Raw genomic sequence first — 60,948 nt, 5'->3', positions numbered from 1 at the left:
ATTAGATAAAATTTTAATTTAAAATCTTTGAATCATGTGACCTCCATATTTTAGGACATTAATGTTTGCATCCCAAATAATCTTAAGAAAGCTAGTATGACCTTCACATTATGAAGGGATTCGGCTCCCCTCCATTACTCCTTTCTCTCCATTTCTTCTCCCTTCTCTTCATCTCGTCAAATACATATTTAAATGACAATCATGTGTCCTATTTAATTTTTAGAGGTTAAAATTATACCACATAAACAAGTGTCATAAACATAGTTAAGTGAATAGGTTTTGGAAAATACTCTACAAATTAGGTAAGAAAAAGATATTCTCCACAAATTTTGATACTTATTAATATCATCTTATAATTTATATTCATATATTAATTTTTCGAGGCTACGGTATTTGGAGAAAAAAATAAAGAAATCTTATATGTTACTAATATTTAAATGAGTGTAGGCTACTGTGTAAGAGAAAAAGAAGAATTCGTTTTTTTTTTCAAAAATAATTCTTTTTTGTTCTTTTTTGTTTTGTGAAATAAAAGAAAAAACTGTTCTAAAGCAGAAAATATTTTCAAAGATTACTGTTTATCTGACTAAACAACTACGTTATTATTCATATTTGACAATTTTAATATTTGAATATAGAAATATAAGATAAAATTAATAATATTAATATGTATCAAAATTTGTGAAGAATAGCTTTTTCTTATCTAATTTGTAGAGTATTTTCCAAAATTTATTCACCTAATTATGGTTATGATACTTATTTATTTAATGTAATTTTAACCTTTAAAAATTAAATAAAACACATGACTCTTATCGTACTTGACAAAATAAAAAAAAATTAAAAGAGTAATGGAGAGGAGTCGTTCCATTTTGAAGGATGGAAGTTGGTAATTGCGCAAGTTTCTCAGCGTAAGTACGCATGGTTGATATTTTTATGGATGATCACTTAATTTTTATTTTTGAACTTTTCATAGCACACCAAATATATGATAATTAACCTCAATATATAATAAAATAATAACCTGTTATAATCAATTAAATTGCATTGAAAATTGACATGTGTCTGGTGGAGTTAGGTACATCATTGTGTTACTTTTCGTTAAAAAACTACGTGCAACACTTTGATACTGCAAAACCAACCCCCTTAACTTTCGATGAAGAATATATATATATATTCTACCAAAAAAAAAAAAGATGAAGAATATCTATATGCAGAAACACCCCCACCCCCTCCAAAAAAAAAAAAAACACTTACTTGAATGAACAATTTCATTTTTCTTAGAAGTTATAGAGTTTAATACTTTAATTTACCAGTATAACTCTTAAATACTCTTTAAGTGCAACTTCTCACACGGTAAGTTCAGTAAATGAAATTTTCCAGTAAAAAAATATCGGGAAAAAGATAAATGTGATCATTTTAAGTTCTAAATACTTAAAAGAACCAAATAAATTAAATTACGTGCAAGTGGGTCATATATATAATTCAATACAGCTTTGCTCAAAATTGACAAATCTTAAAAAACAACATAAAAGTGGGTCATATAATTCAAGACCGTCCACTTTGCTGAAAATTAACAAATCACTTAGCACTACAAAAATGACGAAATTTGATTGTTGCAGTATTATTAAGCATCAAATCAGAGGATGTTGAAGTGATAACTAATCGTCGATACACCAATAATGCATATGGAATCTGTACCATTCTTTGTTGGAGTACAGAACCCCAACCCCATGAAAACACGGAGAAAAAGAGAAAGAGCAATGAAGAAAACGGCTTGCAAATACTAGGGTAATGAGAGAGAGAAGTGAAGAAGACGGATGTGTGTGTTGGTGTTGCTTTGAAAGTAAGAGACTCAACTCTTACTTTGACTGAAACAAGAAACAAAAATGATCAGCCAGCTGGATTCATCTCAGCCACACAACACACACTTGATAGATTAAAATCTCCACCATTAGATTAAAATTATAACAAATTTAAATCTGGTCATGTGACCAAGAATCAAAGTTTGTTACATATTGGACAAATTAGAATAGGACAAGTGTAATTAGTTTTGTCTATTTCTATTTTGTTTCTATTACATAGCATTGTATATAAATAGATGTCTAGACTGATGAAAAAGGATACATGGAGAAAATTTCCAAATACAATGTCTTCATCTTCAATTTTTACATTCTGAGTAAAAACATATTATCTTCCAACGGTTTTGATTTTTTTTTTAAAGACTACGATAGTGATATATAATCAGCCAAGAAAATGTTTGTCATTTGGTAATTGATGTTTTTGTCCTAATTTTAAAACTGAAGTGTTTTGAAATAAGAAAACCCCTTAGCAAAAAAGACGTAACTTCACTGCGTATACAAGGATTTGGGCAGACACCGATCCTCGAATATATTATTATGTCTTGTCATTTCTTTCCATGAATTTTATCAGCTCACATTTCAGTGTTTAATGCATTGGAGTGAATGAATGAAGTCACTACTCACTATCCACTAGTGCAAGTAGCAAGCAAAATATTAAAGTTGAAACGTCAATCACAATATGTCTAGTCTGCATAATTGCATTTTTTTTTATATATTTATTTATATACACTGATATTTTGTGCACTTCCTAATTTTTTAATGGACCAAGTTAAATTATCTTTTTCACCCTAATAATTTAATGACATTTAAACAAAGGAAAAATAATTACAATATTTTTACATGGAAAACATCCGGCTCACAAGAGTGAAAAACCATGACGGACATACTTATGCAAGATTTGTCCCTATTTCACTAAATCAATGAGTCTCAACAGAATTCAAATTACAAACTCGTGCAACCGCTAGGAACTAAATCTAATTTTGTAACTTCAACAATCAACCAGATTATCAAACCCTCTTCAAAGTTATTCTCTACTTGAAGTAAAATCAAACAAAAGATTGTATTTGAAAGTTCAATTGAGTTGTAAGTTATCTCCGTTTGATTTTATGTTAACTGAGTACAAACTTTAACAAAGAAATTAAAAAAGAAATTGAAACTTTTGTTCTAAACAGTAGCATGAAGATATAAACTAATCTCATTAAATGTAATGGATGTTGATTGAAATTATTTCCAAATATATATTAGCCCAAGCACTAACAAGTCCATAATTATTTTACCCAAAATTTGAATTTTTTACTAGGGATCGAGTAGTACATACATTTACACCCAAAAGCTAAAACTCAAAAACAATTACAAAACAAAAAAGACGAAACCTGTAGTAATGGCCTACGTCTCAAGTGACAGGACAAGAAATTCGTATCAAATCCTACGTCAAAAAAAAAAGGGTAAAGAAAACCCAACAATCACGGCCAGCCAGGCCATCACAACATTGTACCAAAAATCAATCTTTAATTTGTTTTAGTGTTGTCATATCACTTCAATAAATTATCTATCCATCACCGACGGAGAATTTATGTTTTTGTTACGAGCGCATGTTGCATGATACAACCAACAAAATTACACAAACCTTAGTAATTTCTTGGGATTCCTTTAATTTGTTTTGTTGTTGTCATATCACTTCAATATTTTTTTTTTATTATTAAATATTGCTATTTATTTTTTCCAATATTTATATAATTTATAATTAATAAGAGTGATATCATAAAATTACTCTTTTATTATTATTTCTTAAAATGTGTGTTACAAGTCAACAATTCATTTATATTGGACTAGAGACAATCAACTATACTAATAAAAGTACTTTTCATTTTTCACTAGCATTAATATAAGTCAAATAAATACAGCAAAATCCGCATCTGATTCAAACACAGTCACATAGTATATGGAGTACTTAGAAGCCAACTACACAATTGTGTGCCATAAGTTGTTAACTTAGGCATAACATTCTATAATGTAAAAAATAAAAATAAAAATAAAATTAACTGGTCAAAAGAAATTAGGTTTATCAATCACGGTTCATGGAGCCCATTAATGTGTGGCAACTTTGAACAAGGGGAGTTAGAGTACTAATAGGAGCCAACAACTTAATAACTTTTGCTTAATCCATTCAAGATTTGTATTAAGAATTTCATTTAACAAGTATAAAAATTAAATTGCAACCCAATAACTGAAAAACAAACTATGAATTTAACAAGTTCAAAACTCATAAATTTTAAATTTCTTCCACTTCTCAGTGGAGAAACCAAATGTACAATTTTAAAACCAAAAAGGGGTGTTTCCCGGCATGTGAGGCACATGAAAACATTGTAACAGTTGACCCTACATTGTAGAGGCCCCCCACGTAACATGATTTTTCGTCTTATTTTTGGACCTCATGCTTCATTTTCATGGCCATGCCAACATAAGATCAGTTATGGCGGATCCACAAAGATATTAATGCAAAAGATTCTCTTCAAATGAGACAAGATTTTATTGCTCTATACTTCTTTTAAGGGTATTCCAACACTCATTTGACTCTATGATGCCCACTCGAATACGGATCGAATTTAATTCAAGAGCACAATAAAGTCTCTTAATGTAGCAGAGGCTTAAGGTTTTTTAATCACTGTTTCAACTGAACCCATTATTCTTAGTAATTGAAAGACACCTGAGAGTCAATTCTCTCCCTTCTAGGAAAGCCTAATACTACCAATAATTAAATCATACAGTACAAAATAATCTACTCTCATCAACCCAGAGGTGTATAAAATAAGAGATTAAACAGAGCCACTACCCGGTAGCCATAGTATTATTAAACACATTCTCTCTTCTTTTAGTTTGACTTAAGTTGTAGATTTGTTGACCCTGCTTTTCAGGCATTAACTAAACTGTCAGGTTAAGACAAGTTGCACTAAAAAACTTAAACAAGCAAGAATAGCAAATGAAGGGAAATTTTCCATTAATACACTTGAGAAAACTCCACCAATCTTACTGTACAAGAGGAAAACTTCTGAGCATTAAACCTCTGAGCCCAAAAAGACCCTATTTTTTTGAAAAAAGAACAAAAACTAGCACAATTCATAATAGAACTAGAGAATCAAACTAAATAAAACACTCCTATTTCAAGAACATTGCAAATCAGATACTGAGTAGGTCAGGTGGAGGTGAATGAGGTGTTGGCTGATGGTGGTCTTTTGAGTCCCCGGGAATTGAGGTTGGGGACTCTAATGCAGAGGTTGATGGTGGGGGCGACTGAGCAGTGACGGTTGAGTCATCTGATTTTGCACCTGGTGGCTTGGGAAGCTCAGTTAGTATTTGCACTACCTCTCGCATGGTGGGGCGTTCCACAGCCTGCTCTTCAACACACAGCAATGCTACATAGAAGACATGCATCACCTCACTAAGGGGAACTGTTGAGAGTCTTGGGTCAAGGATCTTGAGAACTCCGTCCTTTTTCCCATCAGTCATTTTCCTAACCCATTGGACTATGTCAACACCATCACCAAACTCTCCAACTGGCTTTTTGCCACTTACCAGTTCTAATAGCACCACACCAAAGCTATATACATCACTCTTCTCATCAACCTTTAGCGTGTAAGCATATTCTGCAAAAATGAAAAATAAGATGTTATTGAGAAGTATATAATAAGAGCAGAACAGATAATTGCTAGCAATCAGCAAGTTTGTTAGATAACTAAACAAGAAATCAGAGTTTTACATCCCGTTACCTGTTCCAACAATGTGAATAGTTCAAGTACCAGTACCACTTATTTAATGTTGCTTTGCTTCAGGAGCGTCTCAAACAGATTATTGGCCTAAGGCCAAAATCAAATGGAGGCCTTTAATATAATTAATTTCTTCTAATATATTTTTTTCAAGTTGATAATATAACCATTCTTATTTTAAATTATCTTTCATAAGACATAGTACTCCAAATATGTCAAGTTTCTTCTAATAATTCTTTCATTTTATATGAAAAGTTTGCCTTTCAACAAATAGTATTCAATATTTGTTAAAAATAATAATTTATAACCTATTATTGCTGAAAAATGGGCCCCCTCAAATTTGGGGTCCTAAGGCACGTGCCTTTTTTTTAAGCCACCCCTACTTTGCTTCAGGAACATGCTACATTTGACTTACTTACCAAGTTACATAATAAATTCCAACCGAACCAACACCGAAGTAGTTAGAAATCCTTTTTGAAAGTAAGAAGGCCCTATTCTCTAGTTTACTACTAGTCCAAGGACCTCAACTATCCATGTCCTAATACTGTCCGTCTTCTTAACATAATTAGCTGTGGAAATACAAGATAGCACATTTATGATGTTTAGAACACCAAAGCTTCATTTTAACAGACTGGTACCTAGTCTCAGCTGATAAATTTTAGTTCATCAGTAAGTTTGAAACTTCGGCACCAAACTCGCATGGCATGATGTGACAAAAATAAATTTGAACACATTAGAAACTAAGAATGTCAAGATATAAAGACTTTTATAAAATACCTGGAGCAATATACCCATAAGAACCAGCAATAGCAGACATGCATTCTGACGTCCCTGAATCTTGCAAGAACTTAGCAAGTCCGAAATCAGCAACATGAGCTTCAAAGTTGGAGTCTAGCAGAATGTTGTTTGATTTCACATCACGATGGAGGATCAAAGGAGAGCAATCGTGATGGAGATAGCAAAGACCCTTCGCGGACTCCACGGCTATCTTATACCTGGTATCCCAATGTAAATGACCGCCTTTCTTGCCATGAAGCATTTCCCCAAGACTTCCATTAGGCATGTACTCATAAACCAAAAGATTTGTCTCATGATTCGAGCAGAACCCTAATAATCTAACAATGTGCCTGTGTCGGATCCTCCCAAGAGTCTGTATCTCTGCATTGAACCCATGATCATGAGACGAACCCCTGCTCATAGCCGGCAACCTTTTAACCGCTACATGTTCCCCGCTCGGCATTACCCCCTTGTAGACTATACCAGCACCTCCTTTTCCAATAATGTTATCCTCCTTCAAGCTATCCAAAATATCATCACAAGTAAAATCTAGGCGCTGAAAAGCAGTGAGCTTCCAGGCACGAGCCTCACTTGCCTTCTTTAAAGATCGGGCCTTCATAATTGCAGCAACAGCAAACACAATAGAACAGACAAGCAAACCAACAACAAGTAAAAGCTTCATCGAAGGCGATAAGGCTCCTCGTTGGTGAGGTTGACTAACCCCATCAACAACACCCTCTTTGCAAGGGCCCAAATAGGGTCCGCAAAGATCTGGATTGCCCAGAAATGATGTGTAATTGAAATAACTAAATTGCCCAGTTCCCGGAACTAAACCAGAAAAGTTGTTATATGAAAAATCAACAGAAGTTAAACTCTGCATACTAGAAATAGGGGCAGGAATACTCCCAACTAAGTGGTTTCTCGATAAGTTCAAGTAGTTAAGTATCCTCATACCTGTGATCTCAGTAGGAATCTCACCCGAAAGCTGGTTCCTGCTGAGATCAACATAAGTCAGCAACTTGCACTGGCTGATCTCCGGAGCCACGGGTCCAGAAATGTTGTTGTGACTGAAATCAATTTTGGATAGCTGTTGAAGCTTTCCTATTTCTGCTGGAATTCGCCCCGAAAATTTGTTCCCATCAAGAAGCAATTTTTGGACTCCAGCAAAGTTTCCAATGCTCGGTGGCAAAGGTCCAGTTAGGTGATTATTCGAAAGGCTAATCTGCCCAAGACTGGTAGATTTGGAAGAAATATCAGGAAATGTACCAGTGAGAATGTTATTCTGAAGTTCAACTTGTGTGAGCTGTGGCAGGCTTAACAGACCCTTAGGAATTGACCCATTGAGATAATTCTCTCCCATTCTAATCCGACCAAGTGATTCACACTTACCCAAAGATTCAGGAATTGGGCCAAACAAGAAATTACCTAGAGTGATTATTGTCTCTAGATTGTTGCCTGTGCACATGTTTGGGGGTAAATTTCCCGTCAATTTGTTGGAACTGAGATCAAGATTTTTGAGCTTGCTATTTGTGCCTAACCCCTGTGGAATGCTTCCAGTAAAGTTATTATCCCAAAGCTGCAACACCTCTAGCTCCGGCAAGTCCCCTATGAACTCTGGTATTGACCCATAAAGCTTATTCCGGAAAAGATTAAGAAGAGTGATATTCTTAAGCTCCGCAAATGTCGGCGGTATCTCGCCAGAGAACAAGTTATTCGATAGATCCAATGATTTCAAGCTCTTAAGGTAACCTATCTCCGGAGTTAAGGACCCAGCTAGAGAATTCACTTGCAGGAAGAGGGTATCAAGGTTCTGAAGCTTGCCAATCTCCGGTGGAATCCGCCCGGAAAGTCCACAGTTAGCAGCATCAAAACGGAGGAGCTGCGATAAGTTCCCTATTTCCGGTGGAATCCCACCGGTGAAGGCATTGTAGTATCCTACATATAACTGCTGAAGCGTCGTGATGTTTCCAATCTCCGGTGGTATCTCTCCTACCAGTGCATTGCCTGAAACTGCGAGGTACTCTAGAGACGGGAATCTTCCATACTCCGGAGGAATGCGACCACCGAAAAAGTTCCCGCCGAGGTGGAGATGTCGCAGGTTTGTCATCTGATACACCTCAAGAGGAAGTTCACCTGTCATATTGTTGTTGTAAAGGTCAAGCACTTTGAGGTTACGCAAACGGGTTAACTGCGAAGGGAATTCCATTCCGAAGTTGTTATTAGAAAGATTAAGGTATCCCAGATTTGGAATAAAGGAGATCTCAACAGGGATAGGTCCAGTAAACTGGTTAACAGCAACAGAGAAATTTTGTAAGAAACGAAGATTCCCAACTTCCAGCGGAAGAGTGCCGGTAAGATTAAAACCAGAGATATCAAGAGAGGTCACGTGACGATGCGTGTCGCACGTGACACCATTCCACATACAGTGACTGGTGGATATGTTCCATGAAGCAAGAGTTAACTGTGGGTCGTCGGTAATGGCAGTTTTCAGGGAAAGCAAAGCCTGGTATTCCGGTAACCGGGGTTGTTTACCGGCAGAGAAGTCAGTGAAATGCATAAGAAGAAGAAGAAAAAGAAGTAGAAGAAGACGCATTTTCCTTCCTCAGTCTAATGCCCACCAACTGTTTGGTTTGCGGTTTCACTCAGTGAGAGTGAGGTAATTGGTTTGGTGTATATTCTTCTTGCTACGATTTTCTTTTGTTTTGAGTAAATAAATAAAAGGAGGGGGATTATAAAGAACTATTTTGAATTGTGAGATTGTACTGAATAGTGAGTGTCTGATTGAGGCCCCAACTCCTTTTGTAACGTACCAACTTTTTTGTTCCTTAAAATAATAAAGTTGCTAACATTTACATCATCTTTTCACAGATAAAAAGTAGAAAAAACAACTCTTGGTCTTGCTTTTTCTCGAGTTAAATAGTTAAAGAGATTTCATTAGCTAAAAAGAAAATTTGGGAGACCTAAAATTCCTTTCAATTCGTTTGTCACATTACACACAAACGCAGTCCACATATCTTTATCTCCTTCTCAGGCTATTAAAACATTTTGCATTACCGTCTGTAGTTTTCTCATCTTTAGGTTAGTTTTGTAAGTAGTAGATAACATGCGATTCTTAAGGAAAGCCCTTTCTTCTTTTTCGACAATTTTTTTGGTCAGCGCGGGGCTTTGAGTATGCCAGAAAAAAGTAACAATAGAGGAGAGCTTTTAGTGGGATTTGAAATTTCTAAGTCAGGCATAAAATGATACTACATAATAAAATCACTATTCTCTTCGATCCATTTTAGTTATTGTGTTTTTATTTTATAAGTTCTCAAAAACTATTGATAAAAAATGTGTCTTGACTATTATACTCTATTTACTTCTATCTTGAGAAGACAAAAAATATCGTTTTTGATATTTTCAGATCTAGTAAAACATATCAAACATAATAAAAGCAAGTAGGAAATGTATATGAAAACAAGATTCAGCTAATTTAAACCATCATAACATACTGTGTATGTACTCTTCATATCTAGGTTTTCTACAAGTAATAAATACTCCATATGTTTATTATTTCAAGAACAAGGGTATAATTGAAAAAACAAACTTAATTATTCTATCTTAATTTTTAAAATTGACAAATATTTTGGATAAGTTATTTTTAGTAAACGTGATAACTAAAATGTATTGGAGGGAGTATGATTTAAGTGCTTTTACAATTCCATGTCATTTTGATTTGTTTTTACTTTCAAAAATGAAAGAGATTTTGTGCAATACGTAATACTCCCTCTGTCTTTATTTACTTGACAAATATTTCCTTATTTGATTTTTTTTTTTTACTTGTTAATTTTGAAAAAAATCAAGAAATGACATTTTTTTCTTTTAATTATACCTTTAATTCATAGGTGTAAAATGATAAACTCACTATATCAATCATTGTTTTCTTAATAGGTATATTAAAAAAAAATTAAACAAGTAAGAATAGCAATTTAAGCTAGACAATGAGTTCATGAAACGAAGTTATAACTTTTAGGTTCTATTATTAATTATAGTGTGTTTTTCAAGTAGCAACTATGCGTACTTAATTATAGAAGAAGTTTAATTTAGAAGCAAATGGCTATTAATATGTTGTCTATTCCCCCACCCAATTTTCCGATTTAGTACAATTTAGTCCACCAAATCCTGGATAGGTCCTGCTTGTTTCCTACAAAATGATATCTTTATACGAAGGGCACCCTAGTCTCCAGTCATTAAAATACAACCAGATAAAGAAAAAATAATATAAAATGGCCATCATACTAGATCACCAGTGGAGCCCAAAGCTAGAACTGTGACAAGTCACATATGTAAGGCATCAAAAACTCAATTATTTTACCCATAAGTAGATTTTATCTCTATCTGATTTTTGCAGTTAAAAAATGAGCGTAAAAGAGTTCCATTATAACCAAACTCGAATGAGTCGTAACATAATATGATAATTTTCCTGTTTGCATCAGCATTTTTCATGTTAGGTTTTTTTTTCTTACAATTAAGTGGCTTTCATTCCTATATTGTACTTATATTTTAAATTAGGAATATTAAGAAAAAAAACAAACTCAAATCAAAACAAGAAAGGGATTGAGAGTGGTACTGTACTATTTTTGTTTTATCTTGCTAATAATTGTGCTTTGGTAGAAGATTATCAGTGTAATTAGAATATAAATAAATTAAAGTTATTGGGAAACCCAAGAAGTGTCCTTCTCAATCTCTTTCCCCTCTTGGCTATTCGACGTGAACAAGACAACTGCATGTTACGAAATTAGCCCTCCGCTTATGCTAAATTTACGACAGTAAAGCAATTAGTAGGACCAAAACGAGGAGATTCAAATTCCAGACAGCTTTGGAAAGTGACAAAGGAAAAACTATATCTATATGTATGACCATTTTTGCCAACTCCAGCGTTTATGGAAATTCAGAATTTTAGTGATTAAAATATAGTTATTATTGTTACTTGAAATTTATTTTGTTTTAAAAGTATAGTTTATATGAAAAACTTAATTGAATAAATTTTTAAAGGTCAATAGCGAACTCTTAAAAAGAAAAAACATAAGAGAATACTACAGAAGAGGTAGATTTGCCTATGTTCTCGGGTTATTTTTGGTCATTCAGGTTCCCTGGTTATTTTGGTCCACATGTTTATTATTCCTTTCGTCTCAATTTATGCGTCATTATTTGACAATTTATGCATCACTTTCCAAACATATGCATGTATAAAACGTATGCAAAAGAAATATGCGTGTATAATTTATGCGTCACGGTTTGATTAGACACAATTCAGATATAAATCAACTCATTTAAGGTCGATTGGTACCGATTAGAGTTATGCAAGTATTAATAATATAGGAATTAACTATGAAATCTTTGCATATTATTTTATGCATGTAATAGTTATTCCCCTTTCTATCCTACATAAAATAATATATAAATTCTCTTATAATTTACACATGTACTCCCTCTGTTCCCTTTTATCATTGTTTATTGCCTTTTGATTTCTGCATTGTATTGCTGTTTATAGTTGTGGCGCCGTTGTACTTTGACTGTCTTATCTATCTTATCTTATCTTATTTATTTATTTATTGTAGTTATGCTTCTTTCTTCCCGCACCACTCTACCACGACTTTCCCTTTTGCTATTTCTGTTTTCATCTTGTTTTCTATATGTTTGCCCCTATCTGACCTTTTATCTTGTCCTCTCTTAAAGCCGAGGGTCTTTCGGAAACAGCCGCCCTACCTTTTAAGGTGGGGTTAGGTCTGCGTACACTCTACCCTCCCCAAACCCCACACTATGGGATTATACTGGGTTTGTTGTTGTTGTTGTTGTTGTTGTTGTTGTTGTTGTACTCCCTCTGTTCCCTTTTACCTATCAAAAAAAAATTAATTTGATTTTCTTTTTTACTCGTCAAATTTTACTAATCAAGAAAGTACAATTTTTTTTTACCTATTATACCCTCAATTTATTGAGAGAGTTAATACCTTTGTTATCAAAATGTTTTGGATTTGGATTATGGCTTTAGTGATTAATAGGGGTAAAATGGTAAAAACTCACCATATCAATAATTGATTTTCTTAATAGATGTGCCAAATCAAAAATTGACAAGTAAAAAAGAGCGGATGAAGTATTTGTTATGCGTATTTCTAAATTGCAAATCAAACATCATATTAATTTTACACACGAATAACTTTCCTCCTAACCATCTACTAACGTGGTATTGTTTATTTAGGATTTAATATCATTATAATTCACCTCCAAATCAGTTACCAAACGACTCCTAAAGGTGAAATAAAAAATTTAAAGTTAAGTTATTATTAATTTTAGACAAATGCCATTTTTAAAAAATAATTTTTAAAAGAAAAAGTGTGCTACATAAATTGTGACAGGAGAAAAGCATTAATCAATCTATTCCATATTAATTGAATTTCTAGAATTTTTTTCATTGTTCAAAATAGTTGAATTGTTCAAAGTTCATGAGAAATGTTTGAATCTTTTTTCATATTTACCTTTGCATTAATGAAGTTTTTGTAATTTTATGGGAGCTAAACTACACTACTTATAAAGTTATACTCCATTAAAGGAATATTTGTATTTATAATTTCATATTTAATCATCTTTATGAGATTGATTAAACAAAATGGTAATAAAGAAAAATATGATTCAAATTTTATCCTTAAATAGATATACATTACCTTTGAAATTCAGTTAATATGAAATTAAGAGAGTACTTTATTTTCCTAAACTTAGTCTAATTTTGAGTTTGATGCGCTGATATAGATCAGCTAAAATGGCGTTGGGCTGAGTAAAATGCTACGTAGCCCAATGCTATTGCCAACCCACAAAACACGTATTTTCAGTCTCCTGCTTCTCCTTTGTCCTATTTCTCTGTTTTTATAATGTCTCGAAGTTTGTTCGCCTTGTCCCCTAGTCATTTGGCTTTGGACTCGCATAAACATAACAAAAAAGAAAAAAGAATTTTCTATTTGTTTATGGATTATTTAAAATGGATCGTCATTATCCTTTGGGTTAATCATAATTAATGAACCGTGGAAGGATTTGTATGATTTCCATTTTATTAGGTAGGTCATTATCATTTCATGCATCCCTAATTCTATCCTAAATTTCTGAAGCCGCAAATGCGTGCAACGTGTCATTACTATATGTCCTTTGCATCATTCTAGGTTAATCATTCTGTAATTTAGTTTTACATACTCATATTTTTAATTTATGAAACAGAGTAACATAATATAATGGATACATGGAAAGAAAACTTACTCATACACCTTGTCTTCATTAAATTATGTTAATTTATAACTATTTCTGTTTGACTAAATTTTTAAAATTTGTTTATTTTGAATTTACTTTTCGCTAAAAGTGCGTTTTAAACAAAAATAAATACGTCTGACTTCCTAAAATCTTGATCAAATATACTAAAAAATGTTTAGATTAAGGTGAGTTTATTTTTCGGATGCGTTGTACAATAATCTGTTTGGAACAACGTTTACAAAAAAAAAAAAAAAAGATTAAAAGAAGTGTTTGGTAAGCTGATTTTTATAAATTTTTCTAGGTGCTCAAATCCATAGAATTTTTTCTAATTTTATTTTGAAAAAATATAAAGAAAACACAATTGCATGGTCAAAGGAGTCTTAAATTTTTTCATAGAAGAGAATCTAAGTTTATGTTTACTGTGCAGAGCAGCACGCGGGTGTCTAGAAAGAGAACGTGTAAGAGAGACAGATAATCATACCTAATTAATTATGATCATAATTACCTTTTTCTTTTCTTTTTCTATGTACTGGACCGACGATAAATTATGGACCCAAAACATCAAACTTTCTGGCATACACTGCCCTACATTTTTCTTTTCTTTGGTCCATCCCAAATCTCAATTCCCATGGTCCAACCAATACAAAAAATAATAATAAAAACAGGTATCACAAATGAGTATATTACTATAGGTGGCCTTCTTTATCTACTTGAATATTTAATGTATTTGTAATGCTGGATTACAAATTATTTACTAACTACTCCATTATTAAAGTTATAAACTTTAAAATACCTATGTCAGTTTGAAATTTCTGATGACCTTTATGTAATGGTCTGATTGTCCTAATATCTTCGTCAATGCTAATGAAAAAGTTACTAGTAATTGAAAATGAAATAAAGACGTTGAATTATTTCTTACAATCACGTGGAAAATGGTCACGGATGTTACATCTCAATAATTTCGAATGTGTCGTGAATATCTCAAAGAAAAATGGTGGTGGATTCATGATACTTGCATTTATTGAGTTAGAGTCTATTTAGATCGACTTATTTTAAATATTTTATAACATTTGGATATGATTCAAAAATATTTTTAAATATTTTGACTTATATATTAACTTATAAGCTATAAGTCAATCCAAACAAGCATTTAAACTTGTTAAGTTCACATTGGTTGTGAGAGTGAATTGTGGTATCCTTATATTGTTTTGGTCAATTCTTTTCGTATGAGTTGATTTTTAGATATGAGATAAGTTCAAAAGTCACATCTTCACATGGTATAAAAATCAGATCCATCAGTCCATATTGTTATATTTGTCAATGTTGGGCTCTTGTAATCCCCCCTCTAGTTCATTTTGGGCAATTCTCCTATTAGGTCTACCTTTTGGTTGAGTTAGCCTTAGGCGCAACATAACCATATCATCCCAAAATCATGAATGTTTATATGAGATCCTACTAAATTTGAGTAAATGGTTTCTACAAAACGAATTTGATCAGTTGGTAAATTATAAATCCAAGAATTGAGATAACATGTATGAGTGAAAACTTTGATTCCCAATTCACGTTATTTTTGTCAGTGCTTGTCCTTTCTCCTTCGGCAATTCTGTTAAAGTGAAAACTGAATTCCAAAAGAGAGGCAAGTAAAAAAATTTCATACAATCAATGGTGGTCCTCGTACAGCAATAGGGTCGTAGGAAAAACAGTTCCTTTTTTTCCCATTTTCTACTTAATGGTTATGGGCTGTGCATATTTTGGATATTGTCCCTCTTGTTCCAGAAAGTTGACAGGCCCAACTTTCACTGGACGCATTAGATGGTTGAAAGTAACAGTTGATACATATGGGCACATCAAGCAACACATTTCATATAAATAGCCTTAAAATTTTGGGGTGGGTGGGGCTGCCCTTGTCTCTCTATGCTCGTTTTTTCTCATTTATTATGGATGGATATAAACATTCTGGAATTCTTTTTGTAAAATTGAACCTTTTCCCAGAAATGGAGGTAACCTTATTTTTCAAGACAACAAACAAGACAGTGATTTCCTTAGATTGGTGTTTTACCTTGGCTGCTCTAGTCCTTTTCAGCCTTTCTGTAACACTTTCTTTATGCTAGTAGTGGGGACTGATCCTTGTGATTGCACCATCATTTCTATCTTCAAAAAGTACATCTTCCTATACCAGAAAAAGACAAAGAGGAGTCTTAAGGCTATGTATAATATGCATAAGGACTAATTGCTGTGCTTAACAAGATAGGTAATCATCTCACAATGAAACACAGTATATTCTTGGATATCTAATCTCACGCATTATGTATGTAAACCTGTCACTTGTTGCTTACACAAACAAACAGTAAACGAAATGCAGATCTCCATGTTGTAGGATAGAATAAGATGCTGAAAACAATATCTCAGTGGGTCCGGGATGTAAAAGAATACAAATGATGTAACTATCTGTCATGGCTTAAAGAACCAAGTTGCAATGAATTCGAGAGGTTTATGGTTGTGAAGCAGCAATATAGATGGAACTGGCTCCAGAACCACCATGAGAATGCTCAATAATCACATTGTCTGAGAGTTCATTGCCGAGCATCTCCCATACACTGCTATGTAGATAGTTCCGGAAAACACGATAATACTCATAGACACCACCTTCTACTGTAATAATGCTAATCCTATTAGAAAGTCGGTCTAGTTTCTTTACAATCCCCACAATTCCAGCTCCAACTAAGCGAGCTCCACGTTCTGCTACAACATCACAGACCTCAGCAACTAGTTCTCTTGCCATGGTTGTAGAGTTAGTTATCTGCAATCAGCAGACTGCTAATTAGCACTTGTAGCAGAGCAAAAACTTGTACACATAATCTACTTATATGTAATGCATATTGAACCACCTACACTAAAAGCACTTTAACTTGAGGAATCACATATTCAACCCCCTCCCGCACCACAAACATGAAAAAACTAGAAATAGCAAATTACTTAAATTTGATTAAATGCCCTACCCCGAAAATTTCTGTAAGTTTCTCATCAATTATTTCATAATCCTCTGATGTGTCTTGATGCATAGCAGCCATATCGGGGGACCTGCCAAGAGCTATAGTCAATAATAGAAACGATAACATGACAGAAATTATATCAATTACAAATTTGGAGTTCTAAAATGCCATTGTTTCAAGCTGATTTTACTCCCAATCTCTTATGCAATCTACTAATTACTACACACTATCCAAAAGTATTTTGATATCTGTCCCAATCAAACCCAAAGATGGGGAAATAGTTGCATATCCAGGCTGCTTGGGTGGTGGGGCAATTTTCAAATAGAAGGAAGACAAATGCAACATTTCAGTACAATTGATGGGGATAGATTCATTTTAAAGGTAGTTTCGGAAAAGAAAGAATAGAAAAGCTGTTGCTGAGTTTTTAAAGAAAGAGCCATAAGATCCCAAGCACCCTATATGTCGAATTAGAAAAAATCTATGTTACCTCAACGAGTATGCAATTGCTAGCTTAGGTGGTACAGTATCTCCAAATAAAGCTGATTCCTGAGCCATCTTTAATAAGACTCTTCTAACAGTTTCTCCTAAATATGTACCTGAAATAAGCTTCTCAAATATCTGAAGACAAAATGAGATTAAGGAGTTAATGTAGTTCATCGAGATCATAGGGAACCTGAGGGGGCAGTAAAGTTAAGTATCCACCTGGCTACCAGGATATGAACTTTCAGCATCTAACGATGTATCGAACTCTGTAATTGGAAGATGGGAGGATCTAAAATTACCCCACTTGATATTAATTGCCTGCACAATCAAGCACTAAAGTGAATCATTGCAACATTTTATAAGTTGGTATACTTAGAAATGTTGTCACCAGAATTTACTATTTCTTCTGGTTTTGGAGTCTGATCAGGCCATTTCACGACGGATTGTGCTGATTCTATATAAGCAGCATTAGTGCCCATCCCCAGAGTGACTGCAGCCACACTCTCTTGACTATAATACCTTCCTCCAGCCAAAACTCCTATGGTATCATCAACCTGCATAATTGCGACCCAATATTTTAATAAAGATTCTATCCAAATAATTGCATCATTTCTGCTATACTAAAAGGGAAGATCCGGTCATACCAGGGAAAAAACTCGCTTATCAACACTGTGCTTCTCCATGGCGACATTGATTTCATTCAACAACTTGTTTCCTGCCTGAGATTACGATGTAGTAACGTATTCATGTTCTATCTATATTCATGTGAAAACTGTGAATCAACAATTATTGCTTGCAAGCGTGGAAAGGAGAGTACAAAGAGTAATCATCAAATGAGCGAGCCATTGTGCTTGATAACCATATACACCTCAATTTCCTTTCTTGCGGCTGAATCTTTGCAAAGATGTTGTCAATTAAATCTGATTGTTTTTAAGTTCCAAATGCACAGGAAACATATTTGTTTCAGAAAATCTTGGTCCCTAGAAAAAATATATTTAACTCTACTTAGGTATAGAAAGACTCAACTGCATCTCCTAATAATGAGTCCTTCCACGTAATGGCTGTTTCCCTGGAGGCAGCTACTTCTGCAATTGTAGGTGATACTGTGAATCCCAGATTTTTCTCTCCTCCTTGTAGACCTTCACTATGCATGGAGATGAATTTTCCAAGCTCCACTGTTATCCAATCAAATAATTCCTGAAAGAGGTTCAAAAGGAAGACTTCAAACCTATAGCAACATTTAACCTGACAATTTTTGACACTACTTGACTGGCGAAGACTACTAGTCAGAAACTGCGTCACACAACTCTATGTCATCTTAACAAAGCTTCAGCCATAAAATTGTCTAACAAACATCAAAAGAAACTTATTGTAGTTTTCAAGACTTGATGAAATTAAAAGAACATAGAAGAAACAGAGAGAGCTAGGACAGTATATAAAACAATTTAGCAATAATAAACCTATATGACCACATTAAGTTTATGACCTATGCCATTTTTCATATCTAATATCATCATTTAGGACTGAACACAATAAGTGACTAGAGTGACAAGAAAATCATCTAATAAAATAACTGCAATCTTAAATGCTTCACAAACTTCAGACGAAATGAAATGACTGCATTCTTTGTAAGCGCAATCGATGCTTATTTTATTAGATTAGATTTTTAAAACATTAACTTAAATAAATTTTAAATAGTTTATGTAGAGATGAAAATAACATATTTGCAGTATCAGTTTCCTATAAATATTAATTATAATAACTCAACTTTAAATTCTATAGTACTTTTTGGCTAATGCCATACCTATTAAGTAGTAGTATTTTTAACACATTCAAAGGTTTGAATTCATAAAACGATACAGATACGACATCAAAGTCCAGTATTTAGTTTGTGGAATTAGCAATTCTACTCCTAGCGTAAAAAATTAGAAAAAAAGTTGGATATTCAACAAAACTAAACTATTCATGAACACATTTAGAATGAAATTATTAAGTTTAACATGTTCCACAGTTTTTCTTTTGAAGGCGACTATTCTATTGAAGGAGCAGGTCGTTAGACATTCGGAACATTCTTGGTAGCTCTTCGTTTACACTATAAGTTTGAAATCATAAGGATCTTATGCAATGTGGTTTACCCTGCTTGCCTTAGAAGTTTCTATTATGACTTGTAAAGAGTTAATCAAACTACCAAAGACCTTTACTTCAATTCAGAAAGTTTGATTACCCAACCTGCTACTATAATAATCTCAATTACTTGGTAATGTTGGTGGGAGTATTTCTTATGTCCGGGTTGTATTAACAGAGGGGGTAAGCTAATCATAGCCCATAATGAGCAGTTAGGATCTTTCATCAGTCAAAAATAACTACGGAGGACATCTTATACATCTAAAATTTTAGGTGAATTTGGAATTTCATCATATAAATACTTTTTATAATAAAATATGTTTTGTACAATTGAATAAGACCTATTGCTATGAATTACCAGCAAACAAATTTTCTATATTTTTTAAAAGCACAAGGCATTATACATACCTGGGAGCTGGCCTCTATTATGTTGGGAGGAATTGGAATTTCCTGCCTGTATAGATCTGAAATGGGTTCATTTCTTCCTCCAATACGTGACATGGGTGCATTTCTTCCTCCAAGTCGTGCTTGAACGATGATGAAGTTAGTTCCGCGAAGATTAATCCCAAAGAATAGACCTTTCTCATCACTGGCACCACATGATATGTAAACAATTAATGAGCAACTAAGAGAACCGTCCAATTCAAAAAATTAAAATGTAGGAGCATCCCCTCTTGAGCAATTGTCCTAACTACAGCAAAATATTCCAGTATAGTAGTACTCCACACTTATGTACTTAATTCAAAATTCTATATCCACATCTACTTAAAATTGAATGCTAGGGTAATGTGATTTTCAACTTCGATTTGGGAGTCTTTGGCGTTGCTTCGATTCACACATTCCCTTTCCCTCCCCAAATCCTCAAGTGTAAATTTAAAATAGGGAAAAAAGATATAATTGAATTTAGAATCAAAAGTGTAGTACGTACCCATTTGGGAGTGAATTTAAGCAAGAAGGAAGCATTTGAAGTGTGGATTGAGTTGAAGTTAGACCAGCTTGCATCTGAGCAACGAGATCATCAGCAATTTGCCATAATTTAGGAACAGGGGTTGCACATTCTCTTGCGAATTTTCGAAGGATGCGCTGTGCATGTCTCCATCGTTGCTCGCTCTGTCTCTTCCATTGCCTCACCAGAAGCACCGCCGCTACGACGGTGGAAACTGTCGTCACTGCTGCCAAAACCACCACATCCTTGTTCATTGATCTCTACTTCTTCCTCTTTAATTTCTATTAGGTGCTTTTTGATATTTTGTCGTTTCCGTACGTCCATGAATGTGATGTGATTCTTCTTCTCAATTTTTGTTGATCAAAATAACTGATTCACGATATCCATGGCAAGAAGAACGAGTTTCATGGCAAAACTGTTCAGTGAGTGTATGATCCAGCAACGTCTGGGTCGGGTCTAAACCCGGATATACATACGATAGTGGGCTTTTGGGCCCAATTATTGTTATGTTGCTATTATAGAAATGATGGAGCTTTGGCATTTTTAGCCAATGTATGGATGGCCATATAAGATTTTCTTTCTTCAATTTAATTAATAAGAAAAAGATGTTATGGTAGCATTCAAAATTGGCACGTACAATGGGGACATTCTACTTGTACAACCAAACAAAATTGACACGAATGATTTCTTATTTTCTTAATTAAGTTGTTCGATTATGAGACCAAAAAGGATTCATATCCCATTAATGATGCATTAACCGTCCAAAAAAGGCAAACTAAATGAACAGGGAATGTGATTAATAATTAAAGAAATGTGAAGCAGCAGGGAATAGTATTATAGTAACTTTATTGAGTTGATTTTCAGAAACGGGGTGCTAAGGAATTCCAAGTCTTCTCTACTACTACTAAAAGGTGATGGTAGTTCATGATGTTTTTCTACTAGTACTTTTCAAATGTTGGATTTTTATTTCTTACTTTATTTGATTCAAGTAAAAGATGAAGTTGAAACTTTTTGATGATCTAATGAGGACAATGTTTTAGTCAAATGGAAAAAGAGCTTTTTAAAGTTGACTATCGCATATACTTTTAGCTGAGGATACATAAAAGTTTCCCAAAATTATTCATGTATTATAATTTTAATATTTAAATAATGGGATGTTATTGAGGTAAGAAAAAAAAATAGAGGTTAATTTCATCAACGGTCACTAAATTTACTTTTTGTAATAACCATAATCCTAAAAAAAGAAAAAAAGAAAGAGAAACAGAGAAACAGAGAAACAGAGGGGTTAATTTCATCAACATTCACTAAAATAGTTATTTGTAACATTAAAGTCACAAAAACTAGTTTTGTAGCGATAAAGTCATCAAACTACGGTAAAATCTCGATAAAGTAATATTCGATAAAGTAATAATCTCGCTAAATAAATATTTTTCACCAGTCCTGACTTGAGCCAGTTATATTAAAGTAATATTCTCACTAAATGCATTAGATAATAATTAAAAATAAAGTATTAAAGGCCACCAAAAATATAAAGGAATAATTAATAGAATACTTCAAGAATTTATATATATTTAATCAGTCAATAATACTAGACCAATAACTATTTCTTTTAAAAATATGATTCTATAGTTGATTATTTTTTTTCCCACCAAAACCAAAATTAATCTCATCCTTAACTTTTTGAAGAGCGAGCATAATTTTTGGAATATTTTATTCGTGTTGTACCAAATAGTTTGACAATATATTGCGTTTTTTATTTTATTCGTTAAAGGTGATTTTTGTACGCCTTTCAAATGATGAGAAAACATTATACTTGGATTATGATTTTTAAATATCTAGCTTTTTCCTTTTATAGTTAATATAAAATCTCTTCATATTTTATATACATGAATACAATTAGAAACATTAAACTTCACTAAATTCGTTTAGCTTTTCTAAATTTAAATAATAAATATGCAAATACTACACTTTTTAGTTTCCTAGATTTAACTTTTGAAATTCTTAATTCAAATATTTTCTTTCTTTCTTATGACACATACTGCAAAATACTCTCTAAAATAACAAATATTTATTTATCGATAAATAAATATTTTATGCATTTATCGATAAACTAATAATCTCGATAAATAAATATTTTTTCTCGATCCCAAACATATGCATTTATAGAGGTTTTACTGTATGGGTTAGTTGCCTAGAAATTAAAATACAAATTTCCTAAAATTAAATTTTCAACGCCGAAAAATAATGTCATCGCCATATCATAATTTTGCCACCATGTACATATCAAGGTTGAATGTTTTAATTCAAAATTCAAAATTACCACGACCTATATTTTAATTCCACTCATATTGCAATTTGCAAAGCCTCTTGGTATAGAGGGAAATTATGAAGGAGATTACATTTTTGTATAAATATAATTTCGTAGAACGATGTGGAAAATTTAGGATCAAATTAGTTATTTTGTTGGCCATAGAGTTTCAGATGGTGTAAGAGAAATATTTAGGGAAATATTGAGTGTGCAAAATATGAAGTTGGATTGAGGAGAACGTGATACAAATTTCTTTAGAGCACTCGTCTTTAGGAATTTTTACGTTTTGTTTACAAGAAAGAGCACTGTTTCATATCACAATAGGTGATTCACTTTTTTTTTAGTCCGTCCTAAAAACTAATGCATTTCTACATTTAGTAACAATTTAACTTGAAATGTTAATTTTATTCTTAATGAAAAACATTATTAATTTATTTTAGAGCAAAGAATTTCATGTCAAATCAAACTAATCACATAAAAGAGCTCATTTATGTGTCAAATTTATAGGACTTACAAGAAAGACGTCATTCATATATACAAATTAGAGACGATAAGGGGTTTCCACTGATTAACTCCAATAAACATGTATTTATTACACCACCAACATAATTAGACAGACTATTGTGGAGTAGTATACAACAAAAGGCCAAAAAGTAGGTACTTAAAGCCCCAAAAAACAAAACAAGAGAAAAGAAAAGCAAACGTGTATGGCCCTGTTAGAAGTCCCCCAAAGGAGAACAAGAAAAGGACTACTTAGTACAGCTCCATGACTTGTCAAAAAATAGGGAGCCAGACTCATTTGTAGCAAAACTGGGGCTATTGTAAAACGGGTCCCAACTTTGTGACCCGAAAATAACAAAGCCCCGGTCCACAATAATGAAAACCTTTTTACCCCAAAAAACCAAGTCATGAAACCCACCCTTACAATAATCTAAATTAACACTATCACTTAAATATATCTGAAAATTAGCTTCTGAAATCTTGAAATTCTTCTCTATGCAACTAGAGAATTGGCTTCTTCATGGCTATTGATAAGCTTCATTATAGACAAACGTATTTTGTTTGCCACATATTCTGTTGTCATGTTCAGCTGATGATCCATCTGTTTCAGAAAAAAATAATTCAAATTAGCAAAATTACGTAATTGGAGTATCTAATAGTTGTATGAATTTCAAAATATTATGTTAGTACCTGAGCAACAATAGTTATGTTGGTTGTATTATAACCAAATGGGATGACACTGATACTAATAATATTGAGATGAAACATTTCTACTTGGCTGAATATTTCCTTTATTATTCTTGATTGCTTTTTGCAACAAACTCTAATCAGGACATTTCCATCTGAAACTCTAACTTCAATATCTGGGACTGGTTTATTGTAGTTTTCATTACATGTTGAAAAATTGTCATAATTTGAGAGCAAACGACTTCTCTTAACTGGTACCACCGGTTCCTTGTTAGCTTCTTCCTCGAGGCATTTTACTTGTTCTTCAAGTTGTTTTATATATTTAATTGCATTTCCAAGTATTGATGTCTTGTCCAACTGTTAGAGATCAAAAAACACCCAAAAAAACATAATCAATCTCAAGTAACACTATTATTTTAGAATTTTATGTTAAATATTTTCATAAACAAACTGGAGGGAAGATGTGAAGCCCTTAATAAAAGATTTATTTTCTTTAAAAAAGGTTAAAGCACACTACATATCTCAAGATTTTGTAGTAGCTATAGCCTATACAACAACAATAATTACTCTTTAATCCAAAGCATGCAAGTTGGGATTTACTCTATAAAACTCTCATTGATCATGCTGCTAGATCTATTTAATTAAGCTAATCTAAAACTAGAAAATACCCTATGATTTTCTACTGACTTATAAACCTTTAACGGGAGCTAAAAAACTCCTAAAAATATAGGGCTCAAATTAAATGTACTAACATGACTAAAAATTGTTGCTGATTATTTATTGGTATCACATATATAGATCATGTTTTTCATTCTATCTTATTTTTTATTTAGTACTACTCCTTCTGTTTCAAAATGAATGTCTCCATTTTCTTTTTAATCCATTTAAAAAAGAATGATTCTTTTCCTTTTTTTGGTAAAACTTAAATTTTAACTTTCCACGTGGCATTTTAAGGCTACAAGATAAAAAGGAATTTTAGTACATTTGATATAACTTTAGTTTAGGACCATAAGATTGAAAAATTTTCTTTATTTTTTTAAACTCCGTGTCAAGTCAAACTAGGTCATTCTTTTTGAAATGGAGGGAGTAATAATTTCTGATCGACCATATTCCTAAAAAAAAGATACTTTCGTGAAAGGACAAGCACGACTAATTTTGCAAGAAAGATTTTCCCCAGCTAGCTAATAGTAACATAAAAATGACTGAAGAGAGAAAAATAATAATTTAAGAGTATTACCTTTTTTAGGTTAGGGATGAGGGTAGACAAAGTTACGAAGTACTGTGTGAGTCGTTCTCTTCGCTTTCTTTCAGCCAGAACGTGATCTTGGGCCTGCAAAGGCGCTCTACTATAATTTATCTTCTTCGTCTGAGTAATAATATCACCAGCAGCGCCAAATCTTATGGCTTGGAATAGTTGCTTACTATCGTTGTAATCAGAATCAGGAGAAATATTTGATGAGGAGAAGTTTATAGTAATTCCTGATGGAACCTCAGTCTTGACAGGTGTGGCTGATGGTGAATTAGAGTTGGAGAAAGAAATGATACTGGGGGACGAAGAAGGCGGAGGAGGAGGAGAAGGAGAAGGAGAAGAAAAAAAGGTAGTATTTTGGTAAATTGCTTTTGTTGAACTGCAAAATGTTTGCTTCTCCTCAAATATTCCAGCAGTAGCGTGAGAAGCTTGAATATTATCGAAGGTGCAAGAGGTAAAGGGGTCATTATGGAAAGGAAAATCGTCAAATGTGGTCTCGCCGTGATCAATATATTGAAGATCATTGAAATTCATAACATCCTGTATTTGTCAAATAAAATGTTAATTACTACTCAGTATCTATATAAAATCAAAAAACTAGCCATTCATTAATACATGCTCATATATATATATATATATATATATATATATATATATATATATATTATTTTTTGTCTTACCATTTCAGACCACCATGTAGCTGATGAAATATCCATTCTTGAGGAGATGTATAAATCACAATGAGTATCTTGCATATATATATTTGAGGAACACTGATTAAGCGGTGGAAATTAAAGCTAATTACCTTAGACTTTGAGGGGATGGGAGGGGGGGGGGGGGGATTAAGGCGTTTGGTTTCAGATGTTGTCTGTCTGTCTGTCAAGAATTCTTGTGTTTTTATACTTGAATTATTGTGTTATTGTGTTGACCGGAAAGAAAGTAAAAGAAAAGAGGAAATAGATTGAAAATCAATTAAATATTGTGTTCTCACTATCTATGATTATTGCTCTTGGAAATACTAGATAAAATATTACAAGTAATAAGCACGTGTGAAAAGTTTCGAGGATGCTTAGAAACTTCAATTTTCTCTCTCTTAATTCAATTTCAATGGACATAAAATATATTTTTGATGTATAATTGGAGAGTCAAAAGAAATTGAACTTGCAACTGTTCATTCATATTAACTTTTTGACCATCCCTCGTACCTCGGCCAAACCGGCTCCGGCTATAGAGGAATCGTCTTTTGTTGGCAGTAGCGGTTCAATTTTGAACCCCAGGATGTTGCGCGTAGCGACTTCCCTATTCTCTAAACAATCCACTCCTAATACTACCCTCATTCGCCGTCAGGTTAATGTTTACTTGTTCATATTCCTTAAATTAATAAATAAAATAATTATTTATTATATTATTCTAATTATTAGTATAAATTAATTAAATATTGGGAAATGAAAGGTTACTTAATAGTAAAGGTAAAATAGTTATAAGATAATAATTTATCTCTTGATTTTTCAAATTAGACAGATAAATATCAATATTTATTTTTTGTAAAGAAATAAGTAAAAATGGACACAATTTTTATAATACATTTTTAGTTTTAGTCTATAAATTCTGAAAAATAATCTTTATATATATATTTAGTTTCATTTAACATTCACCAACTATATCTATAGAATTATTTATAGTTTGTTTTAGATTACGTATTTTTTATTTTTTTCTTTTTTCTTTTTGGTTAATTGTAGTATTCTGGGTCAACCTATACCCACCTCGATTGATTTTATAAGATTCTTGCTATCTTTTATCAACATAAGAGATCAAATTCTCCGTTCATGATAGATGAAAATAAATCATCTCTAGCTAGTATATATTTTTATAAATTAGGATATGATGATTCACAACTCAATTTTTCATACGGACTTAGAGATCAAATATAATATGTTCCTTTCCATTCCTCGTGAGCCAATTATTGATTACTAGATCGCACACTTAGTGGAACTATGCAGAGCACAAAGGGCTAACATCTTTCTAACTTCGTCAGTTCTTAAAAGTTTTTCTTTTCTTTTTAAACCTTATGTTGATCAAAATGTATCACATATAATAGAATAAAGGAGTGCTTGTTCGCTAAAAAAAAAAAGAAAAAGATAGTAGTATTAAAATGATTACTTGGGTAAATTCTTTTCCTCAAAAGAAACTTTGACCCCATAGGCCCATACGTGCTGCTTCATATTATAGTAAGATATGGAATATTTATCACGTCATATAATCACCTTATTTCGTCGTCCCATGTTTTAATTAAAGCTTATAAGTTAAATTAAACTAGAAATGGCACCATCCATTTATCCATTCTAACATATCTTCATGAACTTCTTTGTATTGATTGTAAGCAAAGATATGAATCTAATTTGTGGATATCCATACATTATTTATGACTTGTAAGTTTCCGGATTTCCTAATTAATGAATATTTATGATTACGTATCTTTGAATGAATTTAACAAGTTTTCCAAATCCATGGTGCAACTTCATGAAGATTTTCCAAATCCATAGCTATTATTAGAAAGGGATAATAACACTTATATCCTTTAGTTATTAGTAAATTTTAGTTTTGATCCTATATATATTATGAATCAATGCATTTAGTCTTTAATTGATTAAAATATGTATCTTTGATCCCTTTTGAACTATTTTTATAAGTATTTTACCCTTAAATATGAAGTATTAATACGAATTTAGCATAACACATGAGTAATTAAATGATGAAACATTTAAAATCTTAAAAATTCGAGAAATTCAAGCAAGGGAATTGAAAGTGCAAATTTCAAAAAATTAAAGTTACATGTACTTAATTAGAAACAATAAGGACTAAAATTAAAATTTGCATAACAGATGGCCGGCAGATGTAATGTATTTTTTTTTCACTCTAATTTATTTATCTTTGTGTTCACCAACTTGCTTTGAACAAGAAAAGAGCTGTTTTCTGTAGTGTATTTCTAGAACTGGGGCAAGTTCTTATTTAAAATATTGACGCCGCAACATAAAGTTTATTAGTATTATTAATTGTAATTAATATCATAATGTTGAACAAATAGATAAAGTGGATGTTTATGAAACCTATTTTTACTGTAGAATCACGCGTTTTGCATTGTAGCACACGTTTTTCTCTTACGCTTTGCCTATAAAAGACACTCATTTTCTGCAATAAAAGATACACACTCAATTGTCTCAACTCTCTCTCTTTCTCTTACCATCTCTCCTTCCTATTAATTTGTTAAATTAATTTATTTTATAATACATAATTAATAATTCCAACCAACCAATTAACATTAGGTTTATTTTTGTTGACGTTGGGGTATCGTTACTGTGATTGTCTCCGTTATGTTGGTTTTATTTATTTAACATGTGGTTTTATTTCCCTTCCATAATGACTTTCTTTTAAGTAATCACAACTGCTGTTGGTTGATAAATCAAATTCTTTATTCTGAAACTGACTATTAATTTTCATTATTTTTCTAAAATGAAACTCTATTCGTAATAATTAATGGCTATTTTATAATTTTCTTACACCAACTTGGGTCTAAATCATAAGTGTTAGGATCGAAATAATTAGGTGTCATGCGAAAACTAGCAAAACAAACCTCTAAAAATCATGAGTAAGAAGACAAAAGAGAAATATACCAAAAGAGACAAACATTTAATGTGGTTCGGCCAATCGACCTACATCCACAAGAGGAGATGTGCAACTCACTATATAAATATGAGAGTACAAAATATCGAGAGAAATAACCTCACACAATTCACTCGGAATAAAAAGAAGTTCACACAAGTGTTACATTAACACTTGTGTCTCATCGTTTCTCCCCCTACACAAAACTCTCAAAGGTGGTAGGACTATATTGTGAATGCTACCAAGTTAGAAGGAATGAATCTCTATTTAAAGAACCATAAACTTTTCCTATAAAAAAAAAGGACTAGCCAAATATGGAGACTTAAAATTTTTCTTTTGGGAAAAGAAAAACTCAATTATACTGGGAAAATTAGGACAGACACCCAACAATAATTTCGTTGACCCTTAGCTTATTTACCAAAAAACAATATGGTGATCTCATCCTAATTCCAAAAGTTCAATGGGTCACTAGGTGAAACGTATCTATCAATATCTACCAGGTAGATACTTGATATCTAGTAATCATTTTCAGATTTCTCTAGATATCAACCGAGTACAACTACCTTTTTTATTAATTGATGACTCTAAAATAGTGTCCAATCATGTTAAAGTTGTACCATAGAATGTTTAATAAATAAATGTGTTTCCGTAATAATAATTGATTTCTGTTTGATATGAACATGAATTATATTGAAGCTTTGGCTTAGTTTGTTACTATCATTCTCATCTTCTTCTAGACATTATTTTCTCTGTAATTTTGATTTAAGATTTTCCCATTAGTATTTCACTATTATCTTGTCATTTTAATTCTCAGTTGTAATTCAGATTCAGTAAGTATAATTTATGTTTTGATAAATTCAAGTTATTACAATGTCCATTTATTTTTCTTATTTAGACATACATTTCATGACCGAAGACAACACTTACTATTACTCTACATGAAGTCACCTATAATTCTTGAAGCTTTCCACATGAGATGACGACATGACCATAAGTCCCATCTTTTTTTCCCTCTATTTTTTTTTAACATTTCATCATCTAGCATATATACTAATTATGTGCAATTTACTTAATTAGCAAATTAATTTCCTTTTCTATATTTTATACTCTAGATACATTAGGTTGTGTTGACAAAACCACTTATTGAAGGACACGTGATGATATGAAAAGGAAAGAAAATTAAACTATAGTGAAGGAAGGAAAATGACACTAGAACGCATGGGTGAGTGGACTTGCAACCACGTGAATTATCCTTTTTTGTTTAACATCATCGATATGTTCAAATGGAAAATAGTTTTATTAAATTCCATAGAGCCAAACGTGATCAAATTCATAAAAAATGAAAATTTATTTACGTATAGGGCAATCTATAAGTTGTATTGTTCATGATTACCTTATATATTTATAAATTACTACCGTGCATAACAATGTTTTGTGTCTCGTGATAATTCTTTTAAAATAAATTTCATCGATCTCAATTACATGGCTTTCCTTGAAAAATATCCATTCATTAAGATATAATCTCTTGCAAGGACACAACTATATATTCATGACATCGGTCTGTCGTCATATTTGTCTAATACAGTATATACTATGACCAAATTAATTATATATGATCCTACATATTTGACGTATTCTCTCTCACATACAGCTAGAGAATTAAGTAAAACTCCAATTTTCAGAACAAGTGAGTCCTTCAACATTTCAACTTGCAGAACTTATAAGGTTTAATTTATTTGTTGGAGTAAAGCAACTGAATGGGGAAAACGAAGACAATAGCTGAAAGTATAGGGGTGGCAAAATTAAACCCAATCCGTTTACTCCGTGCAAGTTTGAACAAATTATTGACCTAATCATTTATTAGCTCAATCAATTTCAGTAGAACTTATGTTATACATAACCAAAAAGAGGAAAAAAATTATAAGATACTAAAAATTTATAAAAGAACGAATAAAACAATTAAAGCTTAATAAGAATTGAACGAATTAGGTTATGATCCGCATTTTAGCTCATTTCAATCCAAATCATTTTAACCCAATTAGCTTTTAGGCAAATCAATAACCTGCATTTTTATTAATTCAATCCAACCCGTCCATTTGATACCTTTAACTGAATCACAAGAAAAAAACTGCTTTTATTTGTATCACTCAATAACTCGGTTGTTGGTCTTTCTCGAGATTTTGAATTGGTAGTCCTTTCCATTATCTATTAATATTCTACTCGAATATATGGATACATCTTACCTCCATTAATTTGTGGATATCAATTTTATATATCTTTTTGGACGCATTATTTGTAGGTCTAGAACTAAAGATTAAAAAATAACACACAATTTTAAAATGACAATTAGGTAATTTAGTTTGAGTTTTAAGTTATATAATTACACTAGTGTAATTTTTTTTATACCAGCAGTCTAGAAGATAACCTATGTTATTTTCACCATTACAAATCCCACAATTTAAGGAGGGCTAACATGTGTGTATCCTTTTAATTTAAGTGACCTGCTAGTAAGAATATATTTTTTGTTTACATTGAAGGTGTGTGTAACTTAATTCGAGTCCAGTGAAAGGAATATCTGGAATTAACTTTGTCCATGCCTCACATTTCTTATAATGTCACGATTTAGTGATCTAGTTCAGACAGTGCTTTAATTAGTCAAATGATAAGAGAGTTCATAAATTTGAAAATTAGATCAGGAAATATTAATTACCAAATAGAAAAAGGGTGTTGGCAGAGGACATAACAACGTGAGAACAGCCTGCAGACAACTTGGGCAAAATTTGTTACTCATTTCTTTCTCCTCCTAATGCCCATGATTTTAGAGAGGATTTGACATTGATGGCACATCTGTCTTCAAGTTTCCACCAAACTGGCCATAATTTCTGGAGTATTATTGATTCCCTTAACTAACCTGGTTCAACTTGTTTTTTCTTTAATATATCGTTCTCCAATTAAATTAATCAATCTACTTTCTTTCTATTTATTTGTGAAAAATAATATTTATACATTCAAAAACTATTTGTTGTGTCTGAAGGTCCATATAATATGAAGAAATATCAGCTAGTTTCAATTTTCTATTGATTTTTCGGATTGAGTAGAAAGTTGATTCGTCAGTGTCGCGAGATGTTACTTGGTGTGAATTGTAGAATCCCATACACCATCTAGTCTTTATACGCAAGTTGCGCCCAAAGCCATTGTCCGAGAGCACGTCTGTCTAAGTCTCACAAGGAAAAAGGGAAAAAAATATCAGTCAGCACTAGATATCCCTGTTATCCCATCAAATAATACATGAAGGATATGATTTTCAATTTAAATTCTTACCACAATCCATTATAGCCTAAAGTACTGAAAGTACATTGTAAAACACGGCTTGCTTGAAGAACTAACCAATTACGATACGTCTAGTTCAGCCAAAGAATGAAAATGAATACAAAATATTTAGGGCATGAAGTGCCATGAATCCTTATTAATATAGGTCAACAAACATACCACCAAGTAGTACTATGTAGAGAGATTATTGTGATCATATAACTTTGATTCAAGTGCAGTTAATCCTTTTAATAAAGATTGTTTTGTTCTCTTGTTGTTTAATTTCTAGATTTGGTGAGTTTTGGATACCGAATATTGGAAGTCAACAAAAAAAATGAAAAGGTCAAAGCTGTTGAAAATAGCACTGAGCAAAAGCATTCCAACCATACTATTTACCTAAATTATAGACAGCCACAAATACATATTACATACTAATTCTCTCGATATTTGGGTGGACAAATATTGTATAGAAAATTGATTGTCTTTCTAAGTTAAAAGAATCTCATTTTATCTAGATTTCTTTCCATTTCAAAAAGGAGAAGAAAACCTATGCTTTTCTTAATTACTGAGGCTTCGGAAAGAATTCCAAAAATTAATTTGAATTATTCTTACTATAATAAATTACAAATCATTCCACTAGAAATTCGTAATTGCAATCCTCTATTTATATTTCAAAATTCTCCACTAAACACTTATGTAATTCCCCATGTTAAGATTACAGATACTAATCAATAAATTAAATTATTGACGAATTTAATTCAATGATAAATTTTCTTTAGAGCAATACTTAACTTATTTCATGTGCTAGATTCATAAATCTACCTGCCGGGGTTGCACATGAAACTTATAAGCTTCTCATAAAAAGGTGTATATCATCAATCTCTATATTAAGACATGAATTCCATCAACTAACTAATTATTTCACCAATATATATTATTATCATCTAATCTACCAGGCATATTGACCCATCTCACAATCTCACCTTTTAATAAATCCAAACGATAATTAATATATACAGATCATAATCGTTATATCAAGATTGAGAATATAAGTACATTTAATAGTTTAGAGAATATATTTTATCAGTCAGTTTAAAATATCTATCTCTACTCGGTCTAGTTCAATACATACGAGATGCACTAGCACAAGAAGTTAGAACTATACAATTCTCATAATCAAGATAAATTACATTTAATCTCTTGTTACAATCTTTATGATGGTTTGTCCAAATTTTCATCTACAATTGTGAACTATAACTTTTAATTTATAAAAACCGATGATTTAATCTTCTGTGTATAAGCTCAAACTTTATACACCAAATCATCTATTATATAAGTTGAAGACACATATATGAAAAAATGATCTATTTACTGTAACATTTTATTGAATTGAATAAGTGAATAAATAATTATTCAATAAATAATATTATATATAAACATATTAACATGGTTAGTAGTATATCCTAACAAACTACATGACTGGTGTCTACATCCTTATCAGAGTTTCATTATAATATTATGATAGTAAAAGGAAAATATATTCCAACGTTTGAGGAATCTTACTGTTCATACCAAACCTAGTAGTAAGATGTGAGTTTGGATAGTAGTATGTTTGAACGTAAAATTCCAGGTAAAGTCCAAGTGGTACGGTAGAGTAAGGAAGAGGTTGGAGTCAAAGTACGCGTAGAGCAGACAACTGTGGGGTCGTTTGATTTAAATACAAATTATGATGCAATTAGTTATGACAGAATAAGTTATGATGAGATAAATTATGATAAAATTATTTTTTATTGAGTGTTTGATTTGTTGCATTCAAAATAATATGCATTATATAAATTTTAAGAATAAATTATTTGTTTACAAAAATACCATTTATGAATGTGAAAAGTGATATATAAAAAAATGTTTAAAAGAATATTTTTGTCATCTACCTACTTTATTTTGGGATTACTATATCACTCAAAGGGAAGAATAACTTATCCCAATCATAATTATTAATCCTGGAATAAGCTATTCCAAACTTTATAACCAAATAAATAATTGAGAATTACTAAAAATTTATTCCAAACTATTTTACCTTTTCCAGCACACCAAAAAAGACACCTTAGTACTAGTACTAGGTTTTCTAGAAATTATAGGACCAAAAGTCCTTTGATGTTTGGTTGGTTGGTCGGGAATTTGGTTTTTTAGTTTCTAATATTTCTGTAGAGCACATGGTTGGACATTTAGGCATCAGTTAATTAATAGGACTGTATTATTATCGGCTGCTACATTTTCTCATTAGAAACGTAAATTTGACTTTTCAAAAAATGGCTATACATACGTCAAAAAGTAAAAATGAAACAGAAACAGAAAATGTTTGACGTGTATTATTTTAGGTGTGCGTTTGATCCCAAATTTTCAAATATTTTTTATAAATTATTTTTTTGGTGAAGTTTCACTATGCATTTAACTATAAAATTTTGGAAAGTTTTGAAAAGTTTTAAAAAATATTATTTTGTATTTATAAGTTCTAAAAATTATTAAAAATACTCATAAGTTTGTGTTATCATTTTATAATGAAATATTCCGTTAAAAAAATGTCTTATAACATAATTGATAACAATCAACAACAACAAAATAACAATATGGGTAAGAGCAACATTAATCGAATTAAAAATAAATTATTCTTTTTTTCCCAATCTTATCACTCAAACTATTCTTTTCAGGGGAGATAATAACAAACTATTCTTTTATAAAATCTTCTCACATTGTACGAACAATCTCTTCCAGACAAGCTTTTATTTCTAAATTAGATGACTGAGAAGACAAAGCAATGGTGTAAATTGGTAGATAAATATTTAGCTGAAATTAATAAATTATGGTGTTTTTATAAAATACAAAAATTTGAGGTAATTTTTAAATTTATAAAACTTTTCAAGTTCCCAAGTTCTAAAAAATTCTAAAACTTGGAAACTTAAAATTTTTGCCAAATATATTTATTAAATAAAGATATATTATATGAACAATCACTAATTTTTAAGAATTTATCAATTTTTTTTCTAAAATTACTTGCGGCAAACGCTTACTTAGTTGGGTGACTTGACAAGGCTTAGTACAAGGCAAAGGAATATGGATCGCGTTTTCATGGTAAACAAAGTAGCTAGAGGGGATAAAAAGTATTCGGTGACGGCGAAGGCTAATGTAACCTCAATTATGAGTAATTTGCTATTTGCACTTTTAATGTATGCACTTTTTTGACTTATTTCTTAATGTTTGTCGCTTATTTCTTCATTTTAATGTATGCCGCTTTTTTTCTTTAAAATGAACAATAATTATTCCTTTTTAGTAGTATTTTTTTTTTAATATATTTTGTTCAATAGTAACCTCTCTCAAAGGGGACACAATTAATTTTTTAAGATAAATCTTGCGAAATAATTATTTCTTCCGATCAGTTAGTATTTGGGGTGTGTAACTAGTGGTGCTGCTACTCTATCAACCCATTACACTTGTTCTTCTTCTGATTTATATATATATATTTATAAGTTATTAAAAGCAAATTTAGAATTGTGTGGGCTTCTCTTCGATCTTTCTTTATTTTTGTTGGGGTGAAATTTTTTTGTTTGTAAGTTGATGTGAATGTTCGTTTTTCTAGCTTTGTACGTCTATTGAGAAAGAAAGATCAAAACAATTAATGATGTTGTATGTAAAAAACAATTTAATTGTATTATTATTATATTTTTAAATCCTAATAAATATAATAACTTATTAACTTTTCTAATATTCTATTCTTGTAAATAATTGAAAAAAGAGATTTTTTATGATATTGCAAAAAACTAAGGAGATTAGGATGCAAATTATTAAAAATAATAAAATAAAATGTAACACACAAAAAAGCGAATACATTACATTAAGGATGCAAATCGAAAATTACTCACCATTGAGGTTAAATTAGCCTATGTCGTTACAAAATTAGCTTGCCTATGCCATATTCTCATACGGCAGCAACTATAATATTAATATTTACTAAAAAAAAACAATAACATTAATTAGTAATCTCTAATTACCTGATTTAGCCTCTTATTACACCTGTTGTTCAACACGTGGCAAAAACTAAAACCCACCCTTGTTCGAATGGACATGTTCATTTGATTTGTGTGGCTATATATAAATTAAAATTTTAAATATCTTATAAGTAGCCATATAAATACTCCATTTAGTTGGTAAAATGATAGAACAGGGGCCTTTGATTAAAAAAAAATAACTAGCCATATAAATATGAGTATACATTTTTCGTAAATTTCGAATACACATAATAGTATTACAAACACACTAGTTAGTCATGATTTTTAGTCCACAAAGTACTCCTCAAAAAGACGCAAATTTAAGGAAAACAACACCACTTGATGGAATTCCATGACTTGTCAAAAAGATAGAGCTAGTCTCAATTGTAGCACGTAATTGCAAAACGGGATCTAAGCACTTAATTAACCCGCAAAAAAAGCAAAATTAAAGCACCTCCATCCCCAATTATGGAAACCATTAGCCCTAAACCAAGTCATTATGACCCCACTTCCCCAAAAAGAGATGACGTTAGACTTATATTGTATCCTCTAAACAATATTCAGCATCACTTAATTAGGATATTGAAATTGACCATATCCAAAAACCTTAATCAACTTCTAAAATATAATCTTCTTCTCTATGCTGTAAAGGAGCTGGCTTCTTCTTTCATTATCGCCGCACGAATTCTATTCGCAATATGATTTGGTGTCACACTAGTCAATTTATAATCCATCTGTCGAATTAAACGGACAAAATATTATTAGAAAGATAATTAAGTTTGAATATATTTTTTCAAAGGCATATATATATATATATATATATATATCGTTCAATTTTGAATTAGTACCTGATTAGCAATAATGGCCATGTGAGAGGTGCTGTGGCCAAAAGGCATAACACTGCAACTAATGATAGAAAGATTAAGCTTGTCAACTTGGTTGAATATTTCCTTCATTATCCCATTTTGTTTTTTGCAATAAATTCTCATCAGAATATTTCCATCTGAAGCTCTAACTTCAATATCTGGCAATGATCGGTCTGTGCTAACACTGGAGATTTCGTCAGAAGACGAGGAATGGTCATAACTCGAGACCAATCGAGGTCTCTTAACTGCTGGTTCCTCCCTACATTTCTTCGTTTTTTCCTCAAGGCTTTTTACTTGTTTTTCAAGCTGTTTTATATACTCGATAGCATCTCCTAGTACTGTTGCTTTGTCTAACTGTAAAGAGTAAATTAACACCCAAAATTTTAGGTCAAATATAATTTGGACTATATTTTTAAAGGGCTTCAAGTTAGTTATATACATATTTATGATTGTTTTTCAATCATGAAAAAAATTTTCAGGCAAGTGCTTATGGAACTAATTTTTGACATAATAATGTATTTTAACTCCAACATTGCACCTACATGGACTATCACAAATAATATAACTGGTGCCAGTTAATTTGGCTATGGATAAGTTTCATTTTATTCCGGAAAACTACATAGAATTGGTATACTTTTTCAGAATTTAACTTGAAGTTGAATTATGAAATTCCAAAAACTCCAAAAATTTATTTTTTCACTCCAAATCACTCATAATGAAGAATCAAAAAACCATTCTAATTTCTATTTCTAAAATTTCAAATTAAGATAGAAGTAAGATATGCGGAACTGCTAGATTTTGAAAAAAAAAAAGGGTTCTAAATAAATAGCCTTCATAGAGATAATTAAGATAGAACTAATATAAGAAGCACGCTACTTCTTTTCTTTAATTTTGAGGTAGCACGAAGAATTATTCAATTCAATTAAGCAGGAATATATATAGATAATTGATGAGACAAAAGAGATTTACCTTCTTTAGGTTTGGAATAAGGGTAGATAAAGCTATAAAGCGCTGAGTTAGGCGTTCTCTTCGCTTTCTTTCAGCTAGAACGTGATCTTGCGCCTGCACACTAGTTCTGTTGTAACTCTTCTTCTGATCAGTAGTAGTAGTATCAGCAGCACCAAATCCCATGGCTTCGATTAGATTTTGGCTATAGCCAAAATCAGAATCGTCCATAGAATTAACTGAAGAGGCCGAAAAGTTTATGGTAGTTCCTGATGGAACCTCACGTTTGATCATCTTCAAGGTGTTCAAATTTTCAAATTAGTTTTTAGCTGACACTGAATTTGAGTAGATGTAGTTAGAAATGATATTGGATGGAGAAAAAGTGGAGAAGGGCTTAGAATTGAAAGATAATTCATTAAATGGGGTCATTGTCTGGCTCTGATTAACAAAGTTGTGATCATTCATACTGCTTGTCTCTTGTAATATTGATTAAAATGCAAAGATAATTTTGTTAATAACTATATAGAGAGGAGCACATAAAATCAAATATAATTGGTACTCTTTTTATAGCAATAAGAGCGATCGATCATACCATTTCAGACCACCATGTATCCATTATCGAATCGGAATTAATTAAAGTCTATCTGTCGTCTCCTTAGTGATCGATCAGTTGTATATATCTTAGGCTTAATTAGATCCTGCTGCAACATTCAAATCAAAATCAGTATCAATACATAGATTTATATTTTGGGGAAATTAAATTAAACTAATAAAAGAGAAAAAGTTAGGTCTCGTAAAATCGGCGGAAGCTTAATTTACCTTAGTTAGAGACCGCCCCAAAATGCTTTAGATCTCAGCTGGTGTCAGATGGTCAAGTGTAGGAATTCTTGTGTCTTTATAGTTGCTTGAATGATTGGAAAAAAATATGAAGAAATAAAAAGATAACAGAAAAATAGGTGGAAATGTTCCTCAATTATTGTGTTCTCACTCTCTATAATACTACTTAAAATAATAGGAATTATAATATAATAAAATAATAAGCACATGTTAAAAGTTTTGATGATGGAAACTTCTTCGTTTGATCATCGATCAGATTCCAATCTACTCTACTCTACTCTCTGTTGCCGCGTTGGTATTATCTTTTTGACCATCTAATAGCTAAGGTTTTCTGGGAATCATCCGCCTTTTTACTTTCTCCAGTAATTATGTTAGAAAAAAAAATGCAATTTAGTAGAAATATATAATGTAATTAGTAAGATTATGTAAAATATTCTGACGTTTAAAAATAAAAATGGTCATACTATAATAAATTGTACTCTCTCTCAGTTCATTTTTACTTGTCATATCTCGCTTGACACAAAACAATAATTGATATGACTATTTTACCATACTATCTCTATAGATTGATGTTTAATATTAGATTTTAAAAAATAAATAATTAATATTAAAAATAAATATATAAAAAAATAATTATTTTTTTGATAAGTTAAAGATAATAAATAAAAAATAAAAATTTATTTTTAAAATAGTGAATAAATAAATAAAAAAATAACAAAGAAGATGCTGCATAATGTTTATGTTCCACTTTTATGGGGTCGGTTTAAATGGTAAAGCTTCCTGGCATAAAAGAATCTTTTGATAAAGTAAAGAATTTATAGAAAAAACAGCTGATAATGACTTTTAGGAAATATAGAAAAATATTGTAATTAGTATAAGGAAAAAAATTATAAGTACTAGTTGTAATTAATTTAAGCATAATGACAAAAGAAGGGATTCGTATATCCGGGGTTCACATGAAGCATTCCAATTGGGGCAAGCCACGTCATCATACTAGAATTAATTAGTACTACCTCGTGAATCATCCTTCTCAAGTTAACATCAGAGGCTTTTTTTGTTTGCCTTTTTCCGGAGCTCCCATCTTTTCAAAACTTTTTTACAAGCGGTGTCACAATTTAAAATACTATATGTTATATTAAAAGTATATCATAATATAAATAAAATACTATCACTTGATGAATTTCATTTTTGGAAATGGATTCAACATAAGCAGCAGCATCCTTAATTGCATTAAACAAAATTTTCATTTCCTTATAAAACAGTATATGTTACTCTAGGCTAATGGTTTTGTGACTTTTGTCATCCTCTACGAGGTCCACGGTTACAAATTGAGTTTTTTTTCCTTCGAAGTGACCCCCGTTAGGCCTCATCCTAAGGTAAATCCGTCTCTAGATAGACTGAACTTCAACTCGCAACCTTAAGGTTGAAAGTGAGAGTGTTTATCATTCGAACAACTTCTCATGTTAACATTACAGTTATTCCAAGAAAAAGTAATTTATAGTCTTGATGATAAAACCAAACGTGACTAATTAAATACATAAACTTCTTCCATTACCAAGCACATATATACTATCAGTAAGATAGGAAGATACGCAAACTCATCGACTCCCTCTTATCATTTTCACTTTTGTTTCACTCTTTTTCTTTTGAATTTCGCTCATCAACTTTGAAAAATAATGTTGATTATAATTAAATTGTAAAATTATACGACAGGCAAAGAAGAAATTAGGATGATAAAGAATTGGAATAATTACAGTAAATACCGTTGTGCTATGATTTTTATTAGTTTGGCCAAATTTCAAAAAGACAAAAGTGTCTTTAATTTTTTTCTTTAAAAAACACTTATTCTAGAAAATGAAAGATTTGGAATTTTAGATAGGAAAAAGAAGAAGTATTTTTTTAGTTGCAGCAAAATCTATTTTGAAGAAGCCAAAAAAATAAAAATACTAGTTCAATAATATAATATATGGGGCAGAGGTACAAGTGATGGTTGATATACAAGGAGACAGGAGATTGACGATATTTAGCACATCGTATTAGAGCGAGGTGGATGAAGACTCACCTTCGAGATGCAGTGTGATAAGAACGTGTTAGCCTAGGTTTAAAAGGAAGTTCTACGGAGTGATGGTTAGACGATCAACACTTGTTGTATGGGTAGAGTGATTACCAGTCGAGAACGCGCACATTTAAAAGATGAATGCAACGGAGATGAGGATATTCAGATGGGTGTTGGGGCATACTAGGATAGATATGATTAGGAACGAAGTTATACATGACAAGGTGAGAGTGGCCTTCATGTGAGGTCGAGATGGTTAAGACATGTGAAAAAGAGGTGATGCACTAGCAATAAGGTGTGAAAGGTTGATTGTAGCAGAAACTATAGGAAATAAATTTATAATTTGGCAAATAAATTAACCTATTTTTTGATACAAGAAATAGTTATTAAAATTAACAGGATCATGGTGAGTAAAACGTAATTAAACAAATGTTAAGGCCTGGACTCAAATGTACGCGGAGAGCAGAATGGTTTTCTAAAAACTATCGAACTAGTGTCCTTTGATGTTAAAAAAATAATGTTGGTAGGTTCATAATTTCGGATGTTTGCAGTTTAGTCCATAAAAGAGTTTCACGGTTCAAATTAAATTGAAATGCAGAACCAAACTGATATTTTTTTAAAAAGAATTAAATACAGTTGATTTGATTCAGTATTAAATAAGCAAAATTGAACCAAAAATACATATAAATATATTTCATACATATATATTTTTAAAACTTTATATATATAGTTTGATTTTATTTTTTTTACGAATATTTCTAAAATATTTGTGATTCTCTCATATATAAGATATTGTTTATTTATTTATTTGGTCTTTCATTCGGTGTCCAATGTTTGCATTAAAATCCTAACTAAATTCGAATCGCACATTACAGGTCATTCTGAGAATAATGCTTCCAACAAGATTTTCTCCAAATCCATGACTTGAACCCATGATCTCTGATTAAAGATGGAGCAATCCAGCACTACACTAAAATCCATGTTGGTCATAAGATATACCATTGAATAGAACCATTATCATGCATCTATTTTCTATACTTTAAAATTTAATAGAGCTATTTACATGCATCTATTTTAAATTTAATAGAGTTATTATCATGCATCTATTTTATATACTTTAAATAATACTCATTCCATTTCAATTTATGCAAAGGCAAGTGTTTGACTGGGCATGAAATTTAAGAATGGAAGAAAGATTTTTTAAATTTGTAGTCCAAATAAACTATAAATATTTGTGTGACTATTAATTATCTTATTAAGGGTAAAATGAATAATTTAAAATTAAACTATTAAAGCCCTTTTAAAAGTCCCCCGATAATTGGATTTAGTGTGATTAAATATAATTACACTTTCTTACCAAAAATAGAAACGTCTCATTCTAATTTGTGAATGATATACTAATACATTTTGTAGAAAACAAATATTAGTTAGTGAATAAATTCCAGAAATGTACAATAAGAAAAGTAAAGGTAAAAACGTGGATGGTCTGTAGCACAGTAGCAGTACCCCTAAATAAATGATGAGTGGAAATCTGGAATTCCATGAATTGTCAAACAAGAGGAGCCAGTCCCATTCGTAGCACGTGTGGAAATTGTAATACGGGATCAAAATATTTTTCGAAATAAACACTCAATCCGTCCCATATTAGATAGACATCTTACTTAATATATTTATTTTATATTACTTGCTCACCTATTAAATCAAGATAGAACTAGTTAGATTTTTTGTATTTTGCCCTTATAATTAATATGGCCTTTTGATTGTAAATAATTCTCAATATTAGCTATTTCTATACTCTATATATATTACATTGATATAAATAAAAGACAAAAATAATAAAATTCTCCAATGTATTAATAATTTCTTAATTACTACGTAAAATTAAAAGTGCATATCTGGACAAAGGGAGTAATGTTTTTCACTTGGACATATTGCGAAATTGCTCGTTCCTCTGAAAAAGATATAGAATATTTTTATTAACTTAGTTTTAATTAAAGAAAAGTTAATTAATGATTCTTGATTACATAAACAACGATAATCTTAAAATTCTTTTTGAAATTTTAAAATATTATTTATTTTAAAATAAAAAAATAAGTAAAACATCACTTATTTTAATACGGGAGTAACTTTTAAAATAAAAAAAAGAAAGAGGCAAAGCACCTCATCCTGACCCCACAATATTGATCCACAAAATGAGATCTGTAGAGCCTACTGATCTTATCTAGTACGCAAACATTATCACTTAATTATTTTAAGGAAGAATTACATAAATTAAGTACAGTAAAATCTCGATAAAATAATATTCGATAAAATAATAATTTTATTAAATAAATATTTTTCTCTAATTTTAACTTGGGCCAATTATATTAAAGTAATATTCTTGCTAAATACATTAAATAATAATTAAAAATAAGTATTAAAGGCCTAGAAAAAATATAAAGTAATAATTACTAGAATACATCAAGAATTTATATATATTTAATCAGTCAATAATACTAGACCAATAACTATTTCTAGCTTTTTTCTTTTATAATTAACATAAAATTTCTTCATATTCTATATAGATGAATACAATTAGAAACATTAAACTTCACTAAATTCATTTAGCTTTCCTAGATTTAAATAATAAATATGTAACGACTACACTTTTTAGTTTCCTAGATTTAAACTTTTGAAATTCTTAATTCAAATATTTTTTTTCTTTCTTATGGCACATACTGCAAAATACTCTCTAAAATAATAAATATTTATTTATCGATAAATAATTATTTTATGCATTTATCGATAAACTAATAATCTCGATAAATGAATATTTTTTTTCGATCCCAAGCATATGCATTTATAAAGGTTTTACTGTAGTGTTAAAAGTTAATTATATTATATTCCTATCTTTTTTTAAATTACAAAAATCTCTTAAATTTGGTGGAATCTGGATACATCCCAAAACGTCTCGATACATTGTTAGGTGTTTGCCCTGACTTTCCTAGTATAATTAGATTTTCCTTTTCCTAAAAGGAAAACACAATGTCTCCATATTTGGCTAGTCCTTTTTCTTATAGGAAAAGGTTAATGACTCTATAAATAGAGGCTTATTCCTTCTAACTTAGTAGCATTCACAATGTAGTTCTAGGGGCTTTGAGAGTTTTGTGTGGGGGGAGAAACGGTGTGTGAACCTCTTTTTATTCCGAGTGAATTGTGTGAGGTTATTTCTCTCGATTATTTGTACTCTCATATTTATAGTGGATTGCTCATCTCCTCTTGTGGACGTAGGTCAGTTGACCGAACTACGTTAAATATTTGTGTCTCTTATGGTATATTTCTCGTTTGTCTTCTTACTCATGGTCATTCAAGGTTTGCTTTGCTAGCTTCCGCATGACACCTAATTATTTTCGAGCTTAACATACATCACGTAAGTGATGTATCCAATCGATACATCACGTAAGAATATGAAAAAATAGAGATTTTGTAATTTTTCTAAATAATAAGAATTTTAAAAAATATAATAAAACAAGTTGTATATTTAGTTAATTTTTCCAATAGGGGAACATATGCAAGGACATTTGCTTCTACAAATCTTGAAATTATCTATGCTGTATTTAAGATTTAAGACTTAGCAATCACCCAAATAATTATATATGTGAATCATAAGATATATATGGAATTCCTTATTTCTCTCTATTAATAATTAAGCTGAGGTAAGTTAAATCATTATATCAAGAACCTTTTCATTCTTAAATTCCTATATATGCTGACGGGGTACCAGAATCTTTAGTATACTCTACAATATCAAATCACTAAAAAATAACTCCATGGTTTGTTAAATCCTTAATTTTAATTGAATCACTTGCATCATGATTTTTCACCACCAAGAAACTGGCAATAAATTTAACCAGCGATGGCGACACCTTGTCTTCATGCTAAGTCAATAAATATATCACATGTGTTTTTATATATACCTTTAGCATTTAACCATAGTTAATTAACATACATTTACACTTAATTAAAAATCATTTAACTATGGTAGCTAGGTTTACACAGTTTGGTGTAAATAAGTATTTAAATTTGTGATCACAAAGACAATGAAATTTACCTTGTTTAGGTTAGGGATGAGGGTTGATAAAGCTTTGAAACGCTGGTTGAGGTGTTCCATCGATCAATTGGGTCTAGATTTTGCCGATCTATACGTAGATTCCAATCAAAAACAGTATCTACTTACATAGATATTAATAAGGTCTCGTAATTAAAAAGCGGCTAATTAAGCAAACCTTAAGAGCATTATAAGGTGCAGATAATTCTTGTGTCTTCAAGTGTATTAGTATGAAGTTTTGAAAAGTGATTTGTAGAACAAGTAATTAATGTTAAGGGTAAAACATGCAAAAAAAAATTGTCTTGTCTTGATATGTTAAAAGTGATAAGTAAAAGTGAAAATCTATTTTTGAACTAGTGGACAAGTAAAAATGATGAAAATCTATTTTTGAACTAGTGGACAAGTAAAAATGAACTGAGGTATAATTTTTATGGTTTACTAATCTTGCTTATTTGTCGAAGTTTGTTAGCAACTCAATTAAAAAAAAAAAAACTTAATATGTTAACAAAAGCACAATTATTTTTTTGATATATAGATTATGTATTCAATCTTGGCAATCATACAAGGCCGGCTGGTTTAAGAGTGTAGATATGCCAACAAACGTATCTTTTGAGGAACTCCAATAATATCTAGTTTTAGCGCAGGTTGGTATAATGAGTTGAGCATTTCGGGGAGACAAAAGACAAGAGAATCTGCATCACCAACTGCTGTAGAACACTTTAATTAAAGCATTTATCTGTAATTTATTCCTTATAAATGGGGGAGTGTTTAACTAAAAATCTTTATTATACAGCATTTACTACTTATTGAGTATTGGCAGCTGGTGTTTTCTTTTTGATTTCCCATTATGATGTTCGGTCTTTATATTGTCGCTGATTAAATTAGGATCCGACTAGAATAACGTGCGTCTCACATTGAAGGAAGGGTAAAATGCTTGACCTTTTCGAACTTCATGCTAACCTCTCAATACTCATTTAATTCATTCTTGAAACTCAACCTTAAAGTTTAATTAATGAAGGGTAAAATTAGAAAAAAAATTCAACGTCTATCTTGAATTGTGAACAATTCAATTATTTTGAACATTAGAAAATATTTCAACAATTTAATTATTTTGGAACGGGGAGTATCCTTTTCTATCCTTTTTTCTCTGTTTTCCTTTATGGGGTCTCTATCATATGTTTATTGACAGTGATCTCTATATGCCAATTTCACTGTATATGGTATTAATTAACCCTCTAGAAAAAAGGGAAGGAGAAAATTAATTAGAAGAAATATTCTATTTGTTTTTGTGAAGCATAATATATCATCTGACTCATAGTTCAACCACGTGAAATTCCCTGTTTGAGTTAACATCATCGTTGTTTCAGGAGAAAACAATATCTAATTATTGGATTCTAATAATATATACTGCTACTTTATGATAAACAACCAATCAAATTCTTAATACTTTCAAGTTTCAAGCATGACAATGACACTTCATTTCAAGTACAGCACATTTTATAGCAAACCCAGCTAGTGTTATAAATAAAGTAAAGACGAAAACGAAATCATAATAAACTAATTCATTTCATTTGTTTTATTCCTCTCTGTATCATTATTCTTGAAGATTATTGACAAAATGTTATTTGACGAATTCCGAATAATTACTAAATATGGCAAAACAACTCATGTTTTTTAACAAATTAAATATACACTTCCAGATCATACGTGATTGGACCCTGAATAGACCTCTAATGCACCTCTTAATACTAAGAAAGTTATTATCCGAAAATGTTTTAGAGATGCAAGGTGAAATCCAAATTAAAAGGCCAGCCTGAAATAATCGCCTAGAACTAATAGGCTTTTGACCATAGAATTTGGGATTTCTGTTTTAAATTTTGATTTGAAATCAATGTTTATTTATGAAATATGCACAAAATTTCAACTTCAATTTTTAATTTTAATTTCTTCAAAATAATAAATAGAATTTCAAATTTCAAATTTGATTTTAAAACTTTTTAAATGTAAAACTTCACCCATAAGTTTATATCTTTTTTTTAAAAAAAGATCCAAGGGTTGAACTTTTGTAAAAAAAAAAAGACTCATTTTCGACGTAAAGAGATTGTATGTACCAAATATATTAAAGAATAACTAGTTACTACTATTGTTGACTAGTGATTCTTTGTAAAATTATGCTTATTTAAAAATTTGTAATAGCATGTAATCACAAATATTTATTTATTATTTATAAAAGAAATGTGGAGATATGTGATTTCACTACAACAAATATAGAATTTTGCGGCAATTATTTTGCATCAATAATATAATTGACACTATATTATATTTAGTGGCAATAGTAATATGAGTATTTATAACTAGCACTCTGTATAAATGTCGTCTAAATGCAATGACATTAACTCAATTGCCGCTAAATATTTTTGTGACAATATTTAAAAAATTTATGGCAACTAAATGTCTCTTTTTTTGTATTGTTTATTAATGTGGTGTCTTATACTAATCTGATAGCTTATTTATGAACCGTGATTTGCTTTTGGTAAGATTATATAAGAGTTTGGAGAGTCAAATAACATTTGAATAAATTAATAACTAACTCATTTATTAACCCAACTCATTTAAACTCACCCAAATTCAGTTCAACTACCCATTAATAGCCCTACTCTTGTTCTCGTTCTACCGGAAAAGAGGTTTTGTTGACTTACCTTATTCACAGATCGAGGAGATCTCACAATCTGCCCAAGATTTGTCATGCTGTATAAGACGTTATTAAATTGGTACAATTAATTTTATACCTTCTGGTTTTCCTTTGTATGAGATAGAAAAAATAAAATAAATAGATAGATAGATAATGGTGATTTGTCAAATCTATATTCTTTTACGGATCTAAAGATTAGGTTCGGAGAATTTAACTGTTTCCTAATGTTATAGGTTATACTAACATGCATTGGCTTTTACTTATTAGCCAATTTAATTTTAATTTTTTCGATAATTGAAGACATTTTATTACCAGTAAAACGTCAGCTTCACATGGTCAAAGGGTAAGTGTTTCATCAGACACTAAACAAGTATGTTATAAGGTTGAAGAAAGATATGTATGTAGTTGTTTAATTAGCACTTGATTTATTGATTTTAACAATTGATTGAGGATAATATGTTTAAATGACGTCAAATATAGTTGTTGTCCAATTATAGGAAATTTTACAAACATGACTTCTTGAAGGAGAGGTGTAACATAATGGGACAACAGCTAGAACAGATAATTATTAAAAAAAAGAAATGATGCTTTATTTGTCCAATATTATTATCACAATAGAAACTACAACATGGAGAGTCATAGTGATGATTATTGGATTCCAATCTGTCAAAGACCCAGGAAATCTTAATTTTTTCCCTAAACTAATGTGCAATTCGAGAGAAATGTTTTGTTTTTTTTATTCTTTTTACAAAAATAAATAAATAGTTTTACATCGTTTTTACAAGATATTTTCACTTTAAAGATAATAAAAGATTATTTTTTTTTTCAAATTGTAAATGGACAAGATATCTCATCTACTCGAATTTTGCAGAAATCAAGAATTTATTCTCCATTCCCTGGCCTAACATAAGGTGCATGACAAACTGTGCAGAACATGGGGCAATTAATGTTAGTCAAAGCTCTTAATTTTTTTTAGTTTTTAGGTTCAACTTAACAAATAAATATCCAGATAATGCAAGATTAGTGGGAGTGGGCTTCAGGAAACTTTATTATTTAATTCAGTAATTGATTGGTTTGTATGCACGACCACATTTTATATGGCCGGTGGAGGTTTAATTAACTCTAACATCAACTTCTTCATTAATATTTAGTTATATTAAACTCGTCATGATCTGGCCAAAATTAAAACAAATAAAGTAAATTACAATGCAGTGAGAAAAATAATCCTGTCTGTGTCCGTGTTTGATTGACAATGTAGTCTTAAAGTAATAGTTGAACAGCCTATATTTATTGCAGTAACAGTTGGAATAAGATAATTAAAATTGTTGTTAAGAATTATTCTGTAGAGAAAACATCACATGTCATAGTTAAAATGAATCTAAAGTTTTCAAAATTTGTAAAAATGAAACAATATAAAATTTCTTAGTAGTTCCAATATAAGTAGATTTCTTTCGGTCAGGATCCACTTTTTCTTTTCTATAATTTTCATATATTTCATAATGTTAAGAGCTAATTATATATATTTTTTTTCAAATTACAAAAATACCTTTAAATCTATGAATTTTGAATTTATCACTGAACTTCTGGATACATCAACAGACGTCTAAATACATAAGGGAGGATGTATCTGAGAGGGGATGTATCACAGAGGGGATAAGACATTCAGATACAAAAGGGAGGGATGTATCCGAGAGGAAATTTTTGAATTTTTTTTAAATGATAAGAGATTTTAGAGATTATGGTAAAATAAGATGTGTATTAATATAATTTTTCATTTTTCTTGTTTTTCTTCTTTATATATAGTTAATCATTGGGACTTTAAGAATTTTAGTTGGAAAAATTATGCGAGATGGCAAACATCTACTAGTAATTATGTAATAAAGGTATAGTTTCAATTAATTTTAATAATGACAAAACTTTACCGAATTTTGCCATAATTGCGGGACCCACAAATTTCAATTTGTATAAGATTTGGAAAATACAATTATTTTACAAATATCCCATTTTTGTAAAGAGTTATACAAATTCCCCTTTATCTCTCCTATCACCGTTCAATGATTTGCTTCCTTAGTTATCTAATCATATCAATTTTGAATCTTTTCATTCTCCCTCCTAATCATCCCCCCCCCCCCCCCAAATTGTGCAATTCACTTTCAGAAAAATCGCCAAAATATGTACAAACATTACATTTCGAAAAAAGAAGGTTGTATATGCTTCTATTTCTTCATAGTTTCATAAGATTTCACCTTCATTCTTTTGATTTTTCAGCTAATGCAATAGTTATTCTCAAATTATGGATGCCCAAATCTCATCAAAGAGAATCACTCGTGGTATTTAATTGCATGATAAAATGATTCATGATCCTCCATCTTTTTCTTTGAGTCCAACTCAAGATCTTTTTTTGTGGGTCTAACTAAAGATCTGACTTTTGATTGTGAAGTTGAGTTTTTTTTAGTTTCGTTAAAGTATCCAAAATGTGTTTTTAGCGCAGAAAAAAAGGTTAAAAGTGCTGAATTTTGGTAGTGGCCGGAGTTGGAATTTCTATGACTTGTATTTTTGTATATATTCAATTTGTGTAATCTATACTTTATACAATTGTTTTATACAGTATTTCACTTGCATATACTTGTTTATATATGTTAATGCATTTGTATAATCTCACACAAAAAATATTATACAAATATAATGTATATCCATTCAACATTTATATACGAAGTCTCATTTTATACACTAATTTGTATAAAATTATATATATGTATAAAATTAATTACTGGTATATACAAATCCTTAACTCATATACATATACAAATAATTCTATATGACATTTGTATATACATGTTTATTTGTATTTGTATATTCACAATCAAATCACTATGTAAACAGTCAATGCGTATACAATTTTTGATTACTAGATATACAAGTACAAATATAACATATAGTAAAATTATATACATATTAACACATTCTTATATATATATATATACACACACACACACCATTTGTATATGTATAGTTTTTTTTAAAAAAAAATGTAACTGTACTTATATACATATGATAATTAAATATACATACAACCGCCACAAAAAATATAAAGTACATTGACATTATATAAAAGTTAGCAGACCCTTATACATATAAATATATCTTCTGTACATTGATAGTGTTTTCTGTAAAAGCAACTGATCTTAAATACATATTCAAATTAAATATACAAATATAAAATCACCACAAAAATATATAACTTCAAAAATATACTTCTACAAAGATTACTAATACAAACCTCACATATACGTTTAGAGATTACAGATTCAATTTGAACTCCACAATAACAAACATAAAGAATTGTATTTCAACCATATAATAAAACATAGCATTTTCTCTAAATATAAATTCAAAAAAATGTATAATCAAGAAACTTGATTTACTAATTCATTAATAAAATTTTTATACAAACTAAATTGACGACTAAAAAAATTAAAATAATTTGAATTAAATTACATATCTGATTTCGAATTTTTGAATCCTATTTGAAACTCAGAACAAGTTAGTATGATGTTCTTCTTTCTGAATAACTCATTTTAGGGAAGATATTCTATTAGTATACAAATTCCTTAAATCATGGGATTCATTTCCATTTAAACAACTTAATGTCCACAATTTTAGCCATTCTGTTTTTAAAAAATCGATTCGTATAATCTTTAGAAAGAGACGTCTAATATAAAAAGAATTCTTCCATAGCAAATTTTACTATAGTTATAAAATGTAATTAAAAAAACTATACTAGTAGAGTATTATTATGCTTAATATATTTGCCGTGAAATTTGCCCTTTTTAATTTGGATGTGTAAAAAGTTAGATATACTTTAGGCCTGTCTCACTATCTTTTCAAAATCCAAAGCTTTCGAAAATTGTGTCTTTTGAGTTCCCATATGACATCCCATCATTTTCATCTACTTTAAACTCTCCCATCTCATATTAGTTGGAAAAATATTTTTTACTGTTATAAAATAAACTAACTTAGCAAAATAAGGAGGAATGAGTAAGAGAAAGAAAGAGGAGCAGAAGATGAAAGAAGCGTATATATTTGTGTGTCTATTTTCAATGCCAAAGCATAGTATTTTATAGCCAGCAATGAGAGAAAAAAGATAAGTAGGCAAGCTGCCCACTTTAAGTGAGCCCCACTTACAAAAGGGATATCCATTAAATATATTATAATACTCCCCCTTGGATGTCCATATAAAAAATATTCTAGTGAAAGAACAAATATATATAGTTATTTTCAATATCCATAGATTATGTGCCTCGTTAAAAATCTTATTAGAAAAAAATTCAGTGAGAAAAAAGCCTAATGAAGAAAAAAGAGTACATCTGGTAATACGCCTTGAGTGTTGCCTCATTAAAAACCTTACTAGGAAAACCCAGTAGGACAAAACCTTGGTTAAGGAAAAAAGAGTGCAGCGCGTATTTTACTCCCCTGATGAAAATTTCATTTGATATGTTGGAGACGACGCATTCCAATCTTATATCTTAGTTTCATTTGATATTCCATTCTTCTAGAGATCGTGTGTGAAGAATAATTTTGGTGAAATATGTTTCGTTCTGTTTTCTTTTATGAAGTCACCCTTTAATTGAGCTATACACGCAACATTGTCTTCAAATAAAACTGTGGTACTTTGACATCATTTTCAGGTTGCATCTTTTTTTCATAAACTATATCATCGATCTCAATACACACATTCTCTACTTGCTTCATAATTTGCTATTATTTCAGCATGATTTGAAGAAGTAGCAACAATAGACTGCTTTATAGATCGCCATGATATAACAGTTCCTCCATGCATAAATAAATAGCTTATTTGCGATCGAACTTTATATGAGTCTGATAAATAACTTGCATCTCCATAACCAATAAGGTTTGCACAATCTTTGTTAGTATAAAACAAATTCATATCAATAGCACCCTTTAGGTATCGCAAAATATGTTTGATACCGTTCCAACATCTTCGCGTTGGGGATGAACTATACCTTGCCAGCAAATTAACAAAAATTTTTATATCAGGTGTGGTTGTGTTACCAAGATACATAAGTGCACCAATAGCACTGAGATATGGTACTTCGGGACCAAGAAGTTCTTCATTCTCTTTTAGAGGTCGAAATGGATCTTTGTCCACTTCAAATGATCGAACAACCATTTGAGTACTTAATGAATGTGCTTTATCCATGTAAAATTGTTTTAAGATTTTCTCAGTTTAGGCAGATTGGTGGATAAAGACCTCGTCTGCTAAATGTTTAATTTGCAGACCAAGACAGTTTTGTCTTTCCAAGTTCTTTCATCTCAAATTCTTTCTTTAGATATTTAATCACCTTTTGGACCTCTTCAGGGGTTCCAATAAGATTTATGTCATCAACATAGACGACGAGTACAATAACCTCTAATTCCATTTTCTTAATAAAAACACATGAACAAATGACATCATTTATATAACCTTCATTTATCAAGTCTCACTAAGGCGATTATGCTACATACGCCCTGATTATTTCTGACCATATAATGATCTTTGCAATTTGATTGAGTACATCTCCCAAGACTTAGTACATGCTTCAGGCAATTTTAATCCTTCTGAGATTTTCATGTAAATTTCATTATCAAGTGAACCATAAAGGTAAGCTGTAACTACATCCATTAGATGTATTTCAAGATTTTCTATACACCTAAACTGATGAGATATCAAAAAGTTATTCTATCCATAACAGGTGAATATGTTTCTTCATAGTTGACCCCGGATCTTTGAGAGAATCCTTGTGCAACAAAGCATGCCTTTTATCTTACAATTTTATTTCTTATTTTGTTTTTGCACAAAAACCCATTTATAGTTAACTTGTTTTACACCTTCAGGGGTTTGGACTACAAGTTCAAAAACCACACGTTTAACAAGTGAGTCTAATTCTGATTGAATTGCATTTTGTCATTCTAGCCAATCACATCTACGTCGACATTCTTCGATGGATTTAAGCTCAAAACTTTCACTATCTTGCATGAGATTAAGTGCAACATTATATGCAAAAATATTATCCACCATAATTTTCGATCGATCTAAATTTATCTTATCATTAGTAGAACTTATTGAACATTCTTCATTCACTTGATTCTCGAGTTTACTGATTTTTTAGGACTATCAGGATTACTCAAATATTAACCTTCTTCAAAAGGTTCTTTTATAGTATCATTTTTATTATTCGTCACATTTGTTTTTTAGGATTTTTATCCTTTGAACCCAATGGTCTACCACGCTTCAGACGTGTTTGGGATTTAGAAGTTATGATACTACTAGATGGTCCTTTTGGGACATCAATCCGGATAGGCATATTCACTGTAGGGATATGTGACTTAATTATCTGTTTCAAATCAGTAAATACACCACGGTTTAACGGATGTTCAGTTGAATTTTCAAAAATTCATCTCATCATTATTGATCCAGGATGACTTATTCAATCATGCCAGAGCACAAATGTATTTAGATTAGTAAACTTCTGGTTTACGATTAAATGTGCTTTAATTGCACTAATTTTTGCATAATATAGGTCATACGATAACATTGATAATTTTTCTAAAATATATTTTTGGCCTAAGACATTCTTGGTTATACCAAGGTATTCAATATTCATTTCATTTAGTGTCTTAACAAGTTTCAGAGACTTCAATCATTTTTGAATTATTAGAAATTATAGTAACATTTACTTTTCTTCTAAGCAAGTAGGAAAAATATTTGTCGTTTTTAAAATTGGCATGAGTCATTCCACTATCAATTATACAAATATACTCGTGATTGATCATTGATCCAAATAAAATTTGAGGCATATCCATATTTTTCTTCAAAAAAAAATAAAGTAAACATTATAATTAAAACATGGCTCATTATACAAATTTTAATTATTTACATGGATTAAAAAAATACAAACATATCATTTCGTATAGACAAATAAAAGGAAAATTATTTAAATATTATTAGGCTTATCAATATTCATATTTTCTTCTGAAAAATTAAAGAAATCAGCTACATCCAGATGCATAGGCTCAATATTATCTTTAGAGATAAAGTTTGTGTCTAGATTATCTTTTACCCTCTTCAAAGATGCCTGATATAGCTGAATCAGATATTTTGATGACCAGCATATCCGTGACCAAACCCTATACCTCCACATCTATGACATATACTTTCTGAATTTTTCTTTGGTATAAGTTCTTGCTTTTCACTCTTCTTTTTATACTGTTTATCATTTTCTCGGTGCTAACCGAACATCATAATTATAATTTCTTTTTTCGACCACGACTGTGGCCACGACCTCTTTCTCGTTAGTTATAGATTGTCTGATTCACTTTAGGGAGTGACAAAGAACCAATGGGCCGATTATCATGATATTTTATTAACAGTTCATTGTAGCGTTCAGCAATAAAAATGTGAGAAAGTAATTTAGAATATTTTTTATACGCCTTTTCGCGATATTGCTGTTGCAGGAGCATATTCGTAGTTGAAAATGTTGAGTGTGTTTTTTCAAGTTTGTCTTGGTCAGTGATTTCCTCTCTGCATAATTCTAAACAAGGCAGAATTATATTCAGTTATATTTTTAAAATTCATTAATTTTAGATTGAGCCAATCATGACATGTTTGTAGAAGGATGACCAACTTCAGATGGTCATATCTTTCTTTTAGATTCTTCCTCAGTTTAAATGGGTCGTTTAATGTGAGGTACTGTAATTTTAGCCCCTCGTCAAGATGGTGGCGGAGAAATATAATGGCTTTGACATGGTCTTGACTAGATGTCATCTTTGATGGTATCAGCCAAACCCATCGATTCTAGGTGTATTTCGACATCTAGTGCCCATGATGCGTAGCTTTTTTTAGAAATATCAAGAGCAACAAATTCAACTTTAGATATATTAGACATTTTAAGAAAATAAAATTCTTACCCTTTTGTTATCTTCTTAAAATAGCTCAAAATGATGAAGTCTCAGGCTGATAACGTGTTATAAAATAAACTAACTTATCAAAATACGAAGAAGAGAGTAAGAGAAAGAGAGAAGAGCAGAAGATGAGAGAAATGTATGTATCTATGTGTCTATTTTCAATGCCAAAGCATGGCATTTTATAGCGAGAAAAAAAATAAGTGGGCAAGTTGCCCACTTTAAGTGAGCCCCACTTATAAAAGGACATCCACTAAATATATTATAATATTTACTAATTTATTCCTTTTTTTTGGATGGAATACTAATTTATTCTTAATTCTACTCAATATAATTAATATTGTTTACTTTTAAAATCTAATTAATTATAAGAACACAATGAAAAAAAAAATCAAGTCTAACTTATTTGTAGATTAACAAGTATTTTGGGACAAATATTTTAAATAAAATTTAGCCATTAGCATAGTAGCAATTGATTCAAAATAATTAATGTTTCACAAAACAAATAAGGAATTTAATTCTTTTAGCCAAATTTGCTCTTGACACACTCCTAATCCCCACGATAATTATGTTAGTCTAAAAAAATCGTAATTAAAGGTATTAAGACTTAAGAGTAAGTAAAACTCTTAATTTATGTGTTCAGGTTTAAAACATCAATTATTTTGGACTAAAGATAATAGGCCAAACCCATCACTGGCCCCTTAAAGTTGGCATCAACTTTCACTTAGATACCTAAATCAAGATATGTTCATTTTAGACACCTAATGTAAGGGTCTATTGTGTCATTTTGACACTTTTTAAACAGTTGAAAAAATAGTTTCTACGCGTCTCTAGTAAGTGCAAAACACGCGAGGGTCCAACTGTTTAAAAAGTGTCAAAATGACACAATAGACCCTTACATTAGGTGTCTAAAATGAACATATCTTGGTTTAGGTGTCTAAGTGAAAGTTGATGTCAACTTTAAGGGGCCAGCGATGGGTTTGGCCAAAGATAATACTAATATTTTCTATGTCAGACCATATTACTACACCTTCTGTTTCCCATTATTTGTCAGGATAAAATTTTACACGTCAATTAATAAAATATGGGGAATTTTTCCATATAGCCACTCAAAAATATTTTAATTATGCTCCATAGCTATAGTTTGCTAATTACAATTCACAGCTATAATTATAGTTGCGTTTATATAATTCGCGCAACATTTGTATACGTTTGTATAATTCGCTATACAATTCGCAGTTTTTGTATAACGTTTGTATATTTCACTATACAATTTATGCACAACGTTTGTATAATTCGCTATACAATTTGTAGTGTTTGTATATTTCGCTATACAATTCGATTCGCGCACAGCGTTTGTACAAATCGGGCAAATTATACAAAACTCAACTGTATAATCGCGTGAATTATACAAAACTCAAACTGTAATTACAGCTAGATGTTTACCGCGAACCATAATTAATTCAAACTATAGCTATGTTAGCTAATTAATTAGTATATTGCTTATTCGCGTAATTTTCCCATAAAATATTAGTAAGAAAACTAATTTGATTAATTATGCATTAACAATTTCTTAATGTTTATCTATTCTCCCATTTTGTGATTCTCCCTTTCCTTGGGACTGCTACTTTGAGCCTCAAGGGTCTTTTGGAAACAGTCTCTCTATCTTCATGAAGTAGTGGTAAGGTCTGCGTACAGTCTATCCTCTCAGACCCCACTTATAGAATTTTCACTGAATATATTATTGTTGTTGTTTAATTTTAAAACAATCAATAATAACTAGTAGGAGTCGAATTTTTTTTAAAATGGGGCAAATTAAATAAAATGAGGGGTAAATTTTTTATACAAAAAATCGTCCACTTTAAAAAAATAAGTCCTTTATTAACGAAAATGGTCATTCAACCATTTTTTTTCGGAAAAAATTGCCGACGCAGCCATGACTGAGGCCTGCTTCTTCTTCGTCCTCTCTTCTACTTCTTCGTCCTCCTTTCTGCTTCTGCTTCTTCATACTCCCTTCTTCTTCTTTCTTCTTTTTTTTTCTTTTCAAATTCCACGTACCGTGAACATAGATTATTTCAAGCGAATTATATATCAAAAGACTCAAAGTATTGAAAAATTTTCATATCTAAAATTCGGAACTGTTTAAATGAGATTTTGAGTTGGTCGGAACTGAATAATTAATGCACATTTCATAAATAGTTAAGCTATATTAAACTTCTTGAGTATATCATAATATATAATCAGTATATAGCCATGTATAGGCAAGCAATATTCAAATTTTTGAGTGTATAATAATATATAGTCAGTGTATACTTTCTATAACTTTTGACTATTATTTATGTAAATAAATATAATTATGTTTATTGTAAACTAATTACTTTATTCTATATATTTGAAACTACTCAAAAAAAAAATTATATCATTTTTGAAATAATAAATATTTGATAACAATCATTTTTAGTATATACGTAATAATAAGTTAAATAACTAATGGGAACGGATTTCTAATCCTAAGGGATAACTCTAGTCATTTAAATATGATATGGATGGAGTAGAGGGCAAAAATGTAATAGAGTGGAGGAACAACATTTCTTGAATTTCTTGAAGGGAAAATTAAATCTCTTACTCTGTAAAAAGTAAATCTCTTGGCATCACATTTTAGAATTTAATTATCACTATTATTCTTTAATTTTTGTCTTACCTCTTCCGATTGAGTTGGAGTGATGATGAAGGGATTATTGAAGACTGCCTTACATGAACAAAATTTAGCAATAATTTTTATTTGATCTTCTTTAATTTTATGTATGATTGACTAAGAAGACGAAAGAAAACAAAAATCAAAATCTGAATGTGGAAACAAATATTACAGATGATGATGATCAATTACAATAGGGAAATTTCTAGTGAAGTAAAATAATTTTACTTTATGATACATATATAACTACTAGTAGACAGTAGTAGTTACTACTTGTTATGTGAGGATGCTCACATAACTAAATTAAGATTTTTAGGACAAGCGCGATACTCTCACTTCTTTTTTTTTTTGAAAGGGAGCCTTTGAGTTATGCAAACATTCTCACATAACTACCTGTTACCGTAACTTGCCAAGGAGAACATAAACATCATCTTACAAACCAAAACTCTGTTGCTTTTCCAATATTAATTATATGATTGTTCAGATATAGGTTACATATTTTATAACTTCCTAGAGAAAGGGTTATGCTTGGGTCATCAACCTCCCAGTGACCATTCGTACATGCTTCGCAAGATCCTTTAGTGTCATGCAGAAACTCTCGTCCATCTGCACGGAATTTAAATATAATTACCTTATATGAGTACTTGATTGTGTAGATATATTTTATAGGATCAACGCAAAAAACTTAAACTTGTCAAAGTTTATGAATTTAACCTATATACATGAATATTTACACTATCGATATATTTTAACATGTGGTAGCATACCTACGACATATCTTATTTTATAAATTAGTAATTTCAAAGTTCATGAAGTTTGAAGTATTTTACCTGAGCGACTAGTGTGATATCAATTGCTTGTTTCCCAAATGGCATCATACAGCTTTGAACAATTGTAAGATGAAGCTTCTCTATTTCGTTATGGATATTCAGCACGAATGCGTTGCGCCGCGCACAGGTAATTCTGATCAATACATTATTATCTGAGAATCTTACTTCAATGTCTGCGCCGTCGGAGGATAAGCCATTATTGTTTTCATCAGATGAAGAGTACTCATCATCAGCTTCTTCCATTTCCAGCTTACATTTATTCACAAATATAAGTACTGATTCCTGCTTGGACGGCCTACTCTTTTTCTCTTCTTCCAATGCTTTCACCTTTTCTTTAATCTCTTTCACATGTTTGATTGCTTCCTCAAGAATTGAAGCTTTGTCCACCTACCAATATTAATGCCAACAATCTTTAGTATTGAAATATAGTTGGGAGCTTTTTTAGCGATGGATTAGCTGGAATTACCAACAAATTAATTCCACTTATAAGGTAATTATAGATAAAATCTCTATAATAAAGTCATTTGATACGTGGGGATAAGGTGAGATATCAGAATTAAGTTTGAGATTAAATTTATACTTTGTTTGGTTGAAAATATAAATTTATCCATCTAACAGAATATAAATTTAATCTCAATTTTAATCGTGGATATCCACCTAATCCCTTCCAACTTGGTATTATGTTATCCCACCTCCTACGTGAAATTTATTAGTAAATCCAATAGTATAATCCTGAGATAACTTTATCAGCGAATCAAACAACCGCTAAGAATAGAAAAATGTGTTGAACTATTGTGCGTATATATAACTAAAAATCAATATAAAATAAAGAATTTAGCAGCATCCAGAAAGTATATTAATTGTTTTACAAATAAAACCGAATTTTAGGAGAAAATGATTACCTTTTTTAGCCCTGGAAGAATGGCTGAAAGAGCGACGAACCTCTGGCTGAGTTTCTCTCTGCGCTTCCTCTCTGCAATTATGTGATCTTCATCTACTGAAGGAATTCTTTTCATCGCTCTATTATACTTAGATTTTAGATATGGGAAAAACTTGTCATCTGACATATACATCTCATCTACAGCATCTATTTTACTTCCTTGATGACTAGGAAATACTGAATCCATATTATTATTATTATTAAAAGAAAGAAAACGAGGTGAAGATGAAGAGATGCTTTTGTTATTATTCAATTTGGGCTGATGATGATCAATTGCTCCTCTCTTGGAACCAATTGGGCAATTTTCCAAAGGTGTGATGAGCGAAAAATCGATCTTCGAGACTTTACTTTTGCTAATTCCCCAATAGAAATAAGAACGAGTACTATCTGGAGTTATAGACAGTTCACTAGTTTCTTGATCCTCCGAGATTGACGATTTTTGAGTGGTGAAATCATCGATGGAATTGTTTTTATTCGAGTAATAGACACCTCCTTCCTGCAAATTATTCCAATCCTACAACAAATTAAGATATTTCATATAATAGATGATCTTAAGTTTTAATATGTTTGTACATAATTAATCTTACCGCTGTTGAAAACCATTCATGACTTAGTGATGAATTGTTCATCAATTGGTGCAGTTGAAATTTACTTCAATGTATTATTAGTCGTGATGCTAGTCTATTATATTTGCATCTTATTGGGAGTAGGAGATCGAACCTTTGATTGACAAGAAGTTATAGGGTTACTTGTCTTCAACCAAAGTGAAAACGTAGTTAACACTTTTATATTGAATATTTTATATGCCACGAGTGAAATGTCCTACATTTATTTTCAAGTTAAAAATGGGCATTTTCATGATTCTGGTTTAGCACCACGCAAGCCCGTCATGGTTTCCTAATTATCGTATAAATTAAAGCAAAATCCATTTTGGAAGATATGCCAAATCCTTGAAAACTTCATTGATAGTACTATTTATCCATTTTTTTAATCTTAAATATTTTATGCAACAGACGGTGGATTAATGATTAAAGTTTTAGCTAACAACAATTTTTAAATATCG

General features: G+C 30.8%; 5 protein-coding genes across 6 annotated transcripts; all 5 read right to left on the bottom strand.

The window, feature by feature from the left end:
* Positions 1-4,830: 4,830 nt before the first annotated feature.
* Positions 4,831-9,142, bottom strand: LOC129872090 (leucine-rich repeat receptor-like serine/threonine-protein kinase BAM1). The gene is made up of 2 exons (XM_055946961.1): positions 6,398-9,142; positions 4,831-5,500 (listed from the first exon to the last, which is right to left on the bottom strand). The coding sequence occupies exons 1-2, from the start codon at positions 8,988-8,990 to the stop codon at positions 5,034-5,036; spliced, it is 3,060 nt and encodes a 1,019-aa protein (XP_055802936.1). The 5' UTR covers positions 8,991-9,142; the 3' UTR covers positions 4,831-5,033.
* A 6,785-nt stretch (positions 9,143-15,927) lies between these two features.
* Positions 15,928-20,696, bottom strand: LOC129875187 (probable hexokinase-like 2 protein). The gene is made up of 9 exons (XM_055950628.1): positions 20,201-20,696; positions 19,681-19,861; positions 18,175-18,345; positions 17,793-17,867; positions 17,547-17,702; positions 17,368-17,466; positions 17,153-17,283; positions 16,672-16,753; positions 15,928-16,472 (listed from the first exon to the last, which is right to left on the bottom strand). The coding sequence occupies exons 1-9, from the start codon at positions 20,470-20,472 to the stop codon at positions 16,164-16,166; spliced, it is 1,476 nt and encodes a 491-aa protein (XP_055806603.1). The 5' UTR covers positions 20,473-20,696; the 3' UTR covers positions 15,928-16,163.
* A 2,399-nt stretch (positions 20,697-23,095) lies between these two features.
* Positions 23,096-25,780, bottom strand: LOC129874151 (transcription factor bHLH18-like). The gene is made up of 4 exons (XM_055949397.1): positions 25,644-25,780; positions 24,952-25,503; positions 23,718-24,071; positions 23,096-23,628 (listed from the first exon to the last, which is right to left on the bottom strand). Exons 1-4 carry the CDS (start codon positions 25,716-25,718, stop codon positions 23,521-23,523), a joined length of 1,089 nt encoding a protein of 362 aa, XP_055805372.1. The 5' UTR covers positions 25,719-25,780; the 3' UTR covers positions 23,096-23,520.
* Positions 25,781-36,350: 10,570 nt separating this feature from the next.
* On the bottom strand, positions 36,351-38,759 carry LOC129873597 (transcription factor bHLH18-like). 2 transcript variants are annotated; one of them, XM_055948723.1, is made up of 5 exons: positions 38,606-38,759; positions 38,379-38,487; positions 37,811-38,121; positions 36,824-37,195; positions 36,351-36,709 (listed from the first exon to the last, which is right to left on the bottom strand). In XM_055948723.1, exons 3-5 carry the CDS (start codon positions 38,078-38,080, stop codon positions 36,614-36,616), a joined length of 738 nt encoding a protein of 245 aa, XP_055804698.1. In that variant the 5' UTR covers positions 38,081-38,121; positions 38,379-38,487; positions 38,606-38,759; the 3' UTR covers positions 36,351-36,613. The 2 variants fall into 2 exon arrangements, with proteins under 2 accessions (XP_055804698.1, XP_055804697.1); XM_055948722.1 differs by having other exon boundaries at positions 37,811-38,080.
* Positions 38,760-58,441: 19,682 nt separating this feature from the next.
* Positions 58,442-60,542, bottom strand: LOC129874381 (transcription factor bHLH25-like). Its single transcript, XM_055949658.1, has 4 exons — positions 60,473-60,542; positions 59,848-60,381; positions 58,946-59,332; positions 58,442-58,721 (listed from the first exon to the last, which is right to left on the bottom strand). The coding sequence occupies exons 1-4, from the start codon at positions 60,512-60,514 to the stop codon at positions 58,638-58,640; spliced, it is 1,047 nt and encodes a 348-aa protein (XP_055805633.1). The 5' UTR covers positions 60,515-60,542; the 3' UTR covers positions 58,442-58,637.
* Positions 60,543-60,948: the final 406 nt, after the last annotated feature.

This window comes from Solanum dulcamara, chromosome 11, assembly GCF_947179165.1.
Source record: "Solanum dulcamara chromosome 11, daSolDulc1.2, whole genome shotgun sequence".
NCBI classification, from domain to species: Eukaryota; Viridiplantae; Streptophyta; class Magnoliopsida; order Solanales; family Solanaceae; genus Solanum; species Solanum dulcamara.
Note: the sequence above shows the minus strand (reverse complement) of the source record. Positions and strands in the feature narration are given on the sequence as shown.

What these genes read in the sequence shown, in the direction of transcription:
- LOC129875187 (XM_055950628.1), bottom strand. Translation starts at nt 20,472, where the DNA reads ATGAACAAGGATGTGGTGGTTTTGGCAGCAGTGACGACAGTTTCCACC. An exon ending in TAATAGAGGCCAGCTCCCAG is followed by an intron (nt 18,346 to 19,680) that starts GTATGTATAATG and finishes AACCTCTTTCAG; the next exon opens with GAATTATTTGATTGGATAAC. An exon ending in GCAATTGCATACTCGTTGAG is followed by an intron (nt 16,754 to 17,152) that starts GTAACATAGATT and finishes AGCTCTTGGCAG; the next exon opens with GTCCCCCGATATGGCTGCTA.
- LOC129874381 (XM_055949658.1), bottom strand. Translation starts at nt 60,514, where the DNA reads ATGAACAATTCATCACTAAGTCATGAATGGTTTTCAACAGCG. An exon ending in ATGAATGGTTTTCAACAGCG is followed by an intron (nt 60,382 to 60,472) that starts GTAAGATTAATT and finishes AATAATTTGCAG; the next exon opens with GAAGGAGGTGTCTATTACTC. An exon ending in ATATCACACTAGTCGCTCAG is followed by an intron (nt 58,722 to 58,945) that starts GTAAAATACTTC and finishes AATTCCGTGCAG; the next exon opens with ATGGACGAGAGTTTCTGCAT.
- LOC129873597 (XM_055948722.1), bottom strand. Translation starts at nt 38,402, where the DNA reads ATGGATACATGGTGGTCTGAAATG. An exon ending in ATACATGGTGGTCTGAAATG is followed by an intron (nt 38,081 to 38,378) that starts GTATGATCGATC and finishes AACACCTTGAAG; the next exon opens with ATGATCAAACGTGAGGTTCC. An exon ending in TGGCCATTATTGCTAATCAG is followed by an intron (nt 36,710 to 36,823) that starts GTACTAATTCAA and finishes TTAATTCGACAG; the next exon opens with ATGGATTATAAATTGACTAG.
- LOC129874151 (XM_055949397.1), bottom strand. Translation starts at nt 25,718, where the DNA reads ATGCAAGATACTCATTGTGATTTATACATCTCCTCAAGAATGGATATT. An exon ending in CTACATGGTGGTCTGAAATG is followed by an intron (nt 25,504 to 25,643) that starts GTAAGACAAAAA and finishes TGACAAATACAG; the next exon opens with GATGTTATGAATTTCAATGA. An exon ending in ACATAACTATTGTTGCTCAG is followed by an intron (nt 23,629 to 23,717) that starts GTACTAACATAA and finishes TTTCTGAAACAG; the next exon opens with ATGGATCATCAGCTGAACAT.
- LOC129872090 (XM_055946961.1), bottom strand. Translation starts at nt 8,990, where the DNA reads ATGCGTCTTCTTCTACTTCTTTTTCTTCTTCTTCTTATGCATTTCACT. An exon ending in TTATGGGTATATTGCTCCAG is followed by an intron (nt 5,501 to 6,397) that starts GTATTTTATAAA and finishes TCATTTTTGCAG; the next exon opens with AATATGCTTACACGCTAAAG.